Raw genomic sequence first — 72,089 nt, 5'->3', positions numbered from 1 at the left:
AAGCCCTAATCTCAGAGAGGGAAATGGATTGGAGAGAATGATAGGAGAGCGATTAAAAAAAAAGAAAAAAATGGAAAAACAACAATTTAAATTTATAAAGCAAAACACTTAAAATTATGTAAGTTTAAAGAAATGATATTGAGAGAATGAAAGGATAGGATGAGAGGAGGGGAAGCATAGAAAGGAGACATGAAAAACTAAAAAATAAAAATTCTTAAAATTAGTTACTTGAAAATTATATAGATATAAAGAGATAATAATGGTATTAAAGAAGTTAAGTCTAAGAGGTTGTGAATTGAGTAATAAATTTCTGGATTAAGTATGTACACAATGGGGATAAGGTCTAATAATTGACCACGGGTATATATTTGGGTATGAGCAGAACAGCAATTAAAGTAACAAAAAAAAGAGAGAAAGAGAAAAAAATGAAAAGAATTTTAAAAAATAAGGACTAAAAGGTTAAAAGTGATTTAAAAACTCACACACATATATAAACCTAAAATAAATATTATGAGAGAAAACATAAAATTTTTAAAAAGGTACAAAAAAGAGTTCTTTAATTTTTCTTTTGTGTGTGTGTGGGGGGGGGGGGGCTAATGGGAAGATCCTGTATCTCCCCTGTGTCAGTAACCAGTCTTTTGGTGGAGTCTCTGGTCTGCTTATGGTGTTTGGTTTTCCTGAGGCTTGATTGGTTTCTTAAGTTAGTTTGTTTGAGCAGGCAGAAAAATGCTCTGCTTTACCCAGGATTTTGTGCTCCTCCTCCCAGGCTAGTTCAGTGGGAGGGAGATCTGTTTTGAGTATCACAAAAGAGGGAGATGGCTGTTTCCTCTAGTTTAGAGATGTTACGATGGGGCTAGTTTCTGGGTAGAGTTGAGGCCTTTCAGCAAATAGTAGCTTTTTCCTGAGGGGGTAGCTTCTGAGACACTCACAGAGCCCCGTCTGGAGCCATTCTCAGGGTTTATGTTTATTGAATTTCAATTGATTGTCTAGGCTGCTGTAGGGAGGGGCAGCCTCTGGCTCTGTTTACCCAGTGAAGAAAGCCACTTCTCTGGGGGCAGAGTTTTCTCTGCCTGGGCTGGGTGACTTTCTCCTGGGTGTAGCTGAGCATGGAAAGTCAGGTCAGGTTCCTGTGACCTGCTAAATGACTCTTTAGTTTTCTTCCAAGGCCTGAGTTGGAGCTAGCTGCTCAGCCAGGAAATAAAGAAGATACAATTATGCAATCAGCTACTTTTTTTTTTTTTAGTGAAAGTAACAACCCTGATTTCTAACAAGTGAAAACATGAACTGTCAGAAAGAAAAGAGGATGAGAAATAATTCTGTTTGTGTTCCAGATCAAGAATGACAGACCTGCAAAACAGCAGTATATCTTGCTGAACTCAAGCAGCACCTGTAGCTGTCAATCTATCCTGGGTTGTCATCTCTTCTCCATTCCTTAGGAACAAGAAGCTAATGTGAAAATGGCTTCTCTTTTTCAATTCTGCTTACAATATAGATGCATGAATCAGCATAAGCTTTTCTCCATAAACCTTTACCAACACTTACATCATCACATCTTAGTTCAGGGTTAGTCTTAGAATGTCTACAGGGATTCCAAATGCTCAGTAGCATCATTCCAGTGGTTCAAAGTGAAGTAATGCCAATATTAATACTGTTTAGTTTGAATAACAAACAGTACAAAACTACCCTTCTTATTATGTTGTTCCTACTGAGTGAAGTCCATTGAAATTTTTCAACTGGGAATTGTATTTAGGCTTCAGTCAGTTTGACAATTAAACCAAAAATCAGCAAATTCATCTAAACTCCCTTTCATAGGCCACAATGGGGTACACATAATACACTAGATATCTATATTCTGGAGCTTTCTCACAACTGAATAAATTTCTCATCGTGGGACAAATGAATTTGGTTAAAAAAGATTACTTCTATTTCACTGCTTAGAATTCTGCATAAATAGCTTTAATTAACTATTATTGAGACAAATTGAATATATTTAGTTCAGATTAATCAGAGTGGCTAGTGAAGTACCATACTCAGGAGAAATATTTTTAGGACAAACCAGTATGCAGGACCAGGAGCAGATATTGTTGAAGTTTGTCCACCATGAGTCTTGCTCTGATACTAACAGCAATGTTTATTCCTATTTCTATTAAATAGGGAAGCATGAAGCTTAGTGCCTCAGCTGTGACACAATACTATTACAGGCATATATCCACCAGTACAAACCATGGCCTCTGTGAACATAATGGAAGAAAAAGGGGAATGGAAGCAAATGCACCAGTATGTATGCTATTTGCTGTGCCAAGAGTAAGTTCTTCATCTTTGACCCAGTTGTCTTCAATTATTAATGACAATACCAGTGTAATAATAACAAAAATACACATTAGCTTGAAAACATGAAATCCAAGAGCTGATAATCCCCCTTACAACCATAATAAAGCCTTGAATTGCTTATGAAAAATCTAGGTTTCCCAAAATAAGTTTAAAGTGGACCTTTTTTTAAAGGATATAATATACCTCTGATAAAATAAACCTGTAATAAACTTCTGATAAAATGAATAAGCATTTTAAAAAATCGATGTTAATGAAATGAAGACTCATCTGCCATATTCGTGCAGTACACTAAGATGACTTGTGAGAAGCCTAAGAGCCACTGCACACATAGTAGGAGTAGGAGAGTTTGTAACAATCCACTCACTGCAATCATGACCTTTAACCCTTTATAATCTAATCACTTATAAAATCTCTACCAGGGATAATTACTTGAATTTGTTTCTGGACTAGAATAAAACTTGAACAAATACTTACAACTACTTAATATGAAAATACTCATATTTTCCCATATCTTGTAGTTGTGCCTATTTTTAAAAGTACTATTTAAGTATGTTCATTAAATAATTTTCTATAATTATGGATAATTAGAAATAGTATAAATGTGATTGATTTAAAAATGCATATCTACACAAATAAAAAGGTGATAATTAGAGGTTATGCCCTTAATGCTTTTTTTCTCTGGCATGGAGATAACTAAATATAATGTGGAAAAAGCAAATTAATATATATCGGACACATATAAAATTCTGCCAGGGTATATAGTTTGTAAAATTTGGCTTTCTTTATGGAGAGCCTGAGTCTCAAAGGAGTTTTTCCTTAGAGAAAGGAGGGACAGTGGACACAACTTGTCAGCAACAGGCCCAAGACCAGAGCTATTTACCCTAAGAAATGGAATACTAATGAAAGGAAATTTAAGTCAGCTTACATTCAGATTCTTCACCTAAGAAATATGGTATGATATACCATAAATTTTGAGGTAATATTGTAAAGGAAACTCCATTAATAAATACAAAAGACTTTTCCTTCCCACCCACAAGGCCAGGCTGAAAACTGCAGAGCTGGGATTCAGGTTTCAGGTGTTTGGGGAACACTGAGACACAAAGCACAGAAGGAGGTGAATGAATGTACAAGAGGGAGGCTGTGGAACTTCTTTTCAATAAATGATTTAATTTAACTTTACTACTCTTGGCTGGTTAGGTAGAATTAAGGCCAAAGACAGAGATCTTTCTCAAGGTATTACAGGAATCAGTACAAGTTGGAGATGTTTCTGTTTTGAGATGTGCAGTTGAGAATGGCAGGTGCTCTCTATGGGTCTTCATGAGTGATGGGCTCTGCTGCACACAAACAGCTGCTCGTCCTGTTTAAATGGAAACCACACTGAGAAGGGGACTTGTTGCTTCCACTTTTAATGCATGTAGAAATTTGCATTTTTTGATGAATTAGTAATTATACAGAAGAAAAAATATAAAGAAGAAATCTGAACTATCTAATTTAGCTTAAATCTAATTTAATTTCCTAACTGAAAAAAAGATGTATTTGATGGATACATACCTTTAAATTTGCTCTGTGTGTGTGTGTGTGTGTGTGTGTGTGTGAGAGAGAGAGAGAGAGAGAGAGAGAGAGAGAGAGAGAGGGAGAGAGAGAGAGAGAGAGAGAGAGAGAGAGAGAGAGAGAGAGAGAGAGAGAGAGACACTCAGGACCTTGTGCTCTAAGACAACTTTCTTACAACTGTCTCTGTACTACTTGAGTAATGCCTCCAGTTTGGCATTTTGCTGATAAAAGTGACATGGAATTTCTTAGATTTTTCTTTTGGCCTGGCTTGCTTCTAACTGTGATCCTCCTAGTGTCAGCCATATGAGTAGCTAGGATTATAGACATAAGCCACTGGCGCTCAGCCTTGAAGTATTTGAAAGAATTGAAAGAATTTTGAAGCATTGGCATTCAACTTATCTCCAGACTAGTTACAATGAACTGTGCAGGGCCTGGTATCAAACAATCATGAAATATCCATTTACTAACTGCAGAAATGAATCTGTATATACAATCAAAATGATATTAAATTGACTAAATAATATATTGGAATATGTAATCACTTTAAATATGTAAGATTTAAAAAATCATATTCCCCTGCCAGGAACCAGTGGCTCATGCTTGTAATCATAGGAACTCAGGAGGTACAGTGCTGAGGGTCACAATTCAAAATCAACCTTGGTAGGAAAGTTGATGAGACCCTTATCTCCAATTAACCACAAAAAGTTAAAAGTGAAGCTGTGGTTCAAGTGGTAGAGTACTAGCCTTTAGCAAAATGAGCTCAGAGACACTTCTCAGATACTAAGTTCAAGCCCCAGGATTGGCACACACAAAAAGTCATAGTCCTACCACCCAAAGACAATCATTTTTAATACATCAGTTTATGTTTTTTGTGGTTTCTTTAGTTAGTATTTGCCTTTCACATAAGTATTTACTTATGTGAAATACCATATTTAAATGTTTCTAATTGTTCCTAGCCTGTGCAAACAGTGCTCTCAATTGCATGTAGGCTGCTTATCTCTTAAGTGTTTTTTTTTTAGATACCAGCAGCTGAAAAGCCCAGGATAGCCTTGGCTGCACTTACCAGTCACACTGCCAAGTTGTTGGAGCAAAAAGACCTTCTCTGGAACAGTTACAGAATATGACAGAAGAGTGTTCAAGATGTTGATCCTGACTAAATTAGTGGAGCAGGTCTCTCCCTCTACAGTGAGCTTGCTGTGAAGCTGAACAACTAGGAGAAAAAGCCTGAGTAGCTAATCAGGAGAAAGAGACAGGTCAAGACATTACATTCAGCCTTCTGTCTGTAGTTGGACTTTACACTGAGCTTTCAAACTGTGATGAAGTATGATGATCTTACTCACAGAAACAGAAACCCTGGTTAACTTTATGTGTTGACTGAGGATATTTTAGATTATAGAATTCCAGGTTCACCCTCAAACTCTGTTGTGTCTGGAAAAAAACAGCAGCTCCTTTATAAAAGCAATAAACAACATACATACAACACCCCTGCTCCACCTGTAGGCATCCTTGTCAGCCTCCAGGGACAGGTTCATGTCCTGGCTGTAGAAGAACATCATGCATCCATAATGGAGGAGGCTGACTAGGAGGCTGTGATGTGCAGGGAGCTGTGCTTGGTGGCCACATCCATAGTTGCTGTGTCCCTTCCATTCCACTTTTTGCTTTCCATGAAATTCATCCTTGTTAGGGAAACAGGGCCTCTCCCTGTGTCATTTTTGCCACCTTATGGTTGTGAAAGGGGCTCATGGTGTAATTGTACTGAGAGTGCAATTCTCTACCTCCAGGATGGTCAGGGACTCAGGCCACTACTCCAGTTTGACCACTCACTCCTATTCAGAAAATTCTGTAATGTGCGAGTTAAGACTTCAGTTGTCCAGCTGGGAAGGTGGCTCAGTGGTAGAGTGCTTGCCTTGCATGCATGAGGCACTGGGTTTGATACCTCAGCACCACATAAGCAAAAAAGAAAAAAACTGGAAGTGGCGCTGTGGCTCAAGTGGTAGAGTGCTAGCCTTGAGCTGAAGAGCTGAGGGACAGTGTCCAGGCCCAGAGTTCAGTCCCCACGACCAGACCAAAAAAAAAAAAAAAAAAGGATTGAGTTGTTCAATTATCTTAATGTTTTCTAATTAGCATCCCTTCTTTACAGTCCATAATGAATCTCTAGTTAGGTAGATAATGTGCCTAATTTTTTTTGCCTCCTCCCACCACAAGATATTCACCTTTATCCCAGAATCTAAGAAATACTTCTGTGGGCATCTTCATCCAACCTGGTGACCTCTTTTCATTAAATTATCACAAAAACAAAGCCAAGAAGCCACTAATGAGGAACTCAAGTATTTCTCCATTCTGATTCTGCAGAGAGGTCTGCCTTGAAAGCTGATTTGACAATTCAACATCTTCTCTTTTCTGTAAGGTCAGACAGAAGGATTTGAAAAGAGTATGGTCAGTCAGAGACCAGACTCAGTACATACTAGCCCAGAAACAGTGGAGACAGAGACATCTTGGGGCCAGAGCTAGGGTTTCTCATTAAGCTTTTGGATGATTTTCCTCTCCTCTCCTCACTGTGGCATATAGAATATAAGCCCATAGGGTCTATATAAAGACAGCAGATTGGTAATTAAGACATATATTTGAGGACCACAGTTTGAAATCTGGCTCTATCTGACATCAGATATATAAATTAAGCTTTAGCTTTCTGATAGGAAAGTAGGTTTTTAACATCTTGCAATTTTTGAAAAATTGAAATAAGTCACTTAAAAGGTCTGTGGAAGAGGTTAGAATGAATTTAAATCTTCAAGTAAAGTAGCTCATGTGTATAAAATTATATTTTCTATTGGCTACTGAATCTTTACAAGGTGGATTGTGCAAAAAACTTACATAGTAAATTTATGAGTGAATAGCTGGTGATTTTGCTCAGGTAGTGACAATAGTACTTTAATAACTCTTTAGTCCTACAGTTATTTTTCAAGTGTGTGTTTGTCAGATGTGGTGACATGTGCTCAGGGTCAACAAAGCCCTGATTTGGACAACTTATTGAATGAGAGGAAGTGAGAAGTACTGGAGCTTGGATGCCAGGAAGGAGTAAAATACTCATGCTTATGAAATATTTTTTATTACCACTATTTTCTCAGTGACATGGACAATCAGTAAATCTGAAAAGTATAGACATATGGGGACTTAGTGTAAGACAAGATGAAATATACAGTGAGGTTGAAAGGGAATGTAAAGATATAGAGTATTCAAAATCAAAAGAGAGCTGTATAATTTAGTTTTAAAGGACAAAGTAGGCATTCAGAAAAAAATTACTAAAGCTGAAGATGATGAGATTTTATGTGCCCACTGGGATATGCTACTGTATCCAGGTATTTGTAAATTTATTCCCCATGTCACTTTGAGGTTTCTTTCTTTCTTTTTTTGGGGGGAGGGTCTGGTCGTGGGGCCTGAACTCTGGCCTGGGTGCTGTCCCTCAGCGCTTCAGCTCAAGGCTAGCACTCTACCACTTGAGCCACTGCGCCACTTCCGGCTTTTTTTCTTTTTGCTTATGTGGTGCTGAGGAATCGAACCCAGGGCCTAATGCATGCAAGGCAAGTGCTCTACCACTGAGCCACCTTCCCAGCCCTGAGGTTTCTTTTTAGAAGATTAATACTTAAGCCAGTATGTTTCAAGCAAAATACTTTGTCTCCTATATTATGCATGGAACTCATCCAATCTGTGTGGGTTTTAAGAGACAAAGGAGGAAGTTTTGCCCCCATATGGATGCAAACTTGAAACTTGAACTGAAAAGCCACTCTTCCATGAGTGTGGAGCATAGTAGCCCACTGAAAAAGTTAGACTTACAAGTTGCACAATCGCATTAAAGAATCATCACAATAAATGTAGATGTTGGGTGAAGCAATGAAAAAATTCATAGCAATATGAATACAGAGTGGGTCCCCAGGTACAGATACAGAAGACACAATTCTGCAGTCATCGCCTTTGCCTTACACTTCAGAGGCTCATGGCCTTTCCAGTTCTTACTCTCTAAATTTTTAACTTTAAAAATTTTCTCATGCCGAAGTTTGAATTTAGGGGCTTTTATGTGATAGGTTCTACTCTCCCAGCCATTTTATACTTGATTTTTCTTTAGATGTCATTCTCTTTTCCCTGGAGTTAAGCTCAGACTACAATATTGAGTAGTACCTACCCATCATGCAGAGCTGAGGTGACAGGTCTGTATCACCACACATTGCTTGAGATAGACTGTCATTAAAATTTATTCTGGCTGATCTTGAAACTCACTCTGGAATGATAGGTATTTCCCACCATTTCTGACCCTTTACTATCATTCACATAAGGTTTGTGGTATTAAGGATGAAACGTGTGCTTAACCTTCCACTGGTTAAGTTAACTACCTTGTTTATGCTTTGTAAGAAGGCCAGCTGATATGGGGAACTGGCCAGGGACACTCATCACTTTGACTTTAATTATTTCTGCAATTATACTTTTACTTTTTGTCTTTCTTTTGAGCATCGGCATTTTGTCTTTCTGATTTACTAACCAAGCAACCTTTCTTCTAAATGATGAAAGTCCTTTTTTCTCCATGAGAAGGTTTTCTTTCTCCTTATTCCTTCTCTTCCTGTCCCTTCTTTTTCTAAGAAGAATTCCTAGTAGGGAAAGAGCTGTGGCCTTTCTGTGACCTCTCCTTCCATGCACTGTTATTGGGTTATCATGCAGATTCCACTTTCTTTGTTACATGTGGCCCCTTAAAAAGCAATAGGATGGAGCAATGTGGACCAAGGTGACCTGGAACAAGATATGGAGCTGGTCTTTGCAGGAATAACTACAGAGACCATTTCAATTTTACCTGGCTCACATTGGTATTACTAGACCACCATAAGAACCTGTTTCAGATTCAGTAATGAACAGCTGAGCATGGTGATGTTCACTTCTTGTTCACCTGCTCTAACATTTGAATGATTTTACATCAGCAGAGAAGTTGAGGGGTGTATGCATCGGACTGTGCTGAAACCACACAGATGCCAGAGAAGAAGTTCAGCAGCCAGACCCTTGCTGTCACTCAGTTTGTGCTCAGCTTCCCCTGTGGTTTCTGCCACTGTGTCACTCAGAGCACAGTAGTACACAGCTGAGTCTGACTCTTGGACTGCAGCTTTCTTCAAGTGGAAGGAGGTGTTTTCTCTATTGTACATGGCTTCAAATCCGTTGTAGCTTCCCTTGTCATTGGCCTTGGAGACCCTAAAGAGGAGCTGGGGACCTTCTCCAGGATACTGGACATACCAGAAGAGAGAAGGGTACCCTGTGGCTGAATAAGTGCAGTCTATGGTCATGGAAGCCCCTTCTGACACAGTCACGTGGCCTTCTTTCTGGGTCACAGAGTCTCCACAAGTCCTTCCTGGAGGAAAAAGAGAATGGTGGCACTTTGGGAATAAAGCTTTCAAGTATATTTATGGTTAAATATCTTGCTGAATTTATAGAAGAAAGTATCCAAGTTTTAAAATTGATTTTACTTACCAAACATTAAGATTATCACAGTCACTAAGCCTGGAGAAGTTCTCATCTTTAAACTCTTCACAGGAAGAAATGTTGAAGTGATGTAGAATGGATGAGTCTAAACCTTTAGCTCAGACAGGAAATGAGTTTGCATTAGGGAGCTGCTCCCTCTGGTGGACAGGGACTGAACTGGGATGAAAGTTTTCCTGGTTTTCTCCCAAAGTCAGAAGTATGTCCTCCTCCTGACCTCATTTATGAGTAAGTCTTAAGTCAGTCTTCAAGTGTTCTCTATCAATCTATGGGACAGCAATGATATTTTTAGGTCTTTAGTTGATAGTAATGTACATTAGAAGACCAACCCAGTTGTGTGTGTGTGTGTGTGCGTGTGTGTGCGTGTGTGTGTGTGTGTGTGTGTGTGGCTGAGAAGACATCCATTGCCTCAAACATTTTAACACAAGACTAAATATTTTCATGTGTTAATTGTGAGCCACTGAACTAACCATTGTAATATCATAGAAGTGTTTTTCACTGAAATCATATTAAGTGACAAGAGGACAAATTAATATTGAGTGATTCTCAGTTTTCAGTACTGTTTTCCTACACAGAGAAGAGCAACTGACTTCCCAGGTACCCAATGCATATTTGTTAAGTGAAACAAAAAGTTGAATGGGTGGTCTTTGGCTGAGGCATCACTATTGAAAGATGATATTTCCTCTGTTTTAAAATTGTTTCAAATCATAAGGATTAAAAAAATCTATTCTATCACTTTTCTGAAGAAAATGTATACTATCAAAACAATAACTCAGGTATTCCTGAATATCTAAGCATTGAAAAGTGAAAATGTGTGACAAAGTGTGGAAAAAAGGCTGTAATTTAAGCTGCTGAATCTCTATAGAATGGTCTGACATCAGTGTCTTCTTTCACAGTTTCATTGACTCCAAATTGTGAGTACTGCAATGGAAGTTGAGCCTGAAGTATTCTTGTAATGTGGATGGAAGCTAACTGTAGACTGTTTCCTGGGGTTCACTTCCCATAGATTCAGATAAAGAAATTTATGACTTTACAGGTAGACTGTGAATAAATTCTTAGACAAAGACTTAAGTAAAAATCTCAGGCCTAGATAGCATAGGATTCACATATCCCTTTCCCTCTCCTCTACCTTCTAAATCACAGTGCCCCGACATGACACAGAACTATACTACAGAGAAAATGGGGGAAGTTAGTCCCAGATTTTTCTGGGAGAATGTAGAGTAGGTTGGGATGGTGCTTACTTATAAAAAGAAGCACAGTTTCGATTTTACAGAGTTAATAATGGTATTCTGAAGAGGTTTGTAAAATTGGTCACGTACTCAATACTACCGAACAGTGCACTTTAACATGATTAGGGGATAAAGTTAATGCCATGATCTTTCCCCACAATTTAAAATGAGCTAAATGAAATGCAGTAGAAGTTTTCGTTTGATATTTTTACTCTCAGCTGTCCTACTGCAAATACTGAGGAACTTAAAATGAAAGTCAGGCATCAACCAACCACTGCAATTCCTTTTTCAGGAATTGGAGGGAGAACTGTAGAGAATGAAGACTGAATTAAAGAGTGCTCATAGAGTAAAACAGGCTGCTGGTAAAATGGTCCACATGCTGACATATTTCTTGTAAAAGAAATGAAAGACTAATAGTATACAATCTGTTCCATCACCATGTCTCCTTCAGACTAAGTATTTATTGGTTATTTTATGGGTAGGATGGTATGTTTCAGACAAACTTGTCATATAGGAATTATGCTCTTTTATACTGTGGGTTGCAGCAATGTCATTAAATCTCATGAGTTTTCCATTCACTGTAGGCACTCTACATTTTTTGAATAGATGAATATACATACAAATACATTTTTTTTAAAAACCAAGCTTCCTAGGTATTTTGTTTTTGTGGGGCTTTTACGAATGGGGTTGCTTTCCTGATTTCAGCCACGCTTTTTTCATTGTTGGCATATAGAAAAGCCACTGATTTTTGAGGGCTAATTTTTTTTGGGGTCCAATTGTGGGGCTTGAACCCTGGGCCTGGGCGCTGTCCCTCAGCTCTTTAGCTCAAGGCTAGCGCTCTACCACTTGAGCCACAGCGCCACTTCCAGCTTATTTCTTTTTGCTTATGTGATGCTGAGGAATCGAACCCAGGACCTCATGCATGCAAGGCAAGTGCTCTACCACTGAGCCACCTTCCCAGGCCCTCAAGGGCTAATTTTATACCCTGCTAATTTGCTAAAATTTTGAATCAGCTTGAGGACCTTGGGAGTGGAGTCCGTGGGATTTTTGAAGTACTAGATCATGTCATCTGCAAAGAGGGAGAGTTTTACTTCTTCTTTCCTTATTTGGATCCCTATTATGTTTGCATCTTGTCTTATTGCTGTAGCTAGGCATTCTAATACTAGATTGAAGAGAGGTGGAGAAAGTGGACATCCTTGTCTAGTTCCTGAGTTAATGCAATGGCTTTAGTTTTTCACCATTAAGTATAAGGCTGGCTGTAGGTTTGTCATATACAGCCTTTATTGTATTGTGGAATGTTCCATGGATTCCTAATTTTTCCAGAACCTTCATCCTAAAGGGGTGTTGGATCTTGTCAAATGCTTTTTCTGCATCTATTAACCATGTGGTTCTTATCCTTTCTCTTGTTGATGTGATGAATTATATTAATTGATATGCATATATTGAACCAGCTTTGCATCCCTGAACTGAACCCTGTTTGATCGTGGTGTATGATTTTTTGGATGAATTGTTGAAGTCGATTGGCCAACATTTTGTTGAGAAGTTTTGCAGCAATGTTCATAAAATACCTAGGAATTAACTTAACCAAAGAAGTGAAGGACCTCTATGATGAAAACTTTAAAAACCTGAAAAAGGAAATCAAAACAAAACTTAGAAAGTGACAAAACCTCCCATGCTCCTGGATTGGAAGGATCAACACTTCCCAAGGCTATCTACAAATTCAATGTGATACCTAGCAATATTCCAAGGAAATAAAAGAGGCAATCCAAAAATTCTTATGGAACAATAAAAGACCCGAATAGCAAAAATGATCCTTAACAGAAAGAACTTTCCTGGAGGAATATCAATACCAAATTTCAAACTCTACCGCAAAGCCATAGTAATCTAAACAGCCTGGTACTGAAAAAAGAACAGACCTCAGAACCAATGGAATAGAATTGAAAACCCAGAAATGAACCTAAAGACCTATAGCCATCTAATCTTTGATAAGGGAGCTAAAAAAATAGAATGGAAGCAAGACTGCTTCTTCAGTAAATGGTGCTGGCAAAATTGGTTAATCACTTGTAGAAAACTAAAGCTAGATCCTTATATATCATCCTGTACCAGAATCAACTCCAAATGGGCCAAAGACCTTGGAGTCAAAGCAGACACTCTGAAAACATTACAAGATAGGTCTCCTTGGCACAGGCCAAAATTTTCTTAATACAGACCCAGAAAAACAACAAATCAAAGAAAGGTTGGAGAAATAGGATTTCATGAAGCTGCAGAGCTTCTGCATGGCAAAGGATATAGTTAGCAAGATCAATAGAAATCCCACAGATTGAGAGAAGGTCTTCACTAGCCATACAACGGACAAGGGTCTTATATCTAAAATATACCTGGAACTCAAAAAATTAAATCCCTAAAAACAAATCCTCGAAAAAACAACTGCCCAACAAATAAGTGGGATAAAGACTTAAAGAGAAACTTCTCTGAAGAGGAAAGAGATGGCCAATAGACACATGCAGAAATGCTCACTCTCCCTAGCCATAAAAAACATGCCAATCAAAACAACATTGAGATACCACCTCACCCCAGTTAGAATGGCTATAACCAAGAACTCTAATAACAACAGATGCTGGAGGGGATGTGGACAGAAGGGAACACTGCTGCATTGTTGGTGGGAATGTAAACTGGTGCAACCACTTTGAAAAGTAGTATGGAGGTTCCTCAAAAGACTCCACATAGAGCTCCCCTATGACCCAGCAATTCCACCTTTGAGCATGTATGTGAATGATCACAAACAGGAGCATACTAAAGATACCAGCACATCTATGTTTATTGCAGTATTATTTACCATAGCTAAGATATGGAACCAACCCAGATGCCCCTCAGTAGATGAATGATTAAGAAAATGTGGTATATATACACGATGGAATTCTGTGCCTCCATCAGAATGACATTGCTCATTTGTTAGGAAATGGAAAGACTTTGAAAAAATTATATTAAGTGAAGTAAGCCAGGCCCAAAGAAACATAACTAGTGTATGTCTGAGACAAGCAGAAAAGGTCAGATAAGTTGATAGTAGGTGAAATGAACCCAAGATAAATATTCAAATGTTTTTTCTTTCATGTGATTTTTTCTAACATATTTATAAGTTTATTTCTTTTTTGCTTTGTATATCCCTCCCCCACCGAATAACCCCTGTTTTTACTGTATTTGATGTTGGTATAATTTGTGGAGGGAAAGGGAAAAAATTGTTTAACTAGGGGTACAGGTGGACCCATTGCGACAATGAGATGTACAAGTCATTATGTCCAAAAACAAACTTTACAACTTTGGCTGGGATGGTGGGGGGGGGGGGGGTGGGTGGGAGCAGGGGAAATGGGAAAGGATAGGAAGGGGAACCAAAGGAGAAGGCAACAATGCTTGATAAGAAATGTACTCGTTATTTTGCCCATGTAATTGTAACCCATTTGGGCGGTATTTTCACAATAAAAAATAATAAAATTAAAAAATCAGGCTTCAGGGGCTCACTCGCCTAACGTCCTGAGGTCAGGCTGGCGGCTCAGAGCGTAGGGCCGGTGCCTGCGGCCATGGGAAATCAAGTTATCAGAATTGACTCCAGAAGAGAAAACCTGGCCGACCAGTAACAATGGAAGAAATTGGGAAAGTCTCCAAAAAGCGGTCATCCTCCATAACACCAGGCTCAGCTGGCATCTCAGGTTAAAAAAAAAAAAAAAAAAAAAACTCCTTCATGAAGAAGAACAATCTTAAGCAACATCATGGATTCAGAAGCTCATGAAAAGAGGTCAGCAATTTTAACATCTTCAAAACAAGAACTATCACCTCACATTACAAATGTTGGTGAAATGAAGCATTACTTCTGTAGTTGTTGTGCAGCTTTCAACAACGGTCACATTTCCCATTCAGAAGCTCCTGTTTAGGCAGCAGCTGTATGGACTCAAAACCCTGGATGCGGTACTTCTGTTGAGAAAGGATGGATTTCGAAACTTGTATCGTGGAATCCTTCCCCCATTAATGCAGAAAACAACGACACTGGCCCTTATGTTTGGTCTGTATGAGGATTTATCTTGCATTCTAGTGCTCCCGAGTTTGCAACTCGTAGTGTGGCTGCAAGTGCTTGCAGGGACCACAGAAGCCATTTTCACTCCATTGGAAAGAGTTCAGACATTACTTTAAGACCACAAACATCATGACAAATTCACAAACACATATCAGGCTTTCTGGGCACTGAAATACCATGGGATTGGAGAGTATTATCAAGGTTTGGCACCTATTCTGCTCCGTAACTGTTGCAGCAATGTCCTTTTTTGGCCTTCGGGGTCCCATTAAGGATCATCTCCCTATTGCAACAACTCGCAGTGCTCATTTAGTCAATGGCTTCCTCTGTGAGGGATACTTTACTTACACTTAAATAAGGAGTCCATTTCCATCTGGAGAAATCCACAGGGGAACTGAGCTCTTTGGCGCTAGAGGTAGTAAGGAGTCTGAATTTGTACTCAAGCATGAGGCAGGTCATATAGTATACCTGTTTGTGTCTTTGTTTGTTGTTCATGCTGGGCAAAACATTTATGTCTCAATCTAGGTGCCCAGCCCTTTTGCTTTGGTATGTTTCTGAGACAGACTCTCACTAATTTTTTTTTGAACTGATGATCACTCTGGCTTTATTTCCTGAGCACCTGAGATTTACATAATTCTGTTAAAATAAAAAATACAATGACATATTGAAAACCCATTCTTATTTAAAACACTAGATATAATATATCATTTATTCAGTATTAGCAGTGGATCAATTGAAAATTCAAGACTTCTTGCAAAGTTTTGCTCACTTTTTGGTCACAGTTCTGAATTTCTTTCAAGATTAATCTGAAGGCCAAGTAGCACATTGTTTATTATGGGTATTCTTCCCTTTCAATCCTCTGTTGAAAAGTCTGTGTTTAGCTTCAAAGATTCATGGTTTTAAAAAAAATTAGTCATAATTCTAGATGTGACCTATGAACCTAGAGATGTATTTTCTCAGAGGAAACATTTTCCCTCAAATACAATATTTGTGTCACAGACCTGGCCACTTTCTACCTGAAAAAGTGATTCTTTGCTTTGGTCCCTATAGCAGGTGGATGTCAGGCAATCCCCGAGTTCTGTAGTGTGCCTCTCTCCAAAACTCTTGTGTTTTGCGAACACCTGAGTCCCTCATCTGTGAAGCTGAGATAAGAAGAATGAAAGACTTCTTTGTCTTCTATAATTCCAGTAAACAGTAACTTGCTCTTTCATTTTTCTGGTTCTGAGAGTTCTGGAGAACAAGGAATGCCATATCCCCACTGCAGGGCTCCTTGTACCAGAAGAGACCATGTCTCTAACACTGGTGTCATAGGTGCAGTGCAGGAATACATCCTCTTTCCCCTGAATCCACACTACTAGTTGCATCTGAGCTACCTTCTGGATAAACTGGATCATGATGGACAAGATAGAATCAGAAAGTGTAAGGGAGCATGTCACCAGTAGCTCACTCCTGTAATCCTAGTCACTCAAGAGGCTGAGATCTGAGGATTGTGCTTCTAAACCAGCCCAGGCAGATAAATCCATGAGAACTTAAATAAGCTAGAACTAGAGGTGTGGCTCAAGTGATAGTGTGCCAGCCTTGAGAAAAATAGCCAAGGGAGAGAGTAAGGCTCTGAGTTAAAGCCCAGTAGCCCGTGCATGCACGTGTACATGCACACACACACACACACACACAAACACACACCACACACACACACATACACATACTCATCAATGAATAGAAAAGCAAAGGAAAGGGAAACAGAAAAGAGAAAAGAAAATTTAGTGTTGAGTGGTGTAGATCACAGAAACCCCACTTTTACCTCCTGTTGCCCCCTTTCCCAGGTCCCCATAAGATATTCCTATTCCGAGTGCTCAGGTCACACAGGATACGCATTTGCAATGGCCCACCCCTACCAGCCACATTGAAACCATGGAGCATCTGGAGACCTGCATGTGTGTTCTTTCTTTGATGTGAAATGTATGCTACCTCTACTTTCTGAGCTCTGAGCTCTGAGGGGCCCTCCCAGGGTGAAGGAGTTTGTGAGTTGTGTGTTGCTGCTGCAGGAGAATGTGAAACATAGAATAACTGGTGTACGACTTGTATATCATGTCTAACCTTTCTGTGCTGGCTGAGACTTTCACCCAATCCTACTTTTTAGAATTTTTTTCATTATCTTTAAATAGTTGTACTAATTCAACCTGCCAGTTTATGGATATAATGCATCTTGATCAATGCCACCCATCCATAATGCCGCCCATCTCTTCCAACTCTACCCATCCCTCAAGTTACATAGTTCCATTTTCACATATGAGCATTGAATATTATGTCAACATTTGCCTACCTTTCTTCCACCATTGTCTGCTCCACCTTCCTTTGACATCATCCCCTCACTTTGGACAACACAAGGTCTAGCTTTCTCATGTTCATTTTAATACATACTAACTTAATTGTTTGAAGGGAATATCATTGCAATCTTTCCTTGCATACACCACTTTAGTTATTTATGTATATATACATATGGCCCTGTATATGTTTAAGTATATATTATTAATTTAAATATTAATTTTACATGTGAGATGAAACAAGAATCTTTTGTTTCTGTGAACCTGAGTTATTTCACTTAACATATTTTTTCCAGGTTTATCCATTTTCATGCAAATGATGTAAGCATTAACCCACTCAATCTTGTAACCATTAATCTAAGGTGAAAATAATCTAAAGCATATCAAAAGGAAATTAATTTGATATCATAATCTCAGTCCTTACATCTGTGATATGACTGGAAGGGGATAATAGTAACAATACCTGTTGGTATTTGTTACTAAGGACCAACCTAAGATACAATAAATGGATGTTCTAACACCTATACTGCTTCTTAAAGTAGAAATCAATCACTTTATCAACACAGGACAAAGTTGGATTTCAGCCTACCTATGGACACAGTAATATTCCTCATTTCTATTTTTAAACTTTACTTAAATATAGACCTTGGAGTAGACTTTGCTTACGTCAGTGGTATTTTACTCTACAAAGTCACTACTATGCAACAAAGTGAAAATTTTGTTGCATTTTTTTATTCAATGCTATTGTTTGAAAATTCCCAATAAGTAGACAGTCCCAACTAGAATAGATAATGCAAATTTTGATCAATAAAATCAGCCTGGTAAATGTTATAAAAATCTATTGATGAAAATTTAAGCTAGAGCTGGAGCAACTAAAATTATACAGAACATAATTCAAACTGAATGTATAAAATAGTATCAATCAGTTGCCATGATTTTGTAGAACAAAGAAGAGTGTTTGAATATATGCTGTGTATTAGAATTCAATAGTCACAAACAGAAATGCACAAAACATTTGTTTTTTTAAAAATACTTTAAAAATTGGGATCGTTGAGAATATAAGATAATTATACTTTCTGTTTTTCTTTGATGGAACTCTGCCTAATTTATTATGTTCTCAATTTAGAAATAAAAACCAAAGACATGTCAAAATGTGAGGCAAAGGAGAACTCTCTCTGTATCAGATTCTTTTCTACCAAATCCCTGACAGTTACAGACAAATATAATTCAGCTAAGGGTCCTGAGATCTGAAGAGTGTCATTGATTATCAGAGCTTAGTGCAATCACTCATATGGTTAGAGAGAGATTGATAAGAAAAGAAGAGATTCCAGTGCAACCAAGGAGGCAGAGTCAGGAATGATGGAATCACAGGCTGAGAAATGGTAGCAACCATCAAATTCTGTTCTGCTGTCAGATGCAGTCTGATGACATCTTGATTCAGACCCAGGAACACAAATTTCAACCTCACACTTTCAGAACTGTGGGGGGAAATACATGTTGTTATTCTTATATATTCCTATCCTTTTAAGCTATCAAATTTGTTAAAGAAGTAAAATGAGGAAACATACCACTATGGCCAGATCTAACGCTTAAATGTGTATGGATCTGAGATGCAGACTCTGTATTCTGGGTATTGACTTTGCCTGAATACTCTGGGTACATAATTATTGTTTGTTTTCTTATATTTGATCCATTGTCATCTTAATAAGATACATCAAGTAAGCCAAATGAATACCACATCATTTCTCTTTTATAACCAAGAAATAAAGCAATAAAGTATAAGCCCCTGTTGTCTCCCCACCCTATACTGATTTCTAGGGATAATTAGACCAACCAAGAGCCGACTTGCTTCTGTGGACCAGGAGTTAATTGTGTAGTGAGGGAAAATGAGAAAAGCCAGATGATGGCTGGGCTACAATATAGAACTTTGTTGTGGAAAACTAATATATTTGATTAACATTGCCTATTAGAGCAAATCAATTGGCTGATAAGTAGCATCCACAACTCAGCTACAAGAGATCATTCTCACCTACCTAGTCTCCAATTACTTTCATCCTTAGATAAATATGGGAGCTCTTGATCTTTTGCTACCCTTGTCTAGAGTTTGGATAATTAGAGAATCAAACATTTACATAGTGTATTTATTTCTGCTGATTTGCTGACAAAAGTATAAATATGGTTTTTAAAGACATTTAAGATAAAATATGTAATTCAGTCAAAAGTTAAGATTAAGCAAAAATTAGTGGTGAACTGTTAACTATTAGTCCACCTTCCTTTTGTAACCCACTACTATGAGATGATTAATGTAGATGATAAATGCTCACATAAAACTCTTCAAATACTAGAGAAATTTAAGGTGGCAATAAAAATTGTATCCAAGGAGTAAATTTAATTTTCTTGAAACAATGGACCTTTATTGAGAAATACGAATGAAAGATGAATTTAACTAAATTTTATTGTGAATTATTTGCTGTCTACAACATGACATTATTAGGTGAACATAAGTTGCATACTACAAATGTCTATCATTTTACTTAGTTACATTTTTGAGCATTTGAGAAGGTTAAATGCAAGAAAATACTTATTTGAGAAAAATGTAATAGTGTATAATTTTATTAACTACAGTACTTATATTGTACATTAGACTTGTACACTTATTAATCATCATATCAGTTTCTTTGTATCCTTTGACTAAGTGTTCCCAACAAATAGTCTGAGTAAAGAATTACCAATTTTATCTTTTGATGTTTTATTTAGTTAACAGTATATAATAGTTAATCATGAAACTTTCAAAAGACTTAAACACCATGCACAATAGAGAGGCAATATTTATATTGAAGTCATTCATATGGAGAAATTTGATATCATAAATTCATAAAGCACTGAGTTAAGAAACCATCATGCTGGATGCCATTGGCTCATGCCTGCAATCCTAACTACTCAAAGGTTACAATCTGAGGACTATGGTTGGAAGCCAGCCCAGGCAGGAGAGTCTATAAGACTCTTATTTCCAATTGCCCACAAGAGCCCATGAGATTCTTTCCAGTTACTCATCAAAAGCTGGAATTGAGCTTTGGCTTAAGTGCTAGAGCACTAGCTTTGAACACAAAAGCTCAAGGGCAAGGACCAAGCCCTGAGTTCAAGTCTACATACTGGCACAAGACAAAAAGAAAAGAACCCACCATTAGTTGCTTCTAACAAGTTGTTAAGTGCAGCTTAACAAATGCTGAATCTGAGGATGAGCCTGGATTTGGCATGCCCAGAGAAGTTGGGAAATGAGACCTTGTGTTCCATCCCTAAACCTAGCTCTACCGATTTTTCTTTCACCTCAAAGCATGTATCCTTCCTATAAATAATACTAAATAAACTAGAAAAAATTGTCTCTTACAAATAATCCACCTATAAGAGGTTCTCAACAGCCATGTCCCCTAAACATAATATTTATTCTTAATATTTATTCTTAGTATCTGTGTTAGCTGCCACTTGCAAACAATAGGCAAATGACTGGGCTGGAAGGGCTATGGCAAGGAAAGATGTGGGCTGCAATCCTAGAGGCAGGTTTGAGGACGGGCTGCAGGTGCCTGGGGAGCAATGTGTACTTGCTGCGCAGTAGTAGACAGCTGAGTCCCCAGGCTGAGTGTCTTTGATGAGCAGGGAAAGGCGTTTGTCATTCTTCTTCAATAAGACCAGGAGTTTTCCATTTTCATTTCTGTCCCGATTTGAACGGATGTCTATAATAAGCTGGGGACCCTGTCCTGGTTCTTGCTTGTACCAAGGGAAGTATGAGAAGGCACTGTCTGTGTAAGTACAGTTGATGACACAGCTGTCTCCCTCCTGCACACTCAGGACAGAAGGACTCTGCTCCACCTTCTCTCCTTGGCTCAGCACTATAGGGAGAGAAAGACAGAAAGGAGACAGTTAGGTCAGTACTCTTCAGAATGGTCTTTTCCTACAGTAACTATAGACAGTTTGGATAACCTGATCTTCTCCTGGATATCTAAAGAAATATATGGTTTCCCTTAATCCTCAACTCACAGTGCAGCTGCAGCCACAGGAGCAGGAATAAATCATGAATCAATCTCTTCATTTTTCTTCCCAAGTAGGATCAGTTGAAGACTTAAGATCTCCTATCTGGATGTCACTTCTGTTACCAAGTTGTCTCCCTTTCTCTCTTTCAGTTGTAGTATTTCCTGAGATGTCTACATAGCCAATAAGAAAAAGATTTGCTTTTGCCTTTGGCCTATTCATTTAGAACCACTAAAATGAACATATTGGATATCTGCTGAGTTTCACTGCCACCTTGTAGTCACACCCCTAACTACTGAACTCTGGTTAAAAGTTCACTTAACTGTGTGAACTACAAAGCCAAAACTGCAATAAGTTAAATAAAATGTGTCTTGATTAAACAGTAAATATACAATAAGTATGTAGAGATCAAGGTTGACATTTTGTCACAATTAAGTCACTTTTTGGTAATATAAAGTTTGAACTCAAGGCCTCACACTTCCTCCACTGTAATGTGTGTGTGTGTGTGTGTGTGTGTGTGTGTGTGTGTGTTTATCACCAAACTTTGAAAAATTCCTTTACTCTTTTTTCTTAAAATTTTATTGTAAATGTATTTTACCTAGAGGTTATAGTTACATAAGTCAGGTAATGATACATTTTCTTTTGAACAGTATTACCTCATCCTTCATTCTTTTCCAGTTTTTCCCCTCCTAAATTCCTTCCCCACAAAGCTGTATGGTTCATTTCCAACATAAAAAGTCCTTTAATCTTCCAAATTTCTAGGATTTCTTTTTTTGTCAAAAAGCCTTTCCCAAAGGCATTTGCTATTGGCTCATGCCTTTAATCCTAGCTACTCAAGAAGCTGAGATCTGAGGATTGAGGTTCAAAGCTAGCCTAGGCAGGAAAGACAGAGACTCTTATTTCCAATCATCAGAAAACCAGAAGTTGTGGAGTGGCTAAAAGTGGTAAAGTACTAGCCTTGCACAAAAGAGTTCAGGGATGGCACCCAGGCCCTGAGTTCAAGCCTCACAACTGAGAAGAAAAAAGAGGCTTTTCCATCTACTTTAATGTCTTGATATTTTCTGCCTACTTTTGCAAGAATATTTCAAGTGAAACCTTAATTCTGTGTGTGTCTGCAAAAAGAAATTGATCTTAGAGAACTGACCACAATCAATAATTTCAGAAAAACCAAGATGATCTTATTTCAGGAAGTGATTTTATGCTTAGAGTTCCAGGAGTTGTGGGGAATTAATCTAATTCCTTATTCATGATTCACAGACTTAAAGATTTTAGAAAGCTGTGATAATGACCCTCAAACCCAACTCAATTTAGAATTCATGTATACACACATACATACATGAAATATATAGAAAAGTACATGCATGAGATGTATATTGTGAGTGTATAACATTTCCCTTTCAAAGGATTTTGTTCTCCTTCTCATGTCCTATAATGGAATTCTCAAATCAATCACTGGGCAATGTTTTCTCTGCTTTGAAACAGATACTTTAGGACAGTGCCATCCTGTTGAGTCATGGCATCCAGGTAAGGATGTTTTTAACACTTTGATGGACTGTGAGTTTCAGGAAGCCAATACATACCTTCATCTCAGTTTCATTCACCATTTGACTGATAATGTTGGATTGAGGTTTATTATGTTGCTTTCCTGCCTTTAAAGTACATTTGTTGGAATTGGGTGCTGAGGACTCATGCCTGTAATTCTAGCTACTCTGAGATCTGAGGGACATGGTTCAAAGCCAGCCCAGGCAGGAAAGTCTATGAGACTCTCATTTCCAATTAACTACCACAAAACCAAAAATGGTGCTGTGGCTCAAGTGGTAGAACACTCGCCTTGAACTGAAGAGCTGAGGGACAGTGCTCAGGCTGTTCAAACCTCAGTATCAACAAAAACAACAACAAAAGATATCTATTTGGGATAATTAATATGCATTGTTACTTTAGAAAAGACTTTAGAAATCATGGGGTGAAGAGGAAAGCACTGTCCCTTTGGCTCACTCTCCAGCAGCCAGTAGAATATCCTCAGCTCATCCAAGTTTCCTTTCTTTTTTTTTTTTAATTTAATTTTATTTTATTTGTGAACATACTGTACAGAGGGGTTACAATTATATGGATAATGCGTACATTTCTTACCAAGCATTGGAGCCTCCTCCTTTGTTTACCCTTCACATCCCTTCCCAGCCTCCCCCCTCCCTCCCAATCCCAATCCTTCTCCTTCACCCCCCCCCCCCCACACCGATGTTGTAAAGCTCGTTTTGGACATGACAACTTGTATTTCTCATTGTTGCAATAGGTCCACCTGTATCCTTAAACGACTTGTTTTTCCCCATCTCCTCCACAAGTTATACTGACATCAAATATAGTGAAAGCAGGGGTTATACTGTGGGGGAGGGACATACAAAGCAACCAAGAAATGATCTTATAAATGGGTTAGAAACACATGCATGAAAGAAATAAAACATTAAAATACATATCTAAGGGTTCATTTTCCTGACATCACATTATCTGACCTTTTCTGCTTGACTCATACATATACTAGATATTGCAAATAAGGGAAACCATGGGACCTATGTTTCTTTGGGCCTGGCTTACTTCACTTAATATAATTTTTTCCAAGTTTTTCCATTTCCTAACAAATGGGGCAATGTCATTCTTTCTGATGGAGGCATAGAATTCCATTGTGTATATATACCACATTTTCTTGATTCACTCATCTACTGAGGGGCGTCTGGGTTGGTTCCATATCTTAGCTATGGTAAATAATGCTGCAATAAACATAGTTGTGCTGGTAGCTTTAGTGTGGTCTTGTTTGTAAACATTTGGGTAAATGCCCAAAAGTGGGATTGCTGGGTCATAAGGGAGTTCTATGTGAAGACTTTTGAGGAACCTCCATACTGCTTTCCAAAGTGGTTGAACAAGTTTACATTCCCACCAACAATGAAGTAAGGTTCCCTTCTGTCCACATCCCCTCCAGCATCTGTTGTTGTTAGAATTCTTGATTTTTGCCATTCTAACTGGAGTGAGGTGGTATCTCAATGTTGTTTTGATTTGCATTTCTTTTATGGCTAGGGAGGTTGAGCATTTCTTAATGTGTCTATTGGCCATCCTTCTTCCTTCTTCAGAGAAGTTTCTATTTAAGTCTTTTGCCCACTTATTTATTGGGCAGTTGTTTCTTTGAGGATTTGTTGTTGGGGGGTTTAATTTTTTGAGTTCCAGGTATATTTTAGATATGAGACCCTTGTTCGTTGTATGGCTAGTAAAGATCTTCTCCCAATCCGTGGGCTTTCTATTGATCTTGCTAGCTATGTCCTTTGCCATGCAGAAGCTCTGCAACTTGATGCAATCCCATTTGTCCAACCTTTCTTTGATTTGTTGTGTTTCCGGGTCTCTATTAAAAAAATTTCAGCCTGAGCCAAGGAGACCTAGGGTTTCTCCTGTTCTATCCTGTAATGTTTTCAGAGTGTCTGCTTTGACTTCGAGGTCTTTGATACATTTGGATTTGATTCTGGTGCAGGGTGATATATAAGGATCTAGCTTTAGTTTTCTACAAGTAGTTAACCAATTTTGCCAGCATCATTTACTGAAGAGGCTGTCTGTCTTCCAGTCTATTGTTTTAGCTCCCTTATCGAAGATTAGATGGCTATAGGTCTGTAGGTTCATTTCTGGGTTTTCAATTCTATTCCATTGGTCCTGAGATCTGTTCTTATGCCAATACCAAGCTGTTTTGATTACTATGTCTTTATAGTAGAGTTTGAAATTTGGTATTGATATTCCTCCAGCAGTGTTCTTTCCGTTGAGGAGCATTTTTGCTATTCGGGGTCTTTTATTGTTCCATATGAATTTTTGGATTGCCTCTTCTATTTTTGATAGGTATTGTGTTGAATTTGTAGATAGCCTTGGGAAGTATTGCCATTTTCACGATGTTAATCTTTCCAATCCAGGAGCATGGGAGGCTTTGCCACTTTTTAATTTCTGTGTTGATTTCCTTTTCCAAGATTTTAAAGTTTTCATCATAGAGGTCCTTCACTTCTTTGGTTAAGTTAATTCCTAGGTATTTTATTTTTTGTGGGGCTATTACAAATGGAGTTGCTTTCCTAATTTCAGCCACACTTTTCTCATTGTTGGCAAACAGAAAAGCCATTCATTTTTGGGAGTTAATTTTATACCCTGCTACTTTGCGAAAGTTTTGTATCAGCTTGAGTAATTTGGGAGTGGAGTCTATGGGGTTCTTTAAATACAAGATCATGTCGTCTGCAAAGAGGGAGAGTTTTATTTCTTCTTTACCTATTTGGATCCCCTTTATGTCTGCATCTTGTCTTATTGCTGTAGCTAGGCATTCTAATACTAGATTGACGAGAAGTGTAGAGAGTGGCCATCCTTGCCTTGTTCCTGAGTTAAGAGGAAATGGCTTTAGTTTTTCACCATTAAGTATAATGTTGGCTGTAGGTTTGTCATATACAGCCTTTATTGTATTGAGTTATGTTCCATGGATTCCTAATTTTTCCAAAACCTTCATCATAAAGGGGTGTTGGATCTTGTCGAATGCTTTTTCTGCATCTATTGAGATAACTATGTGGTTCTTATTCTTGCTCCTGTTGATGTGATGAATAATATTAATTGACTTGCGTATATTGAACCACCTTTGCATCCCTGAAATGAATCCTGTTTGATCATGGTGTATGATTTTTTGGGTAAATTGTTGAAGTCGGTTAGCCAAAATTTTGTTGAGAAGTTTTGCATCAATGTTCATCAAAGAAATGGGTCTATAGTTCTCTTTCTTTGATGAGTCCCTGCCTGGTTTTGGGATGAGGGTTATGATGGCTTCATAGAATGTGTTCGGTAGTGAACTTTCTCTTTCAATTTCATTGAAGAGTTGGAGGAGTATTGGTGTGAGCTCTGCTTTGAAGGCCTTGTAGAATTCCGCTGTAAAACCATCTGGTCCTGGACTTTTCTTAGCTGGAAGGTCTCTTATTGCTGTTTCTATTTCAACACTTGATATGGGCCTGTTAAGCTGGGTTAACTCATCTTGGTTTAGTTTTGGCATGTCAATATTTGCTAGGAAAAGGTCCATTTCTGTCAAGTTCTCAAACTTATTAGCATAAAGTTTTGAGAAGTATTCCCTTATAATGTTTTGAATCTTGGTTGTTTCCGTGGTGATGTTTCCATTCTCATCTCTGAGTTTATTTATTTGGGTGTGTTCTCTTCTTTTTCTGATAAGATTTGCTAAGGGTCTCTCAATTTTGTTAAGTTTTTCGAAGAACCAACTCTTTGTTTTGTTGATTCTTTCTATAGTTTTTTTGGATTCTAATTCATTTAATTCTGATTTAATTTTAATTATTTCTTTCCATCTATTGGATTGGGGTTTAACTTGCTGTTTTTTTTCAAGGAGGTTTAGATGTGTCATTAAATTGTTGTTTTCAGATCTTTCCAATTTGTTGATGTAGGAGCTCAGAGCTATAAACTTGCCTCTGAGTACTGCTTTTGCTGTGTCCCAGAGGAGCTGGTAATTTGTGTGTTCATTTTTGTTGAATAGCATGAACATTTGAATTTCCTTTCTAATCTCTTCCATGACCCACTCGTGATTCAGCAGTGTGTTGTTCTGCCTTCATGTGTTAATGGACTTTATTTGGTTGCTTTTGGTGTTGAGTTCTAATTTTATTCCCTTGTGGTCAGAGAGAATGCAAGGTATAACTTCAGTGTTTCTGAATTTAGACAAGTTTGCTTTGTTGCCTAAAATGTGGTCTATTTTAGAAAGTGTTCCATGTACTGCTGAGAAAAACGTGTATTCTGATGCTTCTGGGTGAAATGTTCGGTAGATATCTGTTAAATGTAGTCCAAGTTTCTTTTCTTGACTACTGTGTCACACATTTACACAAACTGGAACTCCATAGTGGAAGCTCAGTGGTCCAAGACTGTTCCACAGTCAAAAAGCAGAGCTCAGTTTTGGGGGGGTTTCATTATAACAGTTTCTCCTCACTCAGCAACTGGACCAGCAAGAATGGGCAGGTAGAGTATTCTCACGAGGAAGTGAGGAAATGGAATTTCTTTCTATATACCCCCACTTACTAGCTGTTTCATAGTGGCATTTTGAATATCCTTTCTATGATTGTAAACTGAACATCATCTGTCTTTTACAATGTTTATCCGAGAAAATTGCTTTGGAGGGCTTTGTGAACTGTGGAGTAGTATAATAGTGGCGTGAAATTGCATAGCATCTTGGACATCCAATACCATTTCATGTCTATCTGTGTGAACCAGTGTTTGTGAGGTCACTCTAACCAGCTTCTAGGCTTCTTCAGAAGCAGAAACAAATATTCAGGATGTTATCTTTCCTGGTCCATCCTTCTCTAACATAAATGATGGATAGTAGATCACTAAATCAATAGAAAATGAAATAAAATAAACTCCAGTCTGAGCATGAGTTAGCAGAATTGTCTATTAGGAAGATCTATTTATTTTATTAGATAAATGGATCATTTGTAATAAAATAAATAATTTGTATCCAAATTACAGCAGACCCTTGACATCTGCAAATCTTTGGTTTCAAGCAGATTGTCATTGTGGAACAACATAAATTCTCAGGCTGCATAGAGTTCAGCATTGTGGATGCTTGGTTCATCTTCATTACTATGCTACCATGACATTGGAGATGTTTGGGGACACTATTTAAATACATGAAACAGATTTTTACAAAATTAAGGGCAGGGAAACACTCAACAGATCACACAATAATTAAACAGTGCATGTGGGGTTATGTTCTTCAGTGCTGAGAACTTTTTGGCATCTACTGAGCTGCATAAGATATGTGTAGTAATTTTAAATTTCCAGTTCCGTATTTTCTTTTGTGGTTTTTAGTTAATCATTTTTATTCTGCTTAATCAAAACACTTCATAGTAAGTTTACCTTGCTGTCTATCTTCATACAGGAAACACGCATCCACAAACATACACACAGAAACACACACACATTATCCCACATATTCACTCAACTTACCATTTTGGAGATGCCAGAGTGATTTATTAATATATTAAACCAAAGCATGTTATTGAATACCTTGAAGGATTCTGAATTAAGTCATTCTCATTCCAAGTGTACTTTCTAAATTCCAGTTTCCAATAGAATTGGCTACAAAATTCATGGACTCAATGCAAAATGAATTTTGGGGTCCTTATTCAGGAGCAGAGAATGTATCACTAAGTAAAAGAATAACACTCCTTATAAAACACAATATTTATACTGACCCATAAGTAACAAAACAGATGCAGAATGCAAAAGATTAGCATTAGAAATATATATAAAATCGCATTGTCTTTTGAAAATGATATGATGATTTCATTATAAGACTTCTCTGGCTAGCATTTCTGTAATTTGATGTTGAAGGTTTTCACAAATAACCTTGTTCGCAGTTCATTTTCAAAAAGATATCAGGTTCCCATCATCAATTCAATATTGGAATCTGAAGGTTTGATCATTCTTAATTAGAAAAATGATGCACAAGGTATTGGAGCTCTTTTATATGAAGTATACATTTTATATGCTATGATAATATAAAATATTAATGATAAATGATAAAAATATTTGAAACAAAGTATTTAACAATAAACCTGCCTCATGCCTGCAATCCTTGCTGCTCAGGAGTCTGAAATCTGAGTGTCATAGTTCAAAGCCAGCTAAGGCAGGAAAGTCTAGGGGATTATCATTTCCAATTAGCCACCAAAGAGCCAAAGTGAAGCTATTGTTCAAGTGGTAGAGCTTTCATCTAGAGAAAAAGGTTAAGAGACTGCATCCAAGCCAAGATTCTAGGTACCACTACAGCCATAACTAAATAAGTAAATAAAAATTAAACAAGGTAAATTCACACAGGTTTATTTTAATGTTTCTTATAATACGTTCTTGAAACTTCACAAGAAAAGAATGTTCTCTATCAAACTGCTATTTTTATTACCAATAATTTATGTCTGTTATCAGGCACTCTGCTGTGCTATGTGATATCTATTTTCAAGATTGAAAGTTGAAGCTTTTGTAAAGAGTCACACAGAATCACACAGAATGCTTTATTGCAATGCCTACGTATGTGCTTTCATGTTGCAGTAATGTAATAATGATACTTACTGATCTCCAGTTTGAGTTTACACCAAACACAGAGAGTCCATCCCATTACATGCACTTGGACTGGTCCACGCAACTGCTCAGCTCTTTGATTACACCCTATATCCTTGAACTGGAGCTTGCCATTGCTTCTGTCTTCAAGCCTGTAAATCTTCTCTGGTCATGAACCTGTTCAATCTTCTTGTCCAACTTCACTTATAAAAATAAAGACAAATCATTCAAGGATAAAGTAGTATTTCAAGACAGCATTAGAGGAACAGTATTAATTAAAGACCCAGGCCCTTCCTGAAAGCTGGACCCTGGGACAGCACAAATCACAAGCCAGGAAGCTAACCCTGCCTGCTCCCACCTTCACTGGGATTGTCCATTTCTCTTCCTTGTAATTTTTAGGGCTGTATCCTTCCTTCTCTTGCACATTACATTAACGTTAATGAAGAGAAAGGTTTAAGGAGTTCTTCCTTATAAAGGGCTGTTAAGAAAAGACAGAATGGATATTTTTCAGTGTTACATCACTGAAATCACACTATATAAATTTACCAAAAGGTATTATTTACATTCTGAAATGCTCTAAAAGGCTCACTCAGAGTACAAGCTCTGGTTTTGGATCCAGCACTCGTAACTAGAAACTGTGCTGGGAAGTCACCTTCACTCTGCAATCCTTAGTATCTTCCTGTGCAAAGTGGTGAAATATTGTCAGTACATAAATAATGCATATAATCACCTAGAGTCCTAACATTTGATGACAGGAAATGTTCTTGCAGTGTATCTGTTATGGGCCTATATTTGAAGAAAAATCTGAATATAAAATGTATATGTGTGTTTATGTAAACGTTCCATTGTTTTGTTCCTTGGAAAATTAAAAAGAACTGTAATGAATTGAAAACTAGAGTATATTTTTCTATTTTTCACATATATTAAAAATGAACTGTAATGAGTTGGATCACTAGAGTATACACACACAAACAAAAAACATACAGATACACACACACACACACACACACACACACACACACACACACACACATTCAGTGCTAGTACTGGGGCTTGAAGGCAGGGCCTGAGTGTGGCCCCTTGAGTTTAGGTTAGCCTTCTACCACTTGAACTAGAGTTTCACTTCTGGCTTTTTGGTGGCTAACTGGAGGTGAGTTTTGTTGCAGACCCTGCTGGCAATGTGTGATCAAAGGTTTCCTGCCATTGACCTCAACCCTCTGGGCTGCAAGTACTTCCCCTTTTATTTTATTTTGTTCTTCTTGGCTTTGTGCCTGGCGCTTATCTGGGAGAGTATGGTAGACAAAGATTGTTTGAATGAGGAAGGATACCTACTGTCTGCACATGTTGGCACAGTGGGTCCTGAAACAATGTGATGCAAGCATTTGAGAAACATAGAAAGTCTATATAGCTGAGGCTTTTGTTGAAATAAACAGAGTTGTGCTTTCAACCTTCTCCTCTCCTTCATCAATCCCCTATCCCCGGGGGAGCCCCTGTTCGTGTTGCAGCTGGCCTGCGGCAACTGGCACCTAAACAGGGACCCGAGGAAATCACAGTGAGGACTTCTGGAGCACAGAAGTATCAAGGTAAGGGAACCACGAAGTGCAGTAGCGGAAAAGGAAAGGAGACGTAATATGGGGCGGAGGTGGGATGGGGGGGGGCAGAGCAAAGAAAGGCGATTGTTTCTGATGGCCTTCTTAGCCCTTGTAAGGCAAAAGGGCTGCAAGATTAGTCTAAAGGGAATAGAGGAATTTTTTGAGGTTGTGGAGAATCTCTGCCCCTGGTTCCCCGATGAGAGAGCAGTGGATTTGGCTATCTGGCAAAAGGTGGGTCAAGATTTAAAAAATCAGATTAAATTTACAAGAAAACATGCTATCCCCCCTCAGACATTTCATGTTTAGAATATGAGTCAAGAGAGTCTTGACTCCAATCACCAGATCAAAATTGTTTCTATAAGATCCTTGTCTTAGGAAAAAAATAAAGAGACCTTCCTTTGTACATCAGATGTGGAAGGAGAGGACTGTCAGTCCCAGTGTTGGAATTTCAGAAGCATTGAAAGTCTGTGTCAGGTTTTCAACACTCTCAGTAAAGAAGACAAAGACCCTCCAGGGTAGCGGCCCTACCCCAGCCCCAGCCCTATGAGAGCTGCCTTCTTCTCTGTGATAAAAGAGGAATGCAATTACCACAGCTGTTAATTCAGACTCTACCACCTATGTCTGCAGCCCAAAAGGCTATACTGACTGCTAAGGAGTGGCATGAGGATACTGGGGACTTCCAACTTTTTCCTGTTTTACAAGACTGAGGCCAACAGCAGAGAGGATGTATTTGGAAGGAGATCTTCATCCAGTTGCCGTTCCTACATGGTTCTGGGGTACTTTGCCACCTAGGACCGTAGGGCTGGTGTTGAGCAGTCAAGCTGGACTATGAAAGGACTGATTGATTACCCAGGTGTCATTGATAATGATTATACAGGAGAGATTAAAATTATGGCTGGGTTGAAAAAACGAACCTTGCTTGTGCCTGCCCATACTCCCATTGCTCAATTGATTTTGCTTTTTTTAGTTCCTCTTCCTAATAAATCTCTTCAGTCTAACCAGGGAAATAGAGGCTTTGGCTTCAAAGATAAAGCCTTTTGGCTTCAGAGAATTGGGCAAGAGCGACCTGAGTTAGAACTCAGATAAGAGAGACACTTTTTATAGACACCAAAGCTGATGTTTCTGTTGTATCTGGCCTATACTGGCCTCCCTCCTGGGCAAAAGAAGATATCCTCACCCTGCGCAGGCATGTCCAAAGTTACTCAAAAAAGTTCTGCTGTGCTCAGGTGGCTGACCAAGGAAGGTTATTCGGGCATCTTTTTCAACCTTTTGTTCTATCTGACCTTCCAGTAAATTTGTGGGGCTCAGATGGGTGCTTATATCCACAGTCCCAGCCCAGTTGTTACTCAACAAATGCTTAATCAAGGGTATGATGGATGTCAGGTCTGAGACCACAAGGAAAAGGAAGGTTGGAAACTTACCAGCCTGTTGCAAACCCAAATGGACAGGGCTTGGGTTTTCCACAGGGCCACTGATAATGGCAGCTTTACATGCAGAATCAATATGTTGGAAGACCTCAACTCCTGTATGGGTAGATCAGTGGCCCTTGCCTAAGGAAAACTTGAAGCTGCCAAGGTTCTGGTTCATGAGCAATTGAAACAAGACAATATTAAGCCTTCCACTAGTTCCTGGAATACCCCTATCTTTGTTATTAAAAAGAAATCAGGGAAATGGAGCCTTCTCCAGGACTTGCAAGAAGCTAATAGTGCTATGTCCCCTGTGGGTGCCTTGCAACCTGGCTTTCCCTCACCAAGAACTATTCCCTTATTCCAGTGGTCAAGAGATAGTTGAAGGGGCCAGAAGGGCTCTCACACCGGAAACCCTATTTGTGGCTATGCTAGCATTACTACCCTGTGCCCAGATTTCAGCTGAGGTATGCTGACCCTATTTGCCTGACTCCCCCCATTGCCTGCCCAGTGTCATGGGAGGAACTATCCATGAGAGTGTATACTAATGCCACAGGCTCTTTGGGGGAGAGACAGCTGAATTTCTGGAGCCATATTCTAGGACAATAGAATGGACTGGGTTGTTAGCTCACCTATTTGCATACATGGATGTGTTAGTGTGGTAGAACATACATGTGTAGTAAGGTATTCAGGGGTAGTTTATGGCTCTGAGTTCTTCTGGAAGAAAAAGGTGTATGGATGGAAAAAGATGGAGCTTATGTATAACACTAATAGAGTTGCTTTGGCAGGAGATGGTGTGCACCCCGATGGATTCCACTATGCCAGGAAGTTCCTGCAGCTGCTGCTGATCAACCACCATGGAGAGCCTATGAATTCAACATCTTGTTTACTGTTCCAGTGGTGGGAGTTCCCCACTATGCATTGCAGGACTAGTCTCAGAGGAGTGATGTGATCAGCAGTGTTTTGTCAGCTATGCTCTTGGTCAACCCACATGGACAAGCTCACCCTGACATCTGGAGACTGGCTACTTGGACTAATACCTCTCACCTTCCCGTACCACTGTTCTAGAGACCTATTCCGCTCCATGGATTTGTATCATTTACTGTGAAAGCTTGTGTTATGCATCCATATATGCTGGTGGTTGGGCAGGGTGTGGTGGTTAAGGATGGGGAGGCATTTCATGCCTCTTGCCAAAATAATTGTTTTCTTACTAACTATATAAGTAATTCTAGACATTTTGGAGCACATACAGTGTTTGTTACAATACAACTCCTTATGTTGCCTGTTAAGGTGATGGAACGATGGTATAATGATTCTGGGCTTCAGTTTGCTATTGAGGTTCAAAAGGCTCTTAGCTGCTCCCACAAATTTTTGGAAATATTGGTTGCCAGCATTATTGCTACCATAAAACTCTGATTGCCAGTGCTGTGGCCCTAACCCAAACCATATATACAGCACAACATGTTAATCATGTTAATACTTTGGCTCAAAATGTTTCTAGTGTCCTTGGGACCCAAGTGTGAGTGGGGAAAAAGATGGCAGAACATCTAAATGCTTTGGAAACAGCCATGATACATATTAATAATCAGGTATAACTGCTGAAGACTCAGTTAAAAATGGCATTCCATGCTATTTATCAGTACATTTGCTATCCCTTTTAAACATGATGGAAATGTGACTTGGCCAATATCCAGCATCATATTCAAGCAATTTGGGCCCATGATAATTTGAGCTTTGATATTATGCAGCTTCAGGGGCAGATATTTGATATTGGCCACTCCACCCTAAAGGTAGCAGAGCCTGAAGACTTGGCTGCATCAGTTCTTCATTCCCTGCAGGGATTCACTCTGGAAATGTGCTACTACACTCCTTTTGGTATTTCTTGGACATTTTGCTCTTTGTTGTTTTGATGTTACTTTCTCTGCAATTCTTCCTAAGATGTATGATCCACTCCTTTACCCAGGTCCAGGATATATATAGGTGCTCAATTTAAAAAATAAAAGAGGGGGAAATGTTGCAGAAGCTGAGGTGCCAGGAGCTGGCAACGTGTGAGCAAAGCCTCCCGGACATTGACTCCAACCCTCTGGGCTGCAAGTACTTTGCCCTTATATTTAAGGAAGTGTTTTTCTTGGTTTTGGGCCTGGGGGCTTATATGGGAGAGTATGGTAGACAAAGATAGTTTGAAATAGAATGAGGAAGGATGTGTACTGTCCACCCTTGTTGGTGCGTGGGTCCTGAAACAATGTGATGCATGCATTTTACAAATATAGAAAGTGTATATAGCTGAGGCTTTTGCTGAAATAAACAAAGTTTGCTTTCAGCCTTCTCTCCACCTCCATCAGTCCCTTTGACCCCGCGGAGCCCTTGTTCGTGCTATGGCTGGACCCTGGCAGTCTCACGAACTTGTTCGGCTGGCTAAATCGATGGTGCTCAGATCTCATCGTCTTAAGTAGCAAGGATTATAGGTGTGTGCCACTGGGTCCTGGATAATCATCTATTTTTAAAAAGTGTTCCATAACAGTAATTCCTGTGTAATTGATGAAGTCTGTTAGGAGACCTGTTTTCCCATTACTTTCAGTCACTGGTTCCGTGAGGGATTTTTCTTATCAAAGAATTTCCGGATGGTAAATGGCACAAATCAAATGAATGACAGTCCTGAGATCAGAAGAGCTGACAGCGACTCCAGGTGGATCAGGAACCCACAGCTGGGGAATGCTGCTGTGCACCCTCCCTGAGGCAGAGGCTGGGGCTGCAGCCCAGCTGCACTTTGGGGCCAGGCTGCAGGGTGTCTGGGAGCACTGTGCCTCTGCTGCACACAGGTAGGTGCCCGAGTCTTCCAGCTGGGAGGCAGAGATGTGCAGGCTGCTGTAGCGTTCCTTGGAATCCAGTGTTGACTGCAGTCTTCCCTTCTGCTTTGTCCCTGGAGTCATGAAGAATAGGCTGAGGTGGCCGCCGCCAGGATTCTGTCGGAACCACTGCACATTGTACACCGTGGTAGAGAAATTGCACCTCAGGGTCGAGCTGGCTCCATCCTGGAGTCTCTGGACTGAAGGGCTCTGCTCCACCTGCAGTCCTCTCAACCCTGCGTGGAAAGAGAACAGCAGGCACAGATGTGTCACAGGGAAATCACCGAGGCCGCTTCCCCGTTTGAGAACACCCCAGGAAATACCCAGGATGAGGAGGATGCACAAGAGCTTTGTGGGAGCTGTCCTCCATTCCTCCCTGTCAGCTCTGGAGCTCCCTGACCCTGCTTGTGATGGCCCCAACTCACAGCAAATCTGCACCCACAGAAGTCCCAGATCAGCCCCCAGCCTCCTCCCCATGGCTCCTGGAATGTTTGCTGGGGTGATTTCCACAGCTCTGGAGGCAGCCAAGTCTTCAGCCCTCACACACTTCTTTCCGCAGGCAACAGTTTCCACCTGACTCACCAGAGCCAGTCAACTCTGAGCTCTGCCCTTCATCTAACAGGAAACCAGCCTCACTGCCTGAAGATGCACAGCAGCCCCTGCTGTGAGGGCAGTGTAAGGGTCCCAGTCAGAGCTTCCAATGTGTGAGGAGGAAAGGATTGGTTTTATCTTGACAGAGTCCACCTAGAGAGAAGCTTGTGGGGAAGGCTGTGTGCTGGAGGTTGATGCCTCAGGGAAGGACCTCTGGCTCTACTGTGTTGAGTAGGGCCTTGAGGAGTTACAGAAATAGCAATCCCATTCCTTTAATACAAGCTTGCCAGAGAAGTTGAGAAATAATTCACAAGAAAATCCTGAAAAAGGACAGTTTTGATAACATGCAATGTGCCTTAATATAAACACAGTTGTGTAAAATTACCAGGACACTGACTGCACAGAAATTGTTTCAACATTGGTTTGGCTGATTAAGAGAAAATAGGACAGACATAAGCTGTTCTGATTTCCTTCTCTCGTCTTCTCTCTCTCTTTGTTTTTTTCAGTCTGGTTGTGGGGCCTGAATTCTGGGCCTGGGCACTGTCCCTCAGCTCTTCAGCTCAAGGCTAGTGCTCTACCACTTGAGCCACAGCGCCACTTCTGGCTTTTTTCTTTTTTGCTTATGTAGTGCTGAGGAATCGAACTCAGGGTCTCAGGCATGCAAGGTAAGCGCTCTACCACTGAGCCACCTTCCCAGCCCTCCTCTTCTCTTTTCTGTCCAGCCCTTTCTCCTACTATCTGCAGGCCACACAGCAAGTCTGCCCAGGCCTCACACAACCTCACTGAAGCCAAGACCACGTTCATCATCTGGAGAACTGCATGCTGTGTTCTCCCACAGATGTGACATGAGTCTTCTTTTACTTTCAGGGCTGGAGTTCTTAGTGACCCTCACAGATTAAGCAAGTTTGTGGGCTCTTACTGTTGTAGCAGAATGGGAAAGAAAGTCTTCTTGATAGTTGTTTATTATGTCTAGCCTCTCTGTACTGGCTGAAAGTCTCAACCAATCCAACTTCCTTTAGAACTAAGCGCTCTAACAATTTTTTCCCATTATCTTTAACTGGTTGTACAAATTCATCTTGACAGTTCCTAGGTATAATACATCTTGATCAATATAAACGTTTTAGTAATTCTTCCCATCTCTTCCAACTCCATCTGTTACCTCAAGTTACATAGTTTCATTGTCATATACGCACATTGACAAGTATGACTACATTTTCCCACTTTCCTTCCACCATTATCTTTCCTGCTTCCCTTTGACATCACACCCTCAAATTCTGCAACACAATTCCCAGATTTGTGGTGTTCATTTTGTTACACAGTAAGTTAATTGCTTGAAGGAGTTACACCATTGGAATCTGCATATACCAGCTGTCCTTTAGTTAATTTGTTTATATATAGATATGATCCTATATGTATCTACATATAGTTTTAATTGTAATCTAACTTTTTCAAATGGGAGAAAACAAGCAACCTTAGTTTCTTTCAACCTGAATTATTATATTTAACATAATTTTTTCTAGGTCCATCTATTTCCTTGCAAATAATGTATGAACTAATCCACTAAATCTCAGGCCTATCTGATTTACCCATAATCTCAGTCTTTACACTTGTGATAGAGACAAGTGGGAGCTGTAATATTAATAAATACTAGAGGTAAAATATGTAAAAATCAGGTATCCTCACACCTCTGGATACTGTTTCCTTCAGTAAAAGTCAATCACTTCATCAACATAGAACAAAGTTGATTTTTGAGAGAGTAATATTTCTCCTCATTTCCAATGACTTTTCAGTTACCTGTTTTGGGGCAAACATCAGAAAATTTTAACCTGTGTTTGCTAAGGATTTCACAATAAAGTTCTCAGAAACTTAGTACTATAAACAAGTTTGCATTCTGTATTTCATTTTAATCACACTCTGGTCATAAATGCCACATTAGAGACCAGCATCTGATCTTTAGGTTTGAACTCTTGAATATTTTCCTCTTTACTTTAACTGGCATCTGGATGATTGACAAGTTACTGGATCATTCCCTATGGCCCTGATTGCCCTGATTGCCCTGATTATAGTATCTCTCACTGTCAGAAACCTCTTTCGTTTTTTGTCATTGTGGGGCCTGAACTCTCGGCCTGAGAGCTTTCCCTCAGCTCTTCAGCTCAAGGCTACAGCTCTACCACTTGAGCCACAGTACCACTTTTTCTATTTATGTGGTGTTGAGGAATCGACCCCATGGCCTCATGCATGCAAGGCAATCACTATACAACTGAGCCACCTTCCCAGCCCCAGAAACCCTTTTCTGTGAACATTAACAATAAGGCAATATTAACAAAAGAAAAGGGAGATATTCTCAACAATTTGTGCATACATAAGAAAGCATATATCCTTGGACAGTAATGGAAGACTTTGGCTTCACTTAAAATTTTTGTTTATATTTTAACTCTCTCCATCTGCTGACTAGAAAAAAAATCTCAACATTCCACACCAGTTACAAACAAACTCTGATGAGTAGGCCCTATGAAAACTGCCACTTGGGCATTCATAAATCAGATTGTATGTTACGTAAACCTGAATGACTTGGCATTCTGGAAACTGTTTTGGAGAAAGTCTCCTTTGAGCCCTGTCAAGTGACCTTATTAGGTACTGTTCACCAAAAGTTTTCCAAGAAAAGTACAAAGAATTAACTTTGATTGCATTTGAGAATTAGTTTGACATAATTCATTCCTAAATGACATTTAATTAAGAGATCTCCAGAAATTTCCAAGGCAGACTCTCCATAGATAATGAATACTCATACCAAGGCATAATGGCTCACACTTGTAATATCAGTCTTAGGTTGTAAATATAGGAGGATTTTAGTCTGAGGTCAGTCTAGGCAGAAACATGAGATTCTATTTAAAAAACAAACTCGTGCAAAATGCTGGAGGTGTGATTGGGTTGTAGTGTGCTTGCCTAACAAGCATGAGGGCCTGAGTTCAAGACCAGAATGCCAAAAGGAAATAAATGAGAGCTGGCCCAGGATCCATGGACCAAGCTTATATTTTCATGAACAGCATTTTCTCAACAGCATTGTGGACATGACTGGAACCACTATCTTTGTAGTCCCTTGTTTTCTCCTTTTAAGGTTATTTTGTCATGTTAATAACAGAATCATGTTTCTATTTATAGTCTTTACTTAGGTATAGACCTTGGTATAGGCTTTGCTTGAGTCAGTGATCACACTGGCATAATTCACAGCCACTGTTATGTTACAAAGTAAAAAATCTGTTCCATTTATAATTCAGTGCTACTGCTTGGGAATTCCAAAGAAGTAGATGGTCCCAACTAGAATAGACAAAGTGAATTTTGATCAATAAAATCAGCCCGGTTAATTGTTATAAAAAATCTATTGATGAAAATTTAAGCTAGAGCTGGGGCCACTAAAATTACACAGAACACAATTCAAACTGAATGTATAACATGGTATAATCCTCAACTGTGCCAACCAGTTGTCATGGTTTTGTAGAACAAAAATGAGTACATGAATTTATGCAGTGTATTAGAGTTCAATATTCATGAACAGATATGCACAAAACATGTTTGTTGTTCTTTATATTAATTTTAAAACAAAATTAGGACTCTGAGAAAATAAGATAATTATGCTTTCTGTTTTTCTCTGATGGAGCTCTGCCTAATTTATTATTATGTTCTCAATGTAGAAATAAAAACCAAAGCCATGTTAAAATGAGAGGCAAAAGGAGCTCTCTCTCCACATCAGATTCTATTTCACCAAATCCCTGACAGTTATAGGTAGATATAATTCAGCTAAGGGGCCTGAGATGGGAAGAGCATGATTGATTATGAGAGCTTAGTGCAATCACATATATGGTTAAAGAGAGATTGACAAGAAAAGAAGAGATTCCAGTGCAACCAAGGAGGCAGAGTCAGGAATGATGCAGCCACAGGTTGAGAAAAGGCAGCAACCATCAGAGCTAGAAGAGATAGCAAACAAATTCGCTCCTGCTGACATCTTGATTCCAGCCCTGGAAAATGAATTCCAACCTCACACTTTCAGAACTGTGAAGAAAAAAAACGTATTGTCATATTTTAAGATTCAGAAGAAAAAGAAGAAAGCAGACAACTATGACCAAGATCTAAAACTTAAATGTGTATGAGTCTGAAATGCAGACTCTCTACTATACCAGACTCTGAGTTTGGATTGTGCACAATCTGGGTACATAATTGTGGTTTGTTTTCTTTTTCTTTTTTCTTTTTGGTCCAGTCGTGAACTCTGGGCCTGAGTTCTGTCCCTCAGCTCTTCAGCTCAAGGCTAGCGCTCTACCACTTGAGCCACAATGCCACTTTCAGCTTTTTTCTTTTTGCTTATGTGGTGCTGAGGAATCGAACCCAGGGCCTCAGGCATGCAAGGCAAGTGCTCTACCACTGAGCTAACTTCCCAGCCTGTGGTTTGTTTTCTTATCACCTTAAGAAAACACAGCAGTTAAGCCAATGAAATTATATCAACTATATTTTAATTTTTAATTTTTTAATTTTTTTATTGTGAAAATACTGTACAGAGGGGTTACAATTACATGGGCAAGATAATGAGTACATTTCTTATCAAGCATTGTAGCCTCCTCCTTTGTTTCCCTTTCCCATCCTTTCTCATCCTCCCACCACGCCCCCCCCCCCCCCCACCAAAGTTATAAAGTTCGTTTTCGACATAATGACTTGTATATCTCATTGTTGCAATGGGTCCACCTGTATCCCTATTTAAGTGATTTATATCAACTATTTTATAACCAAGAAATAAAGCAAAAAAATATAAGCCCTGGTTTCCTTCCTACTCACAATCAATCTTGGGAGAATTAGACTGACCAAGAGTAGACTTGCTTCTGTGGACCAGGAGCTAGTTTTGTAGTGAGGGAAATGAGAAAAGCTGGGGGGGGGGCTACAATATTGATCTTTCTTGTTGATAACTAGTATATTTCAATGACACTGCCTATAAGAGCAAGTCAATTCGCTGATGAGTAACATCTACAATTCAGCTAGCAGAAACTGTTCTCCCTAAAAGAATCTTCAATTACATTCATCCTTACACAGAGATGGAAAGAACAGAGGATCAATCATTTACAAGATAATTTTTTATTGAATTGTCAACAACACTAGAGGATGTGTTCTTAAAAATTTTAGGATAAAGCCAGGTGTTGGTGGGTGATACCTATAATCCTAGCTACTAAGCTGGCTGAGATCTGAAGATCATGGTTCAAAACCAGCCCAGGCATGAAAGTCTATGAGACTCTTATCTCCAATTAACCACCAGAAAACTGGAAGTGGTGCTATGGCTCAATTAGTAGAGTGCTTGCCTTAAGCTGAAGAGCTGAGGGACGGTGCTCAGGCCCAGAGTTCAAGCCCCATGACTGACAAAAAAATTAGGATGAAATAAATAGCTTGGTCAAAAATTGAGGATAAAGTAATAATCCACTACTATGCGATGAGTAATGTAGATGATAAATGATACATATAACTCTTTATATAACTAGAAATATAAGGTGACAATAAATGGTATGCAAGGAGTAAATTTAACTATCTTGAAATAATGGAGATTTATTGAGAATGACGAATAAAAATATTTTTTAACTAAATTGTACTGTGAATCAAGGATTACAACATTACATTATTGGGTGAATATAAACAATAAATGAAATACTACAGATGTCTATCCTTTTACTAAGTTAGTTTTTTGATCATTTGAGAATATTAAGAACACAAAAAACACTTATTTGAGAAAAATTGCAATACAGTGTAATATTATTAGCTATGGTCCTTATATTGTACATAAGATCTGTGCAACTGTTGATTGTACGTATCAACTTCTTTGAATCTATTGACCAAATTCTCCTAGCAGATAATCTGGATACAGAACTGTCAATTTTAAATTTTGATGTTTCATTTAATTAACAGATTTTGTATAATGGTGCATCAGAGAAAGTAACATGAAACGTTCAAAAGATTCCAATTCCATGCACAAGAGACAGGCAATATTTAAACTAGAAATTTTCATATGGAGAAGTTTAATCGTGAAACTAATAAATGAATTTCAAGAAACTATCATGCTAGGTACTATTGGCTCACACTTGTTATCCTAGCTATGCAAAAGGCTGAAATCTGAGGACCATGGTTTGAAGTCAACCCAAGGAAGAGAGTCCATGAGTCTCTTATTTCGAATTTCCTACCACAAAGCTGGATATTGAACTGGGGTTCAGTGGTAGAGCACCAGCTTTGAGCACAAAGTTCAAAGTGGGTGCTCAGGCCCTGAGTTCAAGTCCAAGTACTTGCAAAAGAAAAAAGAAAAGATAATATCATTAGTTCCTTTTAACAATCCATTAAATGTAGCTTTAAGATTGCTGAACCTGAGGATGAGCCTGGATTTGGCATGCCCAGAGAGGTTGGGAAATGAGACCTATGTTCCGTCACTAAACTTAGCTTTACCCATTTTTTTTTTTTTACCTCATATAAAAATACTGAGTACATAGAGAAGCAATCACTTCACAAACATTCACCCTACAAAAGTTTCTCAACTGCCAGTGTCTTCTTCAACCTAATCTTCTTATAAATACTTAATTTCTGTGTGTTCTGCTACTTTTTTTTTTTTTGTCGGTTGTGGGGCTTGAACTCTGGGCTTGGGCGCTGTCCTTGTGCTTTCAGCTCAAAGTGAGTACTGCTTGAGCCACAGCGCCACTTCCGGCTTTCTAGTGGTTTATTGGAGATAAGAGTCTCATGGACTTTCCTGCTCGGGTAGGCTTTAAATGGCTATCCTCAGATCTCAGGCTCCTGAGTAGCTAGGATTACAGGCATGAGCCACCAGTGCCCGGCATGTTCTGCTACTTATAGACAGACATTAAGCAAATGCTGTGCTGGAAGGGCTGTGGTGAAGAAAAGGGCTAGCTGCAACCATGGTGGCAGGTTTGAGGATGGGCTGCAGGTGCCTGGGGAGCAATGTGTACTTGCTGCACAGTAGTAGACAGCTGAGTCCTCAGGCTGGGTATCTTTGATGTGCAGGGAAAGGTGTTTGTCATTCTTCTTCAATAAGACTAGGAGTTTTCCATTTTCATTTCTGTCCCGATTTGAACGGATGTCTATAATAAGCTGGAGACCCTGTCCTGGTTCTTGCTTGTACCAAGGGAAGTAGACTGAGGCACTGTCGGTGTAAGTACAATTGATGACACAGCTGTCTCCCTCCTACACACTCAGGACAGAAGGACTCTGCTCCACCTTCTCTCCTTGGCTCAGCACTATATATAGAGAAAGAAAGGAGACAGTTAGGTCAGTACTCTTCAGAATGGTCTTTTCCTACAGTAACTATAGACAGTTTGGATAACCTGATCTTCTCCTGGATATCTAAAGAAATCCCCACTAATATATGGTTTCCCTTAATCCTCAACTCACAGTGCAGCTGCAGCCACAGGATCAGGAATAAATCATGAATCAATCTCTTCATTTTTCTTCCCAAGTAGAATCAGTTGAAGACTTAAGATCTCCTATCTGGATGTCACTTCTGTTACCAAGTTGTCTCCCTTTCCTGAGATGCCTACATAGCCAATAAGAAAAAGATTTGCTTTTGCCTTTGGCCTATTCATTTAGAATCCACTAAAATGAACATATTGTATATCTGCTGAGTTTCACTGCCACCTTGTGGTCACACCCCTAACTACTGAACTCTGGTTAAATGTATGGGTACCTAAGCCAAGCCAACAACACAAAACAGCAATAGGTTAAGTAAAGTTAAATAAAATGTCTTGATAAAGGAGTAAATGTACAGTAAGTATGTAGGGATCAACATTGATATTTTGTCGCAGTTGAATCACTTTTTGGTAGCATTAAGATTTGAACTCAAGGCCTCATACTTCCACTGAAATGTGTGTGTGTGTGTGTGTGTGTGTGTGTGTGTGTATGTGGGTTTACATCAAACATTATGAAGGTCTTTTAATCTTACAAATTTATAGGTTTTTCTCTTTTTCCATCAAAAACCATTCACATCTATGCTATCTCATTGTGTTTGTGAGAATAATTTTAGGGAAACCTAATATTGTCTGTGTCTGCAAAAAGAAATTGATCCTAAAGAACTGACCATAATCAATAATATCAGAAAAACCAAGATGACCTCATTTCAGGAAGCGATGTTATGCTTAGAGTCCCATGAGTTGTGGGAAATGAATCTAATCCCTTATTCATGATTCACAGACTTAAATATTTTAGAATAGCTGTGATGATAAGCCTTAAACTCAACTCAGTTTAGAATTCACATTTCCGTGCGCACACACACACCACACACATTCCTATATGAAATATATAGAAAAGTACACGCATGAGATGATTATTGTGAGTGTATAACATTTCCCTTTCAAAGGCTTTTGTTCCCCCTCTCATGTCCTATAATGGAATTCTCAAATCAATCACTGGGCAATGTTTTCTCTGCTTTGAGACAGATATTTTAGGACAGTATCATACTGTTGAGTCATGGCATCCAGATAAGGATATTTTTAACACTTTGATGGACTAAGTTTCAGGAAGCCAATACATACCGTCATCTCAGTTTCCTTCACCATTTGACTGACAATGTTTGAGGTTTATTATGTCGCTTTCCTGCCTTCAAAGCACAGTCATTGGGATAACGAATATCATTATTACTTTTAGAAAAGTCCTTATAAATTATACGGTGGAGAGGACAACACTGTCCCCTTTGGCTCACTCTCCAGCAGCCAGTAGAATATCCTTAGCTCACTCAAGTCTCCTTTCTTGACTACTGTGTCACACATTTACACAAACTGGAACTCCATTGTGGAAGCTCAATGGACTAAGACTATTCCACATTCAAGCAGCAGAGCTCAGTTTTGGGCGTTTCATTATAACAGTTTCTCCTCACTCAGCAAATGGCTCAGAAAGAATGAGGCAAGGAGAAAATTCTCAGGAGGAAGTGAGGAATTGGAATTTCTTTCTATGGACCCCTAATTACTAGTTATTTCATACCAGTATCTTGTACTTTCTTTCTACCTTTGTAAACTGAACACTGAGCAAGATCTGACCATTTATAACCATCGTTTATACTGTTTAACAGAGAATAATGCTGTTTGAGCGCTGTGTGAAATGTGGACTAGTATAAGGGCTGGGTGAAATTGTACTACATCATGGACATCCAACACCATTTCATGTTCATCAATGAGCCAGTATGTGTGAATTCTCTCTAATCATTTTTTAATGCTTCTTCAGAAGCAGAAATAAATAATCAGGGTGTGATTTTTCCTGGTTTCATCTTTCTCTAATGTAAATAATGGGTGGTGTAGATCTCTAAACAGAAAAAAAACAAAATAAAATAGAATTCTGCACAGAAGTAGTGGGACAAAGTATGAACTGAATCAGCAGTGATACTCACTAGACCCTATGTTGGACTATATGTACTATATGTACTATATGGACACTATGGACTATACAACTTGGGAAGGGGGAGGAGTTGGGACGTAAAAAACTGGAAGAAAATGAAGATAATGTACTCATTATTTAACTTGTGTAACTGTAACCCCTCTGTACATCACCTTTACAATAAAAATTAAAAAAAAATAAAACGTAACTAAGTAATAAAGGTCATCACAACTAGTAATATATGGGTGGACTCCACAGTCTGAGCATGGGTCAGTAGAATGCTCTATTGTGATGGTGTATTTATTTTATTGGTGTATCCACATTACAGCAGACCCTTGACATCTGCAGGTCTGTGGTTTCAAGCAGACTGTCATTGTGGAAACGCATAAAATTTCAGAATGCACAGTATTCAGCATTGTATTATAGATGCTTGGTTCATCATTCTCATAATGCTGCCATGACTTTTGCCTTGTTTTATGGTACTATTTGAATACAGGGAGCAGATTTACACAAAATTAAGGGTAGGAAACACTCAGCAGATCTCACAATGATTTAAATATATGTAATGTTATGTCCTTTGGGGCTAAGAACTTTTTGAAACTCTTTAATGAAATGTAAAGGGAAAGATCACTACCAGACTTATTCTATGAAGTCAGCATAGTGCTCAAAACCACATAGGGACCCATCGAAGAAAGAAAACATAGACCCACCTCTTTGATAAATGTTGATGAAAAACTCCTCAACAAAATTCTGGCCAACCAAATTCAACAGCTAACAAAAAACCATATATTACAATCCAACAGGATTCATTCCAGGTTTGCAAGGTTGGTTCAATATACACAAGTCAAGTAATGTAATTCAACACATTAACAGAAGCTAGGACAAGAACTGCATAATTTTGTATGCCAACAATGAGAAGAGCAATGCTGAAATCAAGAAGTCAATTCCATTTGTAATAGCCTCAAAAAATTAAATACTTGGGAATTAACTTAATCAAAGATATGAAGGACCTCTATTGTGAAAACTTTAAAACTCTGAAAAAAGAAATTGAAGCAGACTTAAGGAAATGGAAAAAAAAAACATTCCATGCTCCTGGTTGGGAAGAATTAACATATTAAAATGGCAATGCTGCCCAGAGCAATATACAAATTCAATGCAATACCCATAAAATCCCAACAACATTCTTCAAAGAAATAGAGAAATCAATGTAAAAATTCATGTGGAATAATCAAAGACCCAGAATAGAAAAAACAATCCTTAGCAGGAAGAACAACACTGTAGGAATAACGATATTGAACTTCAAGCTTTATTGCAAAGCCATAATAATAAAGACAGCTTGATACTGGCACAAGAATAGGTCTGAGGACCTATGAAACAGAAGATCCATAAATGAGCCCACAAACAAAACAAAAGGTTGGAAGAAAGACAGACTCTTCCACAAAGGGTTTTGGAAAAATTGTCTAAGTATAGAAAACTGAAGCTAGTTACCCATATATCACCTTGCACCAGAATCAACTCTAAATAGATTGAAGACCTCAATGTCAGGCCAGATACTGTGAAAATATTACAGGAAGGGGAATCTGTAATTTAGCCAACGGCCTCATATCTAAAATATACTTAAGAAAGAGCTCAAAAAATTAAAGCTCCCCAAAACAAATCATCAAAGAAACAAAAAAATCAGTTATTAAATGGGTACAGACTTAAAGAGACATCTCTGAGGAAGAAATAAGAAGGGCCAATCAACACATGTAGAGATGTTCAACATCTCTGGCCATAAAAGAAGTGCAAATCAAAACAATATTGAGATTCCATCTCATTCCAGTTAGAATGGCCATTATTAGGAAAACTAACAGTAACAAATCATGTCAGGGATGTGGGCAAAAAGGAACCCTATTACATTATTGGTGGGAATATAAACTTGTTAGACTACTCTGGAAAGCAGCATGAAATTTCCTTAAAAGACTAAACATAGAGCTTTCCTATGACCCAGCAACTCAACTCCTGTGCATTTATCCAATGGCCAACAAACCAGGCCAAATTAAGGCCACCATCACAGTCATGTTCATTGCAGCATTGTTTACCATAGCCAAAATATGGAATCAACCTACCTCAGTAGATGAATGGATCTAGACAATGTGATACACACACACACAAACACAGACACAGACACAGACACACACACACACACACACACACACACACACACACACACACACACAATGGAATTCTATTCATCCATCAAAAAAATTATATTGTACCATTTGTAAGGAAAAGGAAAGGCTTGGAAAAAAAAATCATAGCGAGCAAAGTAAGCCATAGCCAAATAAACGTAGGCTGCATGTTTGCTCTCATTTGTGGCATCTAGAATGTGCCTATAAATCTACAAGTACGTACACAGAATGACTAAAACAAATAAATAAGTAAATAAATAAATATGCACACATTCTGTGACATGATAAATTGTATAGGACCATAGTCATTAACATACAAAGGCCAAAGGAGGATATGCATAAGAGTGGTGGAGAAAGGCTCAGTACCTATGAACAGATGATCAGATGAAATAATATTGTATGAAATCAAATTAAAAAAAGGGAACAGGAGACATTTTAATTGTGATTGTTGCTGTTTTTGCTTTATTTTACTTTTATCTTGTTAGTTTGTATTTGGGAGGGTAAAAGAAGGCACATAAAAGTGGAACAACACACAGCCAGCATTATACTCAATGGTGAAAAACTAAAGCCATTTCCTCTTAACTCAGGAACAAGACAAGGATGCCCACTCTATCCACTTCTTTTCAATGTAGTATTAGAATGCCTAGCTACAGCAATAAGACAAGATGCAGACATAAAGGGGATCCAAATAGGGAAAGAAGAAATAAAACTCTCCCTCTTTGCAGATGACATGATCTTGTATTTAAAGAATCCCATAGACTCCACTCCCAAATTACTCAAGCTGATTCAAAACTTTGGCAAAGTAGCAGGTTATAAAATTAACCCCCCAAAATCAATGGCTTTTCTGTATGCCAACAATGAGAAAAGTGTGGCTGAAATTAGGAAACCAACTCCATTTGTAATAGCCCCACAAAAAATAAAATACCTAGGAATTAACTTAACTAAAGAAGTGAAGGACCTCTATGATGAAAACTTTAAAATCTTGAAAAAGGAAATCAACACAGAATTAAAAAAATGGCAAAGCCTCCAATGCTCCTGGATTGGAAAGATTAACATCGTGAAAATGGCAATACTTCCCAAGGCTATCTACAAATTCAACGCAATACCTATCAAAATTCCAACCTCATTCTTCAAGGAAATAGAAGAGGCAATCCAAAAATTGATATGGAACAATAAAAGACCCGAATAGCAAAAATGCTCCTCAACGGAAAGAACACTGCTGGAGGAATATCAATACCAAATTTCAAACTCTACTATAAAGCCATAGTAATCAAAACAGCTTGGTATTGGCATGAGAACAGACCTCAGGACCAATGGAATAGAATTGAAAACCCAGAAATAAACCTACAGACCTATAGCCATCTAATCTTCGATAAGGGAGCTAAAACAATAGAATGGAAGAAAGACAGCCTCTTCAGTAAATGGTGCTGGCAAAATTGGTTAACTACATGTAGAAAACTAAAGCTATATCCTTATATATTACCCTGCACCAGAATCAACTCCAAATGGATCAAAGACCTTGAATTCAAAGCAGACACTCTGAAAACATTACAGGATGGAATAGGAGAAACCCTAGGTCTCCTTGGCTCAGGCCGAAATTTTTTGAATAGAGACCCGGAAACACAACAAATCAAAGAAAGGTTGGACAAATGGAATTGCATAAAGTTGCAGAGCTTCTGCAGGGCAAATGACATAGCTAGCAAGATCAATAGAAAGCCCACGGATTCGGAGAAGATATTTACTAGCCATACAATGGACAAGGGTCTCATATCTAAAATATACTTGGAACTCAAAAAATTAAACCCCCCAACAACAAATCCTCAAAGAAACAACTGCCCAATAAATAAGTGGGTGAAAGACTTAAAGAGAAACTTCTCTGAAGAAGAAAGAAGGATGGCCAATAGACACATGAAGAAATGTTCAACATCCCTAGCCATAAAAGAAATGCAAATCAAAACAACATTGAGATATCACCTCACCCCAGTTAGAACGGCAAAAATCAAGAACTCTAACAACAACAGATGCTGGAGGGGATGTGGACAGAAAGGAACCTTACTTCATTGTTGGTGGGAATGTAAACTTGTTCAACCACTTTGGAAAGCAGTATGGAGGTTCCTCAAAAGACTTCACATAGAACTCCCCTAAGACCCAGCAATCCCACTTTTGGGCATTTACCCAAATGTTTACAAACAAGACCACACTAAAGCTACCAGCACAACAATGTTTATTGCAGCATTATTTACCATAGCTAAGATATGGAACCAACCCAGATGCCCCTCAGTAGATGAATGGATCAAGAAAATGTGGTATATATACACAATGGAATTCTATGCCTCCATCAGAAAGAATGACATTGCCCCATTTGTTAGGAAATGGAAAAACTTGGAAAAAATTATATTAAGTGAAGTAAGCCAGGCCCAAAGAAACATAGGTCCCATGGTTTCCCTTATTTGCAATATCTAGTATATGTATGAGTCAAGCGGAAAAGGTCAGATAATGTGATGTCAGGAAAATGAACCCTTAGATATGTATTTTAATGTTTTTTCTTTCATGCATGTGTTTCTAACGCATTTGTAAGATTATCTCTTTGTTGCTTTGTATGTCCCTCCCCCACAGTATAACCCCTGCTTTCAATCTATTTGATGTCAGTATAACTTGTGGAGGAGATGGGGAAAAACCAGTTGTTTAAGGATACAGGTGGACCTGTTGCAACAATGAGAAGTACAAGTTGTCATGTCCAAAACGAGCTTTACAACGTCGGTGCGGGGGGGGGGGGGGGGAGGGAGGAGGAAGGGGGGATGGAGAAGGATTGGGATTGGGGGGGAGGGGGGAGGCTGGGAAGGGATGTGAAGGGTAAACCAAAGGAGGAGGCTGCAATGCTTGGTAAGAAATGTATGCATTATCCTGCCCATGTAATTGTTACCCCTCTATACAGTATGTTCACAAATAAAATAAAATGAAATTAATTTAAAAAAAAAGTGGAACAACATTGATACTCACTAGACACTATGTGGAAAATGAACTGGATATCTTGTCGGTGGAGATGGGAGGGAAAGACTGGGAGAGAGAAATGGAAGGAGAGAAAGGGTTAGAAAATAATTGTACTCAGGGCTGGGAAGATGGCTCAGTGGTAGAGTGCTTGCCTTGCATGCATGAAGCCCTGGGTTCGATTCCTCAGCACCACATAAGCAGGAAAAAAAGGCCGGAAGTGGCCCTGTGGCTCAAGTGGTAGAGCACTCGCCTTGAGCTGAAGAGCTGAGGGAGAGTGCCCAGGCCCAGAGTTCAGGCCACACAACCGGACCAAAAAAAAAAAAAGCAAACAAAAAAAAGAAAATAATTGTACTCATACTCATTATCTGATTCATGTAACTGTAACCGTTCTGTATATTAACTCTACAATAATAATTTTTAAAAGCCAGAGGTGGAGCTGTTCAAATGGTATGGCATCAACCTAGAGCAAAAACATTTTTAAGGGATAACAGTCAAGCAAGTAAATACATAAATAAACAAGAAAAATAATTAATTAAATAAATAAAAGTAGTTTACAGCATTATTTTAATTCCTATAACATTTTCATTTACTTCTCAAGATTTGATCAACTGACAATGGTGCCATCATTTGCATATAATTCAGAATTCTAATGCAAGTATCTTCTCACTATGCCTTTGGTTGCAAGGAAAATTAAAATTAAATTCTCCTCTGTTTTAATAATTTGTTCATTTAAACTTCATATAAAAATAGTGGTCTTGGGCTGAGAAGGTGGCTCAGTGGTAGAGCGCTTGCCTTCCATGCTGAAGGCCCTGGGTTTGATTCCTCAACACCACATAAGCAAAAAGAAAAAAGCTGGAAGTGGTGTTGTGGCTCAAGTGGTAGAGCACTAGCCTTGAGCTGAAGAGCTGAGGGACAGCGCCCAGGCCCAGAGTTCAGGCCCCACAACCAGACCCCCCCAAAAAAAACTAGTGGTCTTTCCTATCAAATTGCTATTTTTATTATCAATTACTAATTTATGCCTGCTACTAGGCACTCTGCTGTGCTATATCATATCTATTTTCAGGATTAAAACTTGAAGATTTTCTTCTATGGATTCTATTAATTATTCCAAATTATTTAGTGCAATGTCCACATATGTGTTTTATGTCCCTCCTCCTATGCACTTGGACTGGTCCATACAACTGCTCAATTCATTGAGTTTACCTCGTGCTCTTGAACGTGAGCTTGCCCTTCCTTGTTCCTGTCTTCAAGTCTGTGAATCTTCTCTGCTCATTTGCTTGTTCCATCTTCCAACACTGAATTGGAACAATAACAAATGTTGGTGAAATGTGGGGGAAAAAGGAACCCTATTGCACTGATGGTGGGAATGAAATCTACTACAACCACTCTGCACAGCAGTCTGGAGGTTCCTCAAAAAACTAAACTTAGATCTTCCCTACCATCCACCATACCACTCCTGGGCATCTACCCAAAACATCACAAAGCAGGATATTGTAAAGACACTTGTACACTCATGTTCATTGCAACACTATTCACAATTGCCATGTCATGGAAACTGTTCACGTGCCTTAAATAGACAAATGGATAAAAAGTGTGGTATCTGTACACAATTGAATTTTACACAGCAATCAGAAAGAATAATGTTATGTCATTTTCAGGGAAATGGATAGACCTACAATAAATCATGTTAAATGAGGTAAGCCCACCTCAGAGACAGAAAGATTGCATGCTTTCTCTCATATGTGGAAGCTAGAACTAATATATGCTGGAAATGATGAATTATACAAAACTGTAGACATTCACACACAGTGGGAGAAAAGGAGGGTACTCAGTTGGGGATCACAAAGATGCAATGCTTATGTACATCTAATATTTATAGAAATTAACTCCAGGACATAGAAATGAGGTTTTTTCCGGTTATTACTATTTTTTGTTTTATTTTCTGTTTGTCTTGTTTGTTCGTTTATCTGTTTTGGGAGGATAAGGAAGGGCAAAGAAGTGGAGGGACAAAGAGTGAACAAATGCAGCAGTGGTACTCACTAGATACTATGTGGAAAATGAACTATATAACTTATGGGTAGGGATGGGAAGGAAAAACTGGGAAACAGTGAGGGACAGAGCGACATTGTCTCAAAAGAAATGTACTCATTAACTGACCTACATAACTGTAATCCCTCTCTATATCACATTTATAATAACAATAAAAAATCTGAAAAAATCATAATAGGGTGTTGATGGTGCTTGAAAAAAAGAAAAGGACAAAATAGATATTATATATGTGTGTGTGCATATATATAAATATATATATATATATAAAATCACATTATAGAAAGTTACCAAAAAGTATCATTTATATTCTGGAACGTTCTACAAGCCTGACTCAGTGTCCAGCTCTGGTTTCACAAATCCAGCCCTCCTAGATAGAACAATAACTTCTTAGGGAAGATACTTTCACTTTGCCTTCCTCAGTATCTTCTTGTGCAAAGTGGTGAAATATTGTCAGTGCATAAGTCATGTATGTAATCACCTGAAGTCTTAATACTTAATGATAGCATATCTGTATGTATGTATATATATCTGTATATAAACACACAAGTGTGTGTACCAGTGTATATACATTGTATATATCAATACATCTGTTATGGGTCAATGTCTGAAAAAATCTGAATAAAAAGTGTGGATGAGCTGGGAAGATGGCTCAGTGGTAGAGCGCTTGCCTGGCATGCATGAGGGCCTGGGTTCGATTCCTCAGCACCACATAAGCAAAAATGAAAAAGTGGTGCTGTGGCTCAAGTGGTAGAGCACTGGCCTTGAGCTGAAGAGCTGAGGGACAGCGCCCAGGCCCAGAGTTCAGGCCCCACAACTGGACCAAAAAAAAAAAAAGTGTGGATGATGTGGTATAATGTTTTCATTTCTGGGTAATATTAAAAATATACCGATAATGAGCTGAAATACTAGATCAAAGATACTATATGTGATGTATATGTATTGTATATTACATATATATTGATGGATGCAGTAGCTCATACCTATAATCCTAGCTACTCAGGAGACTGAGATCTGAGGATAGTGATTCAATGCCAGCCTGGGGAAGGAGAATCTATGAGATAATTATCTCCAAATAATCACTAGAAAACTGGAAGTGGTGCTGTGGCTCAAAGTGGTAGAGTGCTACCCTAGAGTGGAAAAGCTGAGAGACAACACCCAGGCTCCAAGTTCATGTCACATGACTGGCAAAAAGAACCCTTCTCCCCCACCCTCATACTCAGTGCTGGTACTAGGGCTTGAAGTCAGGGCCTTCATGCAGTCCCTTGAGTTTTTTTTTTAATTAAGGTTATCCCTGTAACACTTGAACTAGAGCTTCATTTCTGGCTCTTTGGTGGTTAGTTGGAGACGAGTCTCATGAACTTTCTAATCTCCGCAGGCTAAATTGGTGGTGCTCAGATTTCAGCCTCTTGAGTAGAAAGATTATAGGTATGTGCCAACTAGGTCCTGGATAATCATCTGTTTTTAAAAAGTGTTCCATGACAGTAATTCCTGTGTAATTGATGAAGTCTGTCAGGAGACCTGTTTTCCCATTACTTTCAGTCACTGGTTCCACGAGGGATTTTTCTTATAAAATATTTCCCGGATGGTAAATGGAACAAATCAAATGAATGACAGTCCTGAGATCAGAAGAGCTGACAGCGACTCGAGGTGAATCAGGAACCCACAGCTGGGGAATGCTGCTGTGCACCCTCCCTGAGGCAGAGGCTGGGGCTGCAGCCCAGCTACACTTTGGGGCCAGGCTGCAGGGTGTCTGGGAGCACTGTGCCTCTGCTGCACAAAGGTAGGTGCCCGAATCTTCCAGCTGGGAGGCAGAGATGAGCAGGCTGCTGTAGCGTTCCTTGGAATCCAGTGTTGACTGCAGCCTTCCCTTCTGCTTTGTCCCTGGAGTCATGAAGAACAGCCTGAGGAGGCCGCCGCCAGGATTCTGTCGGAACCACTGCACATTGTACACCGTGGTAGAGAAATTGCACCTCAGGGTCGAGCTGGCTCCATCCTGGAGCCTCTGGACTGAAGGGCTCTGCTCCACCTGCAGCCCTCTCAACCCTGGTGGAAAGAGAACAGCAGGCACAGATGTGTCACAGGGAAATCACCAAGGCCGCTTCCCCATTTGAGAACACCCCAGGAAATACCCAGGATGAGGAGGACGCACAGGAACTTTGTGGCAGCTGTCCCCCATTCCTCCCTGTCAGCTCTGGAGCTCCCTGACTCTGCTTGTGATGGCCCCAACTCACAGCAAATCTGCACCCACAGAAGTCCCAGAGCAGCCCCCAGCCTCCTCCCCATGGCTCCTGGAATGTTTGCTGGGGTGATTTCCACAGCTTTGGAGGCAGCTAAGTCGTCAGCCCACACATACTCTTCCCACAGGCAACCGGTCCCACCTGACTCACCAGAGCCAGTCAACTCTGAGCTCTGCCCTTCATCTAACAGGAAACCAGCCTCATTGCCTGAAGATGCACAGCAGCCCCTGCTGTGAGGTCAGTGTAAGGGTCCCAGTCAGAGCTTCCAAAGTGTGAGGAGGAAAGGATTGGTTTTATCTTGACAGAGTCCACCTAGAGAGAAGCTTGTGGGGAAGGCTGTGTGCTGGAGGTTGATGCCTCAGGGAAGGACCTCTGGCTCTACTGTGTTGAGTAGGGCCTTGAGGAGTTACAGAAATAGCAATCCCATTTCTTTAATACAAGCTAGCCAGAGAAGTTGAGAAATAATTCGCATGAAAATCCTGAAAAAGGACAGTTTTGATAACATGCAATGTGCCTTAATATAAACACAGTTGTGTAAAATTACCAGGACACTGACTGTGCATAAATTGTTTCAACATTAGTTTGGTTGATTAAGAGAAAATAGGACAGACATAAGCTGTTCTGATTTCCTTCTTTCCTCTCCTCTTTTCTGTCCAGCCCTTTCTCCTACTGTCTGCAGGCCACACAGTCACTCTGCCCAGGCCTCACATTGTTGTACATGTTCAGTACAGCCCTCTACCTGTTACTTTTCTATTTTTATACCTCATTTTCTTCTTTTATTTATTTTGTTCCTTCCAGTCTTAGAGAAGATATGTGAAAGCTTGGGTACTGATGCTATTGGAGAATATCCAGGTCAGTGAACTTTGCATAATATAGTTCTAGAACATAAAAAATTAAAAAAATGTAATTAAGACACGTTCTTTTGAACTTCCCTGCTTACAATCCCAGCACAATCCCACTTTCATTATTTCCATTCAGAATCATTTTTGGAATTCATTTAAAACTTATGGGGTCCAGTGAATAGAGATTCAGCAACATTCTGAGGTTTCATAATGAATGACAGAACGGATGAACTAACATGAAAATTACTGATTTACACACGTGTGTGTGTGTGTGTGTGTGTGTGTGTGTGTGTGTGAGCTTCACCATATTGTCTCACCTCTCAACTATTGAATCCTCTGGGATCCTCAAAAAGTCACTCCTAGTTTCCTCTTCACAGATATACACTGAATATTATGAGTGCATTTGCTCACCCTCTTCAGTCATCTTCCCTCATCTTACATATCCTATATTCCAGCCTCTTATTATTCATTTTTGTCAAAGTGTATGTTGGTCACAGTTTGAATCTTTCTCTGCATATACTACACTACAGTCAAGAAGTTTGTCGAATATATTTAAAGCTGAGCCTGCTTCTTCAACCCCTCCCTCAACATCAAGCACATTGCAGCCTTCAAAGAGAAGTCCTAGCTTTAGTAAGAGCCAGGAGTGTAGAAAGGAGGTAGGCAAAAGGAGAATAGCATGCTAGTTGAATTAGCTCATGCACAGGAGAACTCAGAGATGAGTAGAAGGGGTACCAAGGCAAGTAAATAACCTTCACATAGAAAAGAAAATTGAGAAAGGAAAAAGGTGCAGAGATGAAATGCCAAAAATGAATGAAGATTTGTCTTTACAAAAGGATAAAACTAAACATGAGACCATTTCATACTCTGGTATAGCTAAGGAGAAAGAATACAAGTATTAAAACAAATTAAAAATTTTTTATTCTTTGCTCTACAGTTTGGAATATTTAGGAATTACTTGTGATAACATGGCTCTCATCCCCCTTAAGAGCCTTGTGAGGGAAAATGTGAAAAATCCATCATTAGAATTACAAAAAAAGAGCCTTGTATACCCTGGAAACCTACAGCATGTCGGCTGATGAAGACTTCCAGGGTCTTTATGAAAATAGCATTTATTTACTTGGAGGGCTGATGGAGACTGCATACACCCACCCAAAATTTATATGCTGTAGCACTGACACTGAGAATCTGAGAATATGACTGTATTTGAATATAGGGCATAAAAAGGCAATTAATGGGCTCTTACTAAATACATCTAGTCTTATATGGACATAATCATGTATATCCTCAGAAAGAATGAGTGGAACTGATCGAAAATGCAGCCATCTGCAAGCCAAAGTGAGGTTTCAGGAGAATCCTGTTGACTCCTTGACCATGGTTTCCAGGCTCCTTAGTAATGAGAAAGTATAATTCTGCTAAGTTTAAGTCATCCAGTCATAGTTTACTATGGCACCATTAGAAAACTAACACAAGATCTATTTTTAGTATTCCATTATATGAAATCAATCACAAAAGCAATTTGGAGTCATAACTATACATGAAAAAAATCTTCAACTTCTAACATTTTACTTTTTAAATTCATGTTCTAGTCTGTTTCCCAAATAAAAGCATTCTCTTACCTTTGATATTCTACCAAAGTGATGTCTAATTATCTTCCCAACATTCAGATGACTAGAAATATACATATATATGGATGTATGTATAATGACTTACAAATATATGGACTGTGTGATATATAATGATATTAAATAACAAATTTGATAATAAATAACAAATTAGTGAATGTTTTAGTGTTGCCTACCAAGGCTTCTCATATTTTAATAATCATTGTTTATAACAATTTGAAACCTTGCAAGAACAATAACCTATAAGTTGTGGAGTATCTTCACCCAGCAAGAATCAGTGTAGCAGAGCATTATGACTACACAATTTACATTGAGTGTTTTTCATCGTAGACTATGGTGTATGGAATGTGTGCAAGTTAAATTGTCTAAGAAGCTCACCAGACATGGGATATTGCAGCAAGAATTTCAGAATCCTGTAAAAGGGAGTGGTTTCTGCTCATGCCTCCTTTCCTCATTGCCCTTTACAAAGCAAGTGTTCAAAACACCACAGAGAGACCTTGGGCTTGTGGAATGTCCTCTCTGTGGCTGGTTTTTGTTCAGCTGCTACTGTAGCCCCAGGCACTGTGACACTCAAGGCACAGAAGTATGCAGCCGAGTCACTCACATGCACAGAGTGTTTCCTCAAGTGGAAAGAAGAGTCGCTCCTCTTAAATTCAGCCTCAAAGCCTTTGAGGCCTTGAACCAGGGGGTCTCCTGAACTATACTTGAGAAGAAGCTGGAGGCCCTGGCTGGGATACTGGACGTACCAGAAGAGAAAAACTGAAGCACCATAGGAATAGTTGCACCTCAGCTCCAGAGAATTTCCTTCTGAGACAGTGATGTGGACATCAGGCTGGGTCACCAACTGGGCTGTAGCATGTCCTGGAAAATCAAACAGGTCTTTAAATCAGCACAAACTTGACTATGGAACTTAAGCATACCTACTTAGACCCTGAGGGTGGAATACAACAGGAAAAGTACTCACTCAGGAATAAATGCATCCCTAGTGCTGAAAGGAGCACAAGAAGCATGGCTGAGCCGTCGAGATGTTGCAAGTGGCTATAGAAAGCAAGAACTTGGAAAAGGGAGGTGTGTAGAAAGTTCAGCAGGACTGCTGCAATCACCCTGGAGGCTTTTTACACCCTCTTATTCTTATCTGTAAGCTGCATGAAGGAAAAACTAAACAGATGCTCTCTAACAGATACAAGTTTTCTGTGGTAGGCAGCACTGCCCACTGGAGGCCAGATAAGAAACCACAGGTTATGCATGCCAGTAGTTGCCCCTTACTGTGTGTAGGTTACAGGATGTATGCTCAAGTTCACACAACACGCTTTATTCCCCAAACTGTGATGGTATTTTAGTCCTAGAGTTCAAGGTGAACTCTAGTGAATATTGAGATATATTGAAATATATGTTACTTCAGGGAGAAGCCAGTTTATGATAAGTACATCAAATATCTGGTCTTAGTTCATAAATATCTTGATTCAGATTTGCTGCTTCAGGCTGAGTTTGGATGGCCCAGTACAGCCATGGTGGTGATAGATGATGGTGGATGTATTTCCCATGGCTGAGGAAGGGACTCTGAAAAGAGTAGTGCCTCTGTGCTTTAAGTACAAGATGTAACTGTGGACAAGAAGACTTTGTTCCTAAAGGAGGATGAAATAAATGTGCCATGACATCTGCATCCAAGAAATTGACATCCCAAAGAAAGGAATTTGAAAAGAAGAGATCAGAGAAATTCACAGCTTCCTCTGCAGCTAGTGAAATGATTGGCAAAATTAGAAAACTTCTTTCCTTTGATTCCAGGAGATGAAATCACCTTCTTTCATTGTTCTTCCTGGAAAGATTGTCTTGCTGGTTGAAGATTTATGACTACTATTAAATTGTGACTGTGTATTTTGTAGATGTGTATTTCTGATTCCTGACACCATCACCCAAATCAAGATGTAAACATTCTCATCATCACAGAAAGAAACTCTGTATCCATAAAAAATCACCAATATTTCCCTCCAACCTAGGCAAATAAAAATCCAGATTAGAGGGTCTGGAAGCATGGCATAGGTGGTAGAATGTCAGACAATGAGTGAAAGATCAGATTAAGAGTTTGAATTTCACCGGGTGCTGGTGGCTCAAGCCTGTAATCCTAGCTACTCAGGAGGCTGAGATCTGAGGATCTCAATTCAAAGCCAGCCTGGGCAAGAGAGACCATGATACTCCTATCTCCAATAAACCACCAGAAAACTGGAAGTGGTGCTGTAGCTCAAGTGGTAGAGCACTCGCCTTGAGCTGAAGAGCTGAAGGACATCGCCCAGGCCAGAGTTCAAGCCCCACGACCGATTAAAAAAAAAAAGAGTTTGAATTTCCTATTTACTGTTTTCATGTATATTATAAATACATTGTGTATATATACATATGCAGCATTTTATATTTTTCATGGATATGTTTTATTATTACAAAGAATGTCACATTTCTTGGACTATTTTTTTAGTGGCTCTTCAATCATGCTTTTTGTACACCTCTAACAACATGATACATGATGTATTTAGTAATGAAAGTCTTCTGATGTGTCAATAAAAAAAAGAAATGGAGGTAGACAGAAACTGGTGTCTTTGTAAGTCACTTACCTGACCAGTGCATATAAAGTCCTGCATCATCTGATACTTTTTAGGTATATCTTTCACTTATTTCTGTTAATTCAGAGTTCATCCATGTTTAAGTGTACATTGGTTTGTAAATTTGTCATTCTTTTTTTTTAATTTAATTTAATTTTTTTTTTGTGAACATACTGTATAGATGGGTTACAATTACATGGGCAGGATAATGCATACATTTCTTATCAAGCATTGCAGCCTCCTCCTTTGTTTACCCTTCACATCCACTAGCCCCCCGCCACCCATTCCTCCCCCTTCCCCCCCCCCCCCCCCCACCAACGTTGTAAAGCTCGTTTGGACATGACCTTGTACTTCTCATTGTTGCAACAGGGCCACCTGTATCCTTAAACGACTTGTTTTTCCCCATCTCCACCACAAGTTATACTGACATCAAATATAGTGAAAGCAGGGGTTATACTGTGGGGGAGGGACATACAAAGCAACAAAGAGATAATCTTATAAATGTGTTAGAAACAAATGCATGAAATAAAAAAGCATTAAAATACATATCTGAGGGTTCATTTTCCTAACATCACATTATCTGACCTTTTCCGCTTGACTCATACATATACTAGATATTGCAAATAAGGGAAACCATGGAACCTATGTTTCTTTGGGCCTGGCTTACTTCACTTAATATAATTTTTTCCAAGTTTTTCCATTTCCTAACAAATGGGGCAGTGTCATTCTTTCTGATGGAGGCATAGAATTTCATTGTGTATATATACCACATTTTCTTAATCCATTCACCTACTGAGGGGCATCTGGGTTGGTTCAATATCTTAGCTATGGTAAATAATGCTGTAATAAACATAGTTGTGCAGGTAGCTTTAGTGTGGTCTTGTTTGTAAACCTTTGCATTCTTTTCTATTTCAAAATAAAATTTGTTGCAGGAATATGTGACATTTTTCATCATTAACTTATCAGGGACTGTACAGTAAGCATTTCATCCACAATATGTTACAACTGGTCTCTGTCTCTCAAAACAAATTTCTTTGCATGAACTGTTTCATGGTTAAGAGGATCAAACTCTAGGTAAGGTGAATATAAGGACCACTTCATTAATCTTGAAGTTTTGTACTTTTAATGTCACAAACGTTAGGCCTTGTTGGGGAACTAGAGCTCATGCTGTTACACTCCCATTGTAAAAGCACTTGAGTGAAGTACATTTACTTCAAGTCTTCCTATTGTGTTCCTAGCGTTACTTTGGGTGGTTGTTATACCACAAAAGTGCTGGGTTTTCTGGTTCTTCCCTCAAGAGAGCCAGCTGAGAAGCAGAAGCTCAGCAGCCAAGCCCCTGTTGTCCCTCAGTTTGTGCTCAGCTTCCTCTGTGGTTTCTGCCACTGTGTCTCTCAGAGCACAGTAGTACACAGCCGAGTCTGACTCTAGGACTGCAGCTTTCTTCAAGTGGAAGGAGGTGCTTTCTCTGTCATATATGGCTTCAAATCCTTTGTGGTTTCCCTTGTCATTGGCCTTGGCGACTTTAAAGAGGAGCTGGGGACCTTCTCCAGGATACTGGATGTACCAGAAGAGAGTTGGGTAATATGTTGCTTCATAGGAACAGTTCACAGTCAGGGAAGCCCCTTCAGAGAGGGTCACATGGCCTTGTGTCTGGGTCACCGAGTCTCCATGGCTTCCCCCTGAAACACAAAAAATATGAGAATCCAGTGTGAGTTATCTGGGTCTCCTTGGTATGATCTGGGGTCTGCCTCTTAGAACAAACTGGTTAAAGATTTTTGTCAAAAATTAATGGTGGAAGAATCAAAGCTGATATGCAATTTTCCTCACCAAGCATTAAGAGCAGTACAATCACTGCTCCTTGAGAACAGCTCATTTCTAGAGCTTCTGCAGTCTGTGAATCTTAACTTCTTACTGTAAGGAAAGGTGAAGTTCACAGGGAAAAGATAAAGGTGAGATGAAGATGACAACAGGAAGTGGGTGTGTTAGGAAGATGTGCCTCCCCCTCAAGGACAGGAAATAAAGTTAGATGATGGTTATCTTTTCTCTCAAAAGTCTGTGTTGAGGGGCACAGAAGGTGGCTCAGTGGTAGAGCACTTGTCTTGTATACATGAGGCCCTGGGTTTGATTCCTCAGCACCACATAGACAGAAAAATCTGGAAGTGGCACTGTGGCTCAAGTGGTAGAGTGCTAGCCTTGAACTGAAATGCTGAAGGACAGCGCCCAGGCCCAGAGTTCAAGCTCCAGGGCCAGCAAAAAAAGTGAATTGAGCATCCACTTCTCCCTTTTTACTAAGATGTCTGACAGCCTACTTATTGTACTTTGAAATTCTAAAGGAAACTTGCTCTTTTTCTTGTGTTTATTTTTTCCGTGAATGTGGCCCGTTTGGGAAACTCCATGCCATAACATGTCTAAGAAGCATTTAATTTACTTTTTCCTGATTAGACATTTTGACCATTCTGACCCATGGAAACGTCATAAGAATCTACTCTGGCATACAGTCATAGGAAGGCTAATGCATGTTTAATCATTATTAGAAGACTTTGTGTTACACAGTCTTACAGGTTTTTTCCCCTTTTTCACTATTTTCCCACCTAAATCCTAGGAAATGGTTAGCAAATGTTTCCTTCCTTTTTTAAAAAAATAATAATCTTTATTGAAAAGGTGATGAGCAGGAGAGTTACAGTTACATTAGATAGGTAATGAATATATTTGTTTTTAAACACTCTTAAGAATAAACAATTAGTCTTTGGTTGAGAAAATACCATTGCTTTTAATATCATACAGATTCACATTTAAGACCTCATTTATGAGAGACATAATTTAATAAAGCTTCTTAAAGAAAAAGGAAACATTTATATTGTGGGTAGGTATAATTATTAAAACTTTTCATATAACTGGGAGATGGGTCATGGATAGAGTGACTGCCTAGTATGCAAGAGACCCTGAGTTTAGCACCACAGATAATGTAACTCTTAGTTTGAAGAACACATTAATTAATGTTATTAAACCTTTACAAAATTGCCAGGAATCAGTATCTTTTGATCTAGGACTTTAAATGATTTCTGGATAGTGAAACTAATATATTGCACTCAGAGTAATTAAAAAAAATATCTATAAGTAGTTGTACAAGGAAGTTACCATTGAATAAAGCAATTTATGAATATAATGCATATTGATCAATGTCACACCTTTCAACATTCTCACTCATCCCTCCCAAATGACCCTTCCCCCACTTTTCTTAACTTTGTAGAATGCACATTGAATTGTTGACTGCATTCTACTGCTCACTTCTTTTTTTTCTGCTCCTCTCCCCATGATCTTACCTCACCACTTTCAAGTACCTGTTTCCTGGTGTTGATTTTGTGGAACTTTTACTTTGTCTTTCTAAGTAGTTATATTATTTGAATATATTGCATACAACCTAATGTATTTTCTGATTAGTTTATAAGCTAATTCTAGCTTCTATATATGAGGAGAATTTGCAAAATTTGTCTTTCTAGGTCTGATTTACTTCACTTAGTGTAAGTTTTTTTCCCCCAAGTCTTCCCATTTCTTTACAAATGGTACAATATCATTCTAATGCATGAGTAAAATTCCATTTTGTATATATACAACATTCATCCATTGAGGGGCATCTGGGCTGGTTGCATATCTCGGTTATTGTAAATAGTGCTACAATGAACATGGTTGTGCTGGTGACTTTATTGTAACCAGGTGAGTGGTCTTTTGGATAGATGCTCAGTAGTGGAATTTCTGGGTAATACGGTAGTCCTGTTTATCTTATGAGGAACCACAATAGTGCTTTCCAGAGTGGTGGAGAAATGCAGCCACAGTGTGTTAAAGATCCTATCTGGCCGCATCTTTGCCAGCATCTGTTATTACTTGTATTCTTGATGATGGCCATCTAACTGGACTGAGGTAGAATCTGTGTTGCTTTAATTTGCATTTGCTTTATGGCCAGAGAATGATGGATGAGTGTAATGCTGGTTTTATAGAGTGAATTTGGGAGTAATGTCCCTTTTCTACTTCAATTGGAGATTTTGCGGAATACTGGTGTTAGTTTTCCCTTAAAGAGCTTATAGACTTCTTCTATAAAGCCATCATCGAGTCCTTGGGATTTTCTTGAATAGAAAATCTTTTAATATATTTAAATTTCATTGTTTGTTATGAGTTTATTGGTTTATATGTTCTTGTCTCAATTTAGATATATTTATGTTATTTAGGAATATAAACATTTCTACTAGATTCTCCAATAGGCAAAGGTTTTTCAAGTATTCCCTGATAATAATCTGAATATTGCTTTAATCTGTTATGATGCTTTCTCTTTCATTTCTGATATTATTTATTTGATTTCTCTTATTCTTTTAGACAATTTTCCATGGATCTATAAATTTTCTTTTTTTTAAAGAACCAGCTTAATTGTTTTGTTGATTTTTTGTGTGTTTTTATTAATAGTCTCTAATTCATTTATTTCTGATCAAAGTTTTATATTTCTTTCCATCTATTAGTTTTTAGGTTTAGCTTGTTCTTATTCTTCTAGGAGCTTGATGTGCATTATTAGGGTATTGATTTGAGATTTCTGTCATTGGTTGATGTGGCACTCTACTCTGAGTACTGTCTTTGCTGTGTGTCTCAGAGGAACTAATATTTCATATGTTATTTTATATTGAATTCTAGAAATATATGAATTTTGTTCTTATCTCTTCAATGACCCTCTAATTGCTGAATAGCAATATATTACTGCATTTCTCTGAGTTTAGGTATTTTCTGTGATCGCTTGTGTTGTTGAGCTCTAATTGTATTCTGCTGTTGTCTAACAGGATGCAGGGAGTAATCTCAATTTGTTTTTGAATTTATACAGATTTGTTTTGTGACCAAGGAGAATGTGATACTGCTGGGTGAAAGATTCTGTAGATATCTGTTAGGTCTACCTGTTCACTATGGTTACATAGGTCTGAGGTTTCTTTGCTGAATTTATGCATGGATGATCTATCCAAAGGTGATAATGAAGTATTGAAGTCACCAATAATTAATTAGTTTGGATTTATGTGTGTTTTTAGGTCATTTAGTATTTGTTTGATGAAGTTGGGGTTGCCAGCATTCAGTATATCGATAATTAGAATTGCTATATCCTTCTGTTAGAAAGTTCCCTTTATAAATATGTAATATCCTGTGTCATTTCCAATGAAATTTATCTATTTTATTTATTTTATCTGATATTATTATTGTAGTGTTTATTATTTAGTACTGCAGTGTGACCTGTTTATGAAGATCATTTGCTTGAAAATCTTTGTTTCAGCCTTTCACCTTAAATAGACATTTGTGGAATTTTTTGTCAGTTATATGTTTCTCCTGTAGGCAGAAGATGTGAATGGGTGTTTCTTTATCCAACCAGCCACTCTATGACCTTTGATAAGAGAATTAATCCTGTTGATATTGAGTATTAGAAATGAGAGGTAAGTGATAGCTCCTGTAATTTTAACCCCCATTTTTAAAAGTTGTGCCTATGCTATTCTTACCATATCTATCTGCTTATCTGGCAGGGTCTGAAACATGAAATTGACATGAACTAGGCAGGGAAACCAGATGCCTTTGAATATCTCTGTTGGTTCAGTGGAGATAAATTGTCTTAGTTTTAATTTTTATAAAATGATTTTTTTTGCCCTTCAGTAATGGAGGAAAGCTTGGCTGGATACAGTATTCTCAGGTGTTAATTGTTTGATTTCAATACTTGACATACATCATGTCAAGCCTTCCTTGTTTTTAGTGAGAAATATGCAGTTATTCTGACAGGTTTTCTTTTATAAATAATCAAATCTTTTCATTCTGACAACTTTAAATATCCTCTCCTTGTTCTCTATTGATCCAGTTTGGGTCATGATGTGGCAGTAGTATGAGGTGCTTTTCTAGTCTGGTCTGCTGGGGTTCTTAAGATCTCTTGTATCTGAATATCACCTCTTGTATCTTGTATATCACTCTTTTTGGAAGTTTTGGAAAGTTCTCTTTTTGAAGTTCTCATTTTGGAAATTCTCTGCTAAATTCTATCAAACATATTTTATAGTCACTAAGCTGCTGCCTTTTCTATTTCCTCAATAGCTATTAGCTGCAAATTAAATCTTCTAATTGAGTCTTGAAGTTCTTGCAAGCTCCCTTCCTATATCTTGGATTTCTTCTGTATGATTATCTCCTCTCCTTTATTCTATCTACTTTATCTTCACCCCCTAAGACTCTGTTCTACAACATCTCTTCTGCCACAGAGATTTTCAACTTTAGTTTTTACTTCTTTGCTTTCGGTTTGGTCATTTTAAAGGTTTCTATATGTTTATGGAAGTCTTTGTTTACCTCTTATATTGGCTTCTTTACTTCACTGATTTATCTGTGCCTTCTTTCATCTATTTTAACTAAGTGGTCATTTTTAATCACTGGACTCCTTGCCATCTCTTTGAATTCCTTTAGCTTTCTATTGTGTTCCTCATAAATTCTTTCATTATTTTGGGTTAGTCTTGTTGCATTCACAAAATATCATATAGGTTTGCTGACATTTTGCGTACCATTTTTACCAGTAGATCTTTTAGCTCTATGTGTAGAGATATTTCTAGATTATTATATTTGTATCCTATTGTTAAATAGTTGTTGTTTTCTGGGGGTGTGGTGCTTCCTTGATTTCTCATATTTCTCATATTTTTGTGATGGGCTTTGCACATTTGGAGATATCTAATATCTTCCAAACACTTTGGTCTTTGTATTCTTGATTAGCAAGGCAGTCAATGTTTTTATGGGGTGTGTCTCTTTACTGGTGTAGCATATATGTCAGCTTTGGTACCTCATCCCAGCCTAAATGGTTGAAATCTTACATATACTAAAGTGTCTTGGTTCACCTTTTCTATATCACCAGTCTTGTATGTTTATAGGATTGGAGGAGTTCTCCTACTTCTTTATGAGTGGGGAAGAGTCAGTCACTTGATGGATGAAAATCAGACCATTAGCCTCTGCACCTGCTTTCATGGATTACAGCTGGGAAAGGTTTCTAATTCTCTTCTGTGTCCCAGACAGGTCTCTGATTTTGGCACTGCCTTTGGTTCCTGTCCCTGTAATGTGCACCACAAGGCTGGAGGCTGGAAGCTTATGCTTCAAATAGCTCTGTCTGGGACCTGAGATCAGGGTTGGGACACTGAAGTTTGAGTCCTTCAATCCCTGTGTGCATAAAACTACATTGGAGGCTGGCCTTCACTCAGCACTGAGTGCTAAGGTGGTAGCTGGAGTATGGTTTAGAGAACCATTCAGTCCCTGTCCCTGTTGGCATGGGTTTTGGCTACAGGTTGGCTTTCACTCAGTGCTGGGGACTACAGTGGGTGCTGGACTCTGATTTGAGGCACTGGTTAGTCCTTGTCCCTGTTAGTATGAGACTTGGTTACAGGTCAGCACTAATTCAGTACTGAGGGCTAAGCTGTTGAGGTGGAACTCTGATTTGGAGCCCCTCCCTTTGGTTCCTGACTCAATCAGTTCTTGTCTTTCTCTGTGTGAGGCTTGCTGGAAACCATATCCTACTTCTATGTCCAGGACTGATGGAAAGTGGGGCCCTCTTGTTACCACTGTGGTCTGAGATCAGCAATCTTTGGGTCTTGAGCACAAATCTTTGTCCCTTGTCCCAGGTTTTCTTAAGTGCCGATCTGTGATGTGGTCAGCAGGAGGCAAGGTTCCCTCTTTCCTGTGAAGGCTGAGATTTGTGTCCTTTCTAAGTTCTGAGCACAGAATTTTGTTCCTTGCTTCTGCACCCTCACACACCTTCCTATGTCCTGTGCCTGCTTCTGAGCTTGAGACTTGGTTCTATCCCCACCCTTCTTCCAGGTCACCTGGTAGTTGTGTGTGTGACTCATGGTATGTGGTGCTGGGGTGGCCTTCTTTCTAGGATTTTCCTGCAAAGGAGCTTTCTGTGCTTCACTGAAGCTACAGTGGTGTGGGGTGCATTGCTTCTGCCTGTTTGTCCTGTGTGATGATCAGCTGTGACCAGTTCACTGTGCCTAAAGGAGGCTTGTCTCTTGTGGCATGCTGTGCCAAGTGGAGCACTGCACCTCGCTGCTGCAGACCTTGCAGCAGTATATTTAGTTGCTTTTTTCCTCCTTCTGAGGTATGTTTTAATGAAGCCAGGATTTTCCTCATGTGCATTTTTGAGCTATAAAAAAATAAAAAATGTTTCCCAATAAAAATTGTTGTATTTTTGGTTGAGCAGACAGATCTCTGATATTGCCCTGTCTCTAACCTTCCATCTTCTTTCTCAGAGTAATTCTTCTTTTGTTGCTTTTCTGGTACAAGACTTTCTAAAATTTTGCTTTACCACATGTTATCTCTACGTATTTCCTTCTGGCAGTATTATTGATAAACATAATTCAATATAATTTTATTGTCACAGAATGTAATAATTACAAAATAAAGATTTTCCTTGAAAGACCAAGCAGTGAGCACAATGACACATTGCAGGGTTGAGGTGTTTGTAGAAACCTTCTCATAGAAAAGGTAATGTTATTGCAAGGCAATGTAACCAATGGACATAGTGTGTACAAAGGATAGGTTTTTCTGAACAAGCCTTACTGATGTTTCTCCTTGAACATAAACACCTTTTTCAATGCTTTCTGGAAATGTCATCCTTCATGAAGGCTGAGAGGGCAGATGAATAGCCCCACATCTATGCATAAGCTTTAACAGGAAATAGCTCTAGGGCCTTGCATAAAGGTATAACACTAACATAAGATACCTGAGTGATATAGTAAGATTCATAGGTTTGGAGCTATGATTTTGTAACTATTTAGACATATACTGGATCTTATTTGGGACTTGTCGCTTCTTAGTCTGGGTGTCCTATTTCTCTTGATTTCTCACATCTGAACACTTGATATGGGAGAAGGGGAGGAAAAAGTTATGTAAAGAACAGACCATAAATTATGGGGAAAGTTCATCCTCTATTGTCAATCTAACATTTATCATGATTCCAATGGCAATACAATTGAGGACTGCGGTTGTTAATTTTGATTTCATAAGAGAATCTCAGGTTAGAGCTAGAGACAATCTCAGACTGGCCTAGTACTCACTATGTAACCCAATCTGGTTTTAAACTTATGATCCTTCTGCCTTATAATTTCAAGTTCTGGGATTAAAAGTGTGTGGACCACAGCAGGCTTGCGTTTGAGGTTTTATAAAACACAACAACACATGGTAACTCTTAAATTTATATTGAAAAATGAGAAACTGTGTACAGAAAAATTTCCTATGAAAACAAAACAGAAATTAAAATAGACTGAAATGCTACTAATAGAAATAGGTTTGGGGGGTTTGCCATTATTCCATTTTTATTCTAAGCAGAAGTTTCATTGGAAAATATAAACAAAAACCTTTGTGTGAGGAGCATACTACAAAGCCTATGGCCTGCAAAGCTTTGAGACGTGTTTATACCGCCTTGACCATGAAATGACATAAGTTCTGATGTCACCTCTTCCATTTGCAAGTCCTTGGCCCTAGGCAAGGACTTTTCATGGACATACTTCTCATTAAGTCAAGTAAGTTAATAATATTTGCCTCATTGAACAAGGATTGATTTGTTGACCTAAAGACATTTACTATGCTTCTCTTGAGTATGTGCTTAATAATGGTTATCATGCAAGAGTGTGGTGGTTCTAAGCTGTAATTCTAGTTACTCAAAAGGCTGAGATCTCTGGATTGCAATTCAAAGCCAGAAGGATCACAAGCCTGGAGGGGAAAGTCTGTGAGACTTATATTTCCAATTAACTACCAAAAAGCCAGAAGTGGAGCTGTCACTCAGTGGTTGAGTGTTAGCCTTTAGCAAATAATCTCAGGTACAGTGCCTAGACCCTGAGTTCAAGTCTCAAGAGCAACACAGAGAATAAAAGTAACTAAACACCCATTGCAACAATGAGAAGTACAAGTTGTCATGTCGAAAACAAACTTTACAACTTTGGTGGGGGTGGGGGAGGATTGGGTGGGAGAGTGGGGGAAGGCTGGGAAGGGATGGGAAGGGGAAACAAAGGAGGAGGCTACAATGCTTGATAAGAAATGTACTCATTATCTTGCCCATGTACTTGTAACCCCCCCTGTACAGTATTTTCACAATAAAAATAAATAAAAATTTAAAAAGTAACTAAACAAACATAAACCCAGCTGTTTTTAGTTACTTTTAATAATCCCAAAATTCATTAAGATTTTCCCATCCAGGGATTTTGTCCTATAAAATTATATCTTGACCAGACCTCAGGCCACCTAACATAGGTCATTAACTGATGAATTCAGCATTTTTTTTATCTGCTCATGTGGAAGCACAAAGACCATGATAGGAGCAGCAGAAAATCTGAGTTATACTGTGGGGGAGGGACATAGGATAAGCTCCTCTCATAGAAACTTATTTTCTAGTTACTTTCATGTAAGGGAGGGCCAGTTTATAAAGGGAATGAAAACTTCTGCCACCTAGCGGCCACGACAGATTACCAGAAACTACCTGATGTGAGTCTCTTCCATGACATGTGAAGTGGAATTGGAAGGGGATTCCTACTCCTACTGGTGGATTTTAAGTCTGATAAGCCTTAAAATGTGATCCTCAAAACTTTCTTGTTTTTATTTTTCTTTTACTAATCCATTCAATGAAACTGGACTTAGAGCAAAGCCCTCAGAAGGATTGACAGAACAGGTGGGCAAAACAGGAAGAATTAGGCAAGAATTTTTATAAAAAGTAACCATAATCATAGCTCATGATGACAAACAAGGATGAACAGAGAGGCTCATAGGTACTAAACAAACACACACACACACACACACACACACACACACACACACACATACACACACATACACACACACACAGAGGTTTACCTAAATATGTCCAAGAACTGAAAAGAATCAATATTCAATAATATTCATTATATTATTTTCTTATAAGTCATAAACTCCGTTCTACAGGATGAGTCTTGGTGGTGCTAGAGACAAATAGAAATTCATATGAGGGAAGTAAAATATGAAAATACATTTTACTCAATCAAGAATGCAGTATTAATGAGAAATCTATGTCTCCACTTATTTGCTCTCAATTGGAAAGGTTTAAAGGCAGAAATCAAGCCAGGTCCTTATTTATAAAAACGGAGGGCATCTGTGACTTACAATCATTCCTTTTTCTGTATTAAATTTAGATACAAAGACTATACCCTGGAGAAACCATAGGTTTGACAGAGAAAGGAAATATTCAAGTCTTGTAGCTTTATTTATACCTCTGAAAGTTATACTACAGTTTAGTGCATAAACTAATTTAGAAGGCAGCCCTCCTTGCCACTCTTTGATCCTAAAGGTTCCATCCTGAAGTACCTTTCTCTTTATCATCATAAAGGCTTAATCAGATAACATAACTATGCTATTACTAGCTAGTCCAACATCAGACTTGTTTCTGGAAAGAAGCCCATAATCAAAGTGCAGTGAAATGTATTTCTGGTGATGGCTCACTTTTGACTTGTAAACAGCAACCTTCTTCCTGAAGCCTTATATATCATTTCCTCTCAAATCACCCAGTAAGGGAGGAGGAGGGAGGAAGGAAAGGACGGAAAGGAAGAAAAGAAAAAAGGAAGGCAGGGAGGGAGAGAAAGAGAGAAACACACAGAGGCCTACGTTTAGAAATCCTATTACTACAAGTGAACTAGTACGATTGGATTAGAGTCCCTTTTTTATTAATAAGTTTTTTTTTTACTGTAAGAATCCCTCTTTTTTTACCTTTATTTCACCTTTATTATATCTGTAGAGACTGGCCTCCAAATGCAATCACTTTTGGAATTAAGTCATCAACATAATGATGTTCATAACATCAAGACTGGAAACATTGTCGAGTCTCTAGAATTTACTATAGCTCCCTGGTGGCACCCGGAAGCCTTCTAAGTTTGCATGTAAAACATTGTGGGGTGTAGTGAGAAGTAATTCTCCGATTTTCTTCATACTGCTCATTACAGCATTTCATACTCCAGCTGAAATCATAGGCCTCCTGCAGCCCCCAGAATCTTTTCTGGTTTCACTTACATGTGGCCAGTAAGGGACTCTTACTTCTCAATTTCCCGGTGTCAGGAAACAGAATCATCATATTTATTAGCCTCATTACCCACTATGAAAGTTCATACTATATGTTCCTTATTTACCTAGACACCAAAGCTTCTTTCCTTGGAGAAGCACTCACAGTTGGATTTGAACAGCACTCTAAAAGGGATAATTTTTTCTTGTCATACAGAGAAGTGTACAAAAACTTTCTCCAGACCAAGACTTGCTATTGCAAATCATTGTGAATACATTTGAGCCTCAATCCAAGAATCCACATCTCAGGTACAGGGCATATTTGGAATTTAAAGAAAGAGTCATGAGTGACTTCCCTCATCTCCTTTCCTCATTGGCTGTAACAATTAGAATATAGGAAGACTCTGAAAAGTCCGTTCCTGAAAGCTCTCCTTTCCTACAATGTTTTTGAATGCCTATACAGGAAAGATGGAAATAGTGAAGAAACGGAACAAAGAAATAGAGACCAAGAGCTAGGGTCTCAAACCATGAGCTATGAGGATGACAATACCCAGGAGAATTTGGAGCTACAAGTGTAA

At 38.7% G+C, this 72,089-nt stretch overlaps 1 pseudogene and 6 gene segments (V, D, J or C); 1 reads left to right on the top strand and 6 right to left on the bottom strand.

Annotated features, from left to right (window-relative positions):
• Window positions 1–8,834: 8,834 nt before the first annotated feature.
• On the bottom strand, window positions 8,835–9,456 carry LOC122125443. The segment is given in 2 exon segments: window positions 8,835–9,265; window positions 9,385–9,456. Coding segments are annotated over 2 exon segments (477 nt in total).
• Window positions 9,457–14,386: 4,930 nt separating this feature from the next.
• Window positions 14,387–16,043, top strand: LOC122125442 (annotated as a pseudogene).
• A 4,413-nt stretch (window positions 16,044–20,456) lies between these two features.
• LOC122125441 lies at window positions 20,457–21,195 on the bottom strand. The segment is given in 2 exon segments: window positions 20,457–20,896; window positions 21,045–21,195. Coding segments are annotated over 2 exon segments (492 nt in total).
• A 13,541-nt stretch (window positions 21,196–34,736) lies between these two features.
• LOC122125440 lies at window positions 34,737–35,453 on the bottom strand. The segment is given in 2 exon segments: window positions 34,737–35,212; window positions 35,402–35,453. Coding segments are annotated over 2 exon segments (528 nt in total).
• An 18,282-nt stretch (window positions 35,454–53,735) lies between these two features.
• Window positions 53,736–54,507, bottom strand: LOC122125439. The segment is given in 2 exon segments: window positions 53,736–54,214; window positions 54,403–54,507. Coding segments are annotated over 2 exon segments (531 nt in total).
• Window positions 54,508–57,323: 2,816 nt separating this feature from the next.
• LOC122125438 lies at window positions 57,324–58,008 on the bottom strand. The segment is given in 2 exon segments: window positions 57,324–57,733; window positions 57,837–58,008. Coding segments are annotated over 2 exon segments (456 nt in total).
• Window positions 58,009–60,756: 2,748 nt separating this feature from the next.
• Window positions 60,757–61,350, bottom strand: LOC122125436. The segment is given in 2 exon segments: window positions 60,757–61,142; window positions 61,291–61,350. Coding segments are annotated over 2 exon segments (432 nt in total).
• Between the last annotated feature and the right edge of the window lie 10,739 nt (window positions 61,351–72,089).

The sequence above is a fragment of the Dipodomys spectabilis genome, unplaced genomic scaffold, assembly GCF_019054845.1.
Source record: "Dipodomys spectabilis isolate Male_0828 unplaced genomic scaffold, ASM1905484v1 ptg000265l, whole genome shotgun sequence".
Classification (NCBI taxonomy): domain Eukaryota; kingdom Metazoa; phylum Chordata; class Mammalia; order Rodentia; family Heteromyidae; genus Dipodomys; species Dipodomys spectabilis.
The sequence above is the reverse complement of the archived record's forward strand: the minus strand, read 5'-3'. Positions and strand labels throughout refer to the sequence as shown.